At 35.2% G+C, this 67,210-nt stretch overlaps 2 protein-coding genes across 5 annotated transcripts; one reads left to right on the forward strand and one right to left on the reverse strand.

Annotated features, from left to right (window-relative positions):
* The first annotated feature begins 40,376 nt into the window (after window positions 1-40,376).
* On the forward strand, window positions 40,377-41,012 carry LOC113732685 (uncharacterized). Its single transcript, XM_027258611.2, has one exon. The coding sequence runs from the start codon at window positions 40,377-40,379 to the stop codon at window positions 41,010-41,012; it is 636 nt and encodes a 211-aa protein (XP_027114412.1).
* A 2,030-nt stretch (window positions 41,013-43,042) lies between these two features.
* Window positions 43,043-60,066, reverse strand: LOC113732687 (5'-3' exoribonuclease 4). Of its 4 annotated transcripts, XR_003458857.2 has the most exons (23): window positions 59,662-60,066; window positions 56,200-56,302; window positions 56,043-56,119; window positions 55,781-55,972; window positions 55,494-55,613; window positions 55,273-55,335; window positions 55,038-55,187; window positions 54,755-54,919; window positions 54,443-54,520; window positions 53,040-53,126; window positions 52,399-52,479; window positions 50,477-50,572; window positions 49,413-49,483; window positions 48,836-48,964; window positions 48,197-48,273; window positions 48,071-48,111; window positions 47,902-47,976; window positions 47,004-47,155; window positions 46,797-46,901; window positions 46,636-46,711; window positions 45,493-45,575; window positions 44,267-45,154; window positions 43,043-43,672 (listed from the first exon to the last, which is right to left on the reverse strand). XR_003458857.2 is itself a non-coding variant. In XM_027258612.2 (22 exons), the coding sequence occupies exons 1-22, from the start codon at window positions 59,866-59,868 to the stop codon at window positions 44,440-44,442; spliced, it is 2,943 nt and encodes a 980-aa protein (XP_027114413.1). In that variant the 5' UTR covers window positions 59,869-60,066; the 3' UTR covers window positions 43,856-44,439. The 4 variants fall into 4 exon arrangements, 2 of the variants coding, with proteins under 2 accessions (XP_027114413.1, XP_071936823.1); XR_011840887.1 differs by lacking the exon at window positions 54,755-54,919; XM_027258612.2 differs by lacking the exon at window positions 43,043-43,672 and having other exon boundaries at window positions 43,856-45,154.
* Between the last annotated feature and the right edge of the window lie 7,144 nt (window positions 60,067-67,210).

Consider the following 67,210-nt stretch of genomic DNA (forward strand, 5'->3'; position numbering starts at 1 on the left):
AGGAACCCATGGGCTGGGCATTTTCGGGGCATGAGTCATTATGTATTACTTATGATGTTGAATTTGGCGGGTCAAGGGTCATCTGTTCAATAATTGAACTAATCATTATCGACCCGTGATATCATAATTACATAATAAATAATTTTTACATTAATTATGTTATCATGTAATTTAATGAAATGATCTTCGTATATACATATTTGGTCAATTAATTAAATTCAAATTCAAATTGCTTTGATTTAAAACAAAACAAAACAAAGACAATGACAATGAAGTGCTTTTATTCAAGTCTAAAATAGTTGGAGGGAGAGATGACTTGAGTGGTATAGAGAGGAAGGAGTGGAAGTAAGAGGTTTCAAGTTCGAGAAACTCATTTACACTTAAATAAAAAGTCTAAAATAGTTATGTGGATAACAAACATGAAATTACATAAGTTGATTTGAAACTTATGAATGATTTGGAGCTAAAGTATAATTTAAGAAAAATAAAAAGGCAAAAGTAAAATTTCACAAAAGAATAGGATAGGTTTGAAAATTTAGAAGGATTAGAGGATTTAATACCAAAAAGATAACCATGCTCCAGTGGCCATCCGTCCCCCTCATCTTTGCTTTTAATGCATTGGACCCCCCTTATCTTTATTTTTTTTTTTTTGTCAAATTTGAACAAGAATAATTCTAACCTTTTTGTCAAATTTAAACAAGAATAATTCTAACCTTAAACCCACAGTAATACCAAAAGCCGGTAACTTCTGGTATCACCGAGGAGACTATAACTACACTCACACACCCTTATCTTTATTTAAGAATCAACAAAATGGACTAGACCATGAACCGAACTGGTTCAATAAAAATCATTCTGGTTGGATAAGTTAGTGGTCCAACCGAATGATTCAATTGATTTTCAAAATTTATTATGATTCTTTATACCTTTCGGGTTCAAAGCATAACTTAACTCGGACTGCAATTCAATCGACGATTCAACCGATTCGATCGAACAGTCCAAGCTGGATTTCAAAACCATGGTATTACTCAATGGGATAATTCCTCGCACACAGCCATGGCAGCTATTGAAAGGTAACTATAACACCAGAAACAGAGAGTATCCGAGCTAATGACAGAAGCAAGAATAATTTCTGAGTGAGTCCAATTATTGATGATCATGACATCCTCGAAATGCAGAGGAAGAGAATCACCCTGATACTAAACCAAATCGTGCCCTGGTCTTGGGTCTAAGTTTTGAAAATTAGATTGTATCCAAACTTATAATACGATTGGAAAGATTGTAATATGATTTTATTATTTTTGGAATCACTCACACAATAATACAATTTGGGTTCAGGAATAGTTATCTACCCTTAGATGCTCAATGCCTTGGAGAACTTTTCATGGCCTATCAAGATGATGCTACCGAAATTTTCAGCACTTTTATGGGTTAATAATAATTGCGCTTTACATTACAAAGATGATACTAAAGACTTGACTACTTACTCTTTTCTTTAGTGATTCAGATTAGCTTTTCGGATTAAAAGCAATAAAACAGATAACCTAAAGTCAAAAAAAATTAAAAAGAAACTAAAAAATTTTAAAAAGAACCCAAAGGTAACCCAAATCACTAAAAAAATAGTGATTTTATGTAAATGTATTATATTCTATTTAGAACAAAACGGTAATTTCAAAACCAAATCAGCAACTTGAGTCCCTTATTGGGCGTAGGTCAAAGGTTCAAAACTCCCAACTTGCATTTCAATCCAAGATTTACTAGAATTTTATCAAGGCAGGTGCATTCTGCATCCATTTAATTAGAAGATGGTTCAATCCTCTCCATGTTACTATTGATTACTTTGAGTCTACTTCCTCCCTTAGTGTAAAGTACTAGAAGGAATCAATTAAAAATTATCGAATGCATAATGCACTCATCTATCATAATGGGGACCGGCTAGAATTCAGGATTCATGTAATTTACCAATATCAATAACAACATACATATGATACAACTTATTAAATTAGATATAGAAAGTAATATAATAAATATAGACAAAATATTAAGGTAATAGTATGAAAAATCATAATAAATTTTATCATTTATTAGACATTTTATCTTGCAATTAATCACATCAATCAATTGCATGATTGCATTATTGTGCTGGCAAAGTGACAACAACAGAGAATGCCTTCCTTAAAAAGGAGTTCCAGCAAGTGGTACTAGAGATGGAATTAAAGAGGTTATTTAACATGGTAGTGCGAAATGCAGCTATTCCTTGGAAACTTCTGCGTATCAACAGAGGTATTATTAAGTATTAAACTTCCTAATGAGCAATGCTATTTTTTTTTTTTTCCTGTCACACTTTCCTGCAAGCAAATTCAGTGGCAGCTGATGATGCTCTTGCAACTATGGCAAGTTCGACCAAACAGAATTTTGGAATATGGTTCTCCACCGCCAAGGCATATTATGAGTCTTTGTTCACCTGTACAGGATTCAAGTTCCATATATTCATCGAGAATGTTTTAGTTTGGTAGTTAAAATTGAGGTTTCACAAATTAGGGGTCTTAAACTCAATTACCATCGTTCACCGCTCCTGTTTCTTAAATTTCATTGTTCGCCGACCTTAGAAAACAAAAACTTCCGTACATTTGCTTTACTTTTTTTTAAATATATTCACTTTACTTAGTATTATTATAATGAGATAATTTCTTTCTCTTTTGATTTTAATTTAGTGGAAAGGTACATGTCGTCCTCCTCCTTTCATATTAATAAAATTAAGGACTAGCATCCCTGCATCGTAAATGAGGTTTACCATTAAAAAAAAAAGAGACTTTTCTTCTTCCCTAATGGTCCCAAAGTCAATTGATATAAACATTTTATGACTCATTTTAGAAACGGTTTTTCCACAATCCAATAGCATGTGACAACTGCTAACTCTTCCATGAAATCTACTGGAAATATCATAATATCATGTATGTGAAAATTTTTGGTTTAAAAGCAAAAGGAATAGAGAAATGCACCGATTTTCTGAGCCACCCCCCAAAAAAAACCAAATAAAATAAAGAATAATACAATGGTTTCTATTGTGTCAATAATCAACTCGTATGTATTGAGGGAAAGATGAGTTGGGTGATATAGAAGATGAGTGTAAATGAGAGGTATTGGGTTCAAAACTTCCTAATTACAATATAAAAAAAAGGAAAAAAAACTAGTATGTACATTTCAATTACATGCATCTTTCCATTACTTATAGAGAATGCTTTTATCACATTGTCCATACACTAACACGTCTTCAATTGGACCACAAAACCTATTATGTATATCATAGTGTTGTTGTGTTAACAGGGTTTATGAGTTTTCGACTGTAAAGCTGAAATCTTCAGCCTTACACAATTAAAAGACAGTATAATAAGTTGAACTTAAGGGTGGCAATTTCTGACACGACCCGAAAATACGACACAAACCTAACACGAAATTAATAGGTTTGAATTGAAGTTTTGGGGGTTCGGGTCAGAATCGGATCGAACCCGATTATGAAACATGACTTGCACGTCGTGCATTGAATCTTGATTATGTCCGAGTATAAAAGAACACAAGCACAAAAAAATTATAAAATTATTTACCAACCGTATTATATAAGGATTAATGCCAAACAATGTGGTATCTTATCCATTAACACGTAGTTTCAAAAAAAAAAAAAAAAGAAGAAGAAGAAGGTCCATTGAAAGTTGATAAAGCATATACCTAAATATTTTCTACAATGGTTAGGTTCAAGAAATAGCTCTGAAAATGAGGTAAATCTTCTTCAAGCAAGTTAATCCATGCTTCAACCCCCTCCCCACAGCTTTCAGTCGTTAATATTGCGACATTGCTCTAGTGAAAATTGGCAGTGGATACCCATGTAGGCTTGCTTCAGCCATAATCCATCTCATACACAGGGAATCTACACCAACTACTAAAACTACAGAACTCAACCTCCCCTCTGGAGACCAATTCCATTGCTTTCTGAAGAGAATATAAGATATGCCTTATTGACTTCCTCAAACAACCAACAAGATCGGGATACTCTTTTTCTCCCTCAGCCATTGGAAAGGCTGGCGTAGCTGTGTATAGGTTTCCAAAGGCGTGCTCTGGAAGGGCTGGATTCATTCTAGGCCTTAAGTTTACTGCATGAGGAGCTGCAACCACTTTTTTAGACTTAGAATCCATCTTAGCATTGGATGCCTCTATGAAATGCCTCCAAAGAAAAGCTGAAACAGCCTCCACCTGCGTTAGATCTTTCACTTGTTATCCAGAAGCTGAAGCAGCAGCTTTTTTAAGCTTTTCTAGTTTTTCCTTGTCAAACACTAACCTTATAAATCATTGCAGAAAGATTGAAGCCAGTTGTTCCACTCTTAGTCTCCCCGGCTCAGACAGCTTTTATGAAAGGACGGAGAATTTCTGATAATGCATTTCTCTCTCAGGAGTTACTTAGAAATTACCACAAGGAAAATATCAGTCCAAGGTGTGCCATCAAGGTTGATTTGATGAAGGCATATGATATGGTCAAATGGGACTTTGTTTTGAGTGTATTTGTAGGAAATAGTAAGTGATGAATCCCACATTGATAGTGTGTGAAGAATGGAAGAACTTCATAATCAAGTGCACAACTATTCAAATAAATTTGGATTGTGGAAAATTTTGGAGGAAAACTTCAAAATTGCACATATATTTGTCATGTTAACTATTGAATTAGAATATAAATTTAATGGTCAAAAGATTGCCACTTGGGCACTTAATATTTCATTTAATATTTCTTCTTAACTAAACGATTTTCTTTTAGGTGTTGTATCTAATGATACAACTCATACAACTCTTAAATGTCCGTTAAGTGTTCATTCATTTTAAAAAGGTGTCTATTCATGAAGAAATATGTTTCCAAAAGACATGACATTTCTTTTGGGGTATTATAAATAAGGATGTTCAGATGTTAAGAAGTCTTACTTTTACTTTTAGTTTTACTATTCTTCTACATCTTTCAAAACAATATTCTCTAAATCATTCTTGGGAGAATTTCTGCATACTACTGTGTGGAAATTCTGGTTGGCTTTGTTATTTTTGGAGGGAATTGCCGCAAACCTAGTAGTAGAATAGTGAGGACAAATTTCCTTAAGGAAAATGAACCTTCACGCCATAACCATTTACTGTAATTGTAGTTATTACTATTTCCTAACAATATTAAGGTGCATGAATATACCTTTTATTATGATTACTTGGATTGAAGCCTGCATTTCTTCTCCAAAGTTTTCAATAAATATTAACGGTGAGTTGAATGGATATTTTGCTGGTGGAAGGGGTCTTAGACAGGGTGACCCTATGTCCCCATATCTATTTGTTCTTTGTATGGAAATATTTCATGGCATCATGGCAGAATTTACTAAGGATAATTCTTTTGATTACCATTGGAGATGTAAGCAAGACAAGATCACTCATTTGTGCTTTGCTGATGATCTGATTTTATTCTCTAAAGGTAATTGTAGCTCTGTCAATGTCATTAAAAAAGTCTTGGATATGTTTCAGAGGATTTCAGGTTTGACGCCAAACAAGACGACTATGTTACGATGCTTGGGATTTGAAGAAGGGAAACTTCATGTCAGATATTTTGGCACTTCTTTGATAACGTCTAAATTGAAAGCAACTGATTGTAAAGCTCTGGTTGACAAAATAACAGCTCGAATTAAGTCATGGACTAATAAGAGCCTTTCATATGCTGGGCGACTTCAATTGATACAATATGTGCTGTTCCGTATCCAAGTTTATTGGTCAGGTTTGTTTATTCTTCCGAAAAAAGGTAAGTGCTGAGATTGACCAAATCTTTCGAGCCTTTCTTTGGAAAGGTACTAAGCTTAAAAAAACTGATGCAAAGGTGGCTTGGGAAAATGTTTGTTGTCCTAAAGAAGAAGGTGGCTTGGGTATTAAGAACGTTTTAGAATGGAATAAAGCAGCTATTGTCAAACATATATGGCACATCTTGTCCAAAGATTTAGAATCAATTTGGACCAAATGGGTTAGATCTAATTTTCTTAAAGATCGAAGTTTTTGGGCTGTTAAACCACTTTCTGATTTCTCTTGGACTTGATTAAAATTACTAAAATTGAGACAAGAGGTGAGATGGTGTATTAAACATGTTATTGGAACCGGTGAATATACATTTCCTTGGTGGGACAATTGGCATCTAGTAGGAACTAGCCTTGGGAAGATTTGACAAAGTTGCAAAAATTATACACGCTGATATTTGGAGTTGGCCTCGACTTCCACAAATAAACATGAGAAATTTGGCTAACAACATGGCTAATTATGAGCCTTCAAATGGTACAGAAGACAAGGTGGTGTGGTATGTAGAGAAGGAAGAAGAATTCACTATGCAAAAAGTTTGGAATTTCCCTAGATCGCGTAGGCCGATTGTCACTTGGCATAGCATTGTTTGTTATCCAAAAGCTATATCACGCCATTCCTTCATCCTTTGGTTGGCTGTTCAAGAGAACTATCAACCCAAGATAAACTTCTCAATTATGGTGTTATTGTATCAGTTTCATGCGTGTTTTTTCAGGCTAATCAATGTTTTAAAACTCAGACCAGTGAGCGACCTGGTTGAGTTACCGATTCGGTTTTTTTCGGTTCAACCGGTTTAACCGGCCGAGTCAACGGTTCAATGTTTTTATATTTATATTTTAAAATTACAAATTCTAGAAATAATCTCTATCACCATCAATGACCCCATCTGCAGTAGTGACATGATCTACGGTGACAAGTGAATCACATCAACATCCCTAATTTATCCTCATGATTTACAAAGAATAATTACATTAAACAATTTTGCAGAAATCAGCCATTAATTGTCCTCTTCACCAAAACCAAAAAAAAAAATTAAGTACATAGAAATAAATTTAAAATTTTTTGAGGAGAGGTTTCAAACTCCCCAAAACACAAACGAAGAAAATAGAAAAGAGCCAAAAAAAAACCAACATCTAATTGGGAATTGCCTTTGACTGAAGTTGGAGGTGCATCTCCACCACCACCTTGAACACCACCAGATCTGGAGACATTGGTCTTAGAAAGCAACAGTGATTGACAAAACACTTTGATCTTTGATACCTAAGCACATAGTGTAGATCTTCTTTTAAGTATCTTTTGCCGCTAATGATGATGCAACTGATCTTCTTTTTGGTCTTGTTCAAGAAGACAGAGAAAAATCTTGGTGTTGGATTCTATGGTACCAATATGAGAGATTGAGGTTTAAAAGATGAAGATATAATTGTTGGACTTATCCTAGATGATTTAGACTTCAATAAGATAAAGATAAGGTTGTGGAATTTGAATGATGGTGAAAGTATGGTAATAGAGGAGTGGTATTCTCAATTATGTTCATGGATGTCTGGTGTGGAAGAGTAAATTCAGGAGCAAATGTATTAATTATTTAGTAAAGTGGGCCATATTGATAAGAAAACTTAAAATCGGACTTTTAAGTTTCAACCGGGTTTTATCGGTTTAACGATTTTTACCAGTTTTGACCGGTTCTTGAACATCCTTCGAGTTTAGCATACAACCGGACCGGCAGCATTGGCGGTTCACGATCAAACCGATTTGACCGACCAGTCCGGTCCGGTCTTAAAAACACTGAGGCTAATGTTGAAAGTCATGATCATCTATTTTTCTCTTGTCCATTCACTTACAAAGTATAGCAATATTTATTGTAGAAATGCAATATCATATGATTTGAAGGAAGTCGGCAGGAGACTATTAGTTGGGCTACCACAACTACGAAAGCCAAAAGTTTCCAGAATTTGGTGCTTAAACCGGTGCTAGCTGCTGTAGTTTATTATGTTTTGAATGAAAGAAATCAAAGGATATTCACAAACTCTTACATTGATGCTGTAAGTCTATAGAAACAAGTGTGCTCCTTAGTGAGAAATAGGCCGATGTGGTTGATAAGGGTCACTATGAAATTTGTTTCAATCCATATTTCGGCCTTAACTGCTATTTGATTGTAATTTTGGTTGGATTTTGGTTGTTCATGTCTCTTTGTTTATTTGATTAATTTCACCTTGTGGATCAATTTTACTGTACTAATGGTAACGTATATTTTACTATTTGGGAATAAATTTTAACTTACCAAAAAAAAAAACACTAACCTTATAGTAGTTCTCTTTTCGTGTCTGATGGATGTGATTACTTCAGAACCTAAGCTGGAGATGTCTCTGGGTGGAAATAAAGTCGTCAAATCAAAACCAGACGCACAATTTCAGCATTGCCATGGCAGCTTGCAACCCATGCAGTCATGAAAATTACCGAGGACGTGCCATCGGCTATTTGATGAGAAATTTGCAAACCTGTAGCTATGCCTCCATAATCAAAGAAATTGGCTTGGACAGCTAGAAGGACAGGGTTGCATTCATATGGCAAATACTGTGTCTATCTCTTTCATGCTCGGCTCTTCCATAACCTGCAAGAGATTAGAATGAACTTAAGCTTCAATGAACAAAGCACTAGCATCATTGCAATCAATTGAACAATTGTCACTGGAAATCCTTCCTGCCAACGGTTAAAATTGAGTCAAGGCATTGAATAAAGTTTTCTTTAGCAGCTGAGAAAATTGGGCACGTTCTTTGAAAATTGAAACTATCTAATTGGCTAGCTTGATAGAATAAATAAGAGGAATGTAAACAAATGGTGCAATTTGGTCTAGGAAGGAAAAAAATGCACTTTTCATCCTCAAAGTTTGTGTTCTTGACCAATTTCATTCCTAAAGTTTCACTAAAAACACATTTTATCCTCAAAGATCCTTAATTTTGGCCAATTAAGGACAATTGACAGGCAATTTGCATGTGAGTCGTCAGAATCAACTTTATACCCAACAAAAATAAGTCAAACCAAATGGAGCCATTTTTTAACGAACTAAAATTTGTAACAGACGAAAACCAACATTCTTCTCTTTCTTTCCTCTCTCTCTCTGTAATCCTAAAATTTTTTGCCAATCTCACCTTTATAATTTTTCCCTAATGCAGAGCATCTGCCAGCGACAAGTTTAGAAGTAGTGAAGTTTCCATGTCAATGAGAAGCAAAAGTTCTGAAGTCTCTAAGGGTTCATCAACACCATTCTGCAACTATGGTTTGAGAACAAAAATGAGCACCTATTGGCACTGTGAGAATCCAGGAAGAGATTCCTTGGTTGCTCTATGTGGCCGGTAAGAAATATTTGTCTATAAATATTGGTCCTTCAATGTGTTAATTCAGCTAACTAATTTCTGAAAAATGTCATTATTGTTATGGTAGAGACCTAAGAGATATAGGTACTTTGAATGGATCGATGAGCCAATTTGTCCAAGAGGGAGAGTTCTCATTCCTGGTTTGCTGAAAAAGGTTAATAAAATGGAAGAAAATGTTGAAAAAATGCGTAAGAGGAGAAAATTTTGATTACCATAATTGTGCTTTTGGTGGTTTTGCTAGTGCTGAGTTGGAGAAGTAAAGGTGAGGGAAAAGCAAAAGGAGGTAAGTTGCTGCTAACACTAGAGTGATTTTGCTAAAATTTCAGAAGAACATTCTGAAGGTGGCCTTGTTTGTTGTTCGAATGAGAACATCATTTGTTTATGAAGCAATACCCAATTGCAGGGTATAGAAAAGGACTTGTTTTGTTTGTACAAAGGTTTCAAATGAACTCTACAATTTATGTAAAAGGTGGGATTTATGAAGGGAAATGTATGAACAATACGTTAAGTGTAAGTCAATGGTCATGTTTTCTTTGTAAAGTAGATTCAATTCTGACATTGTAATTGCTTCGATTCTGACATTGTAATTGCTAACCTTGTCAAAGTGTTGTTCCTATCATATATATAAAATGGCTATGAATTATTGTCTTTGGCAACAATGTCCCACATGTACTGATAAACCAAGTTGGAAAAACAAATGAAATAAGATGAGACAGATGAACATGAAAACAGCTGCCATATATGTTATTCATAACTTCAATTAAAGTGCATTCCAAATGGTCAACTAACCACTGTTGTTGAACATGGGACCATAAAATAAATAAAGTAGGCTATCACATTAATGTCTGCACTTCCATAATTACTAGGCAAGGCAAAAGTTGAAAAAGCAAAAGCCATTTTCTTTACAAAAGCAGCAACTATCACAGTAGTTTCTCCTTTCCCTTTAATCTAGATGAACTAGGAACACCTAATGTTGACTTGGCAGCAGCAGCAACATGCATATGAACATCTGTAATCTTGAAGGGCATCTCTACTTGTTCTTTAGTTTGTGGTCTTGTTGGTTTGGTGCTATATTTGACTTGAGACCTTGACAGCCCAAACACTTCTTACATATCCTTGTCCACTTGATATGGGGCAGAGGATGTTATGTCAATCTCAACAAGTGATTTAGCATCTTGTTGATGTTTAGTGTTTGAATCATCTTTACAAACTGCAGCTACAACCCTTTTTGTACCTTGCTATCTCTTATACATAAAACAGTATGAAGTAGCAAAAGTCAAATTGAGAAAAAACAAAAATCAGAATGTGAAGCATGTTTTTCTACCCTTTTATTTGAAGACTAAGCAGTAGGCTCCTTGGTTTTCCTTGTTGCCTACAGTTTAACAGGAAAACATGTTATTTATATACCAAGTAGTAGAAATAGATGCAACAAGTAACCAAGACAACTTACAGCTTTTTTTCCAGTCTTAGCACATCTGTTCTTGTCAAATGTTTGAGACCTTGTAGGTGAAATGGCCAACTGTTCATGTGCTGGATTGTTGGTAGAAGCGACAACTTGGCTTGAACCAATATCAGTTTCTGCAACCGTAAGATCTTGAGTATCTTTGAGAAGCTTGCACGACCTCATATTATGTCCCCTTTGATGACAGTATCCACACTTGTTAATCTGCTCCACTCTTGTCACATTCTTCTTAGTCTTTTCCTTGGATTGTTGAACCTCATGTGCACTTCTCCTTCTCAACTTCTTAGGCCTTCCAAGTGCTCTCCCATATAAGGGTGGCAAAGGACTTTCACCAATATCAATAAGCCTCCATTCACTTTCTCTATTCATGGGACACACTGATCCTTCATAGCACTTCATGTATGTCTCTATTGTATACCAACTTGAAACATACAGCAGAGGATCCTTTTTTGGCCATCCACAATACAGCAATGGCATGGGGATAGGGAATACCTGTGAGTTCCCATTTTCTGCAAGAGCATGATTGCTCCTTGATGTTCACTAAATATTGGTCACCATATGGGTAGCTGACTTCATAAAGATCATCATTTGACTTGAATGAAAAATAGTCAGGTGCTCAATCTATATTTTACTGCATACTGTGAAGAATTCTGGGGCAATAAGGATAATTCTACCATTTTTCTTTCGCCAGATCCCTATTTTTTTTGCATTCTCCGCATCATGTACAGCCATATTGTTTCAAACATTTCAATTTGGGCTTCTCCCTAGCATCAAGAATTTTGCTGTTGAAGCACTCACATATATTATTCAATAACATAGCACATTTAGGATGAGTGCTAAAGTAGGCTCTGCTCCATTGACTTGGTGGTTTGTCATCAAACCACTTGACTCCATTTACATCAATTTTAGCCATTTCTTCCTTTCTGCTAATGAATTGGGCCGATGTTGTTGCTTTGGCAAACACCCCATAATGCTCTCCTCAAACCATCTCCTTTAAAACCAGCAGATGAAAAATTACTATGCAAGTGTTTCACACAAAACCTATGGGCTGCATTTAGGAAAATAATATCACATGCTTCAATTAGATCTTTTTGTTTGTCACTCATTATCGTCCACTCATAATTCTTTTCAATTTTCAAATTTTCTTTCAGTAATTTGAAGAATCAGCACCACAAGTCTTTATTTTCACCCTCTACTGTAGCATATGCAATTGAAAAAATGCCATTGTTGGCATCAACTCCAACAACTACTAGCAAAACTCCTCCTACTGATCCTTTCAAAAAGGTGCCATCTACTCTAATAAATTGCCTTCATCCAGTTAGGAAACTATGCTTTACTCTAGCAAAATAGATGTACAGATTCTCAAACCTACCTTTCCCTGTTTTTGAGTCTCTAAAGCCATCAACAGTTTTCATTATAATAATGCTATCAGGGTTGGATCTTAGAATTTCATGCATATAAACCCCTAATTTGCTGTACCGGTCTTTTTCACTGCCATGAACAATTTTCATTACTTTTCTCCTTGTCCTATGTGTTTGATTTTTTGTGAAGGAGCACCTATTTTTTTTCATTATTGTTTTCCTAAAATGCTCCAAATCTAACTTAGGATTACACCTAAACTCTACACAGTACTTCCTAACTACCCATAAAAAATGCACAAAAGGGTTATCATGTGTAAAACCACATGTGTGATTATCTTCAAATGTTCTTATTTGAATACTCCCATCCCCACTTAACTTTCTAGCATACATAACCCAATTATATTCACTATTTCTGCATTTAGCCCTCACCCTCACTATATCTTGTTTCACAAACATACAAGGCCTATCTTGTTTCACACTATAATTATGTACAGCAGTCTTGAAAAGTTTCAGACTTGTAACGGACATGTACAGATCTAATTTTGGATTGTGAATATCTTTAGGATAAAACACAAGAGACTTCCTTTTAGAATCTTTATCATCAGACTCATGGATGCTTTCAAAATCAGATTCAGAATCAGGAACCACCTCTGTTTCATCAGCCTCAACCACTACGTCATTTTCATTCAAAGGATCTATTCTCTTACCCATGTTTCTTTCTTGTGATTGTCTACTACCAACCATACAGCATTTTTGTCAGCATTATCATGAAATATACCATCATTAGCATTATCACCTATTTCATAATCTGAATCAATAGTTGAAAAATAAGTCTTATCACTAGAATTGGAATCATTATCACCACATATTTTATAGTTACCATTATTAGCAGCACACCCTTCTTGGCCTTCATCCCTAATATCATTGTTATCATCACCATTTTCGGGTTCATTTTCTATCTCATCTACCTCATATGGATCATAACCAAGTTGTTGCACTAGAATTTCATGAAAGGATATTTCAAGGTATAAGTTAACTTCCTTAGTTGGTCCAGCCTACCTCTTAACATAACCATTCAACTCCCTAATGTTATCTATCCTCCTAAAGGTGTTATTTTCCCAACCATAGTACATCTTATAACCATATACACCAGCACCTTCAGTTAATCTATCCACTTCAAAAACACTTAGACCTATACTCTCAACATAGTCAAAAACACATAAATTTTCACCTTCGTAATGGTGATGAGGAGTATATGATATGAGGCCTCCATGGTGACATCTTAACGCAATAAATGTGATGCCCACTTTTGGTTAAAGAAAACAATATATATCAGAAAAAAAAAAGATTGTTAATCTTCATAATTTCATACAATAAACTGTTGTCCCACACAACAACATTCTAACAAGGGACCACCTTAACACTTTTTCCGTACACATGGCCGAATACAACCAAAATTTGCATTATTGGTTATTAATCACTCTCATAACAAATTATAGTCCAGCGGCAACTATTATACAAACATAAGAGACCACATCCACACTATAATAATCAAACCAAGACAAATTTTATATTTTATTTATACTTATACAAATGCCCGGATCTGGAAAAAAATAGCCATAAATTATAGTCGAGAACCATTTCGAAAAGTACAAACATAAGGGACCACATATAAGGTATCCTTCTCTAAAAAAAGATATATATTTATGTAATTGTTGATTTTGGGTATAGAACAAATACAGTAATTTAGGGGTCGACAAATGTTGATCTCTTTCTTTCGCAATGCCATTTTTTTCTTCACCTAAAATGCTCCACAGATGCCATCTATGCCCCTCCTTCTTGCCGGTAGATGCTCGAAATTGTGAAAATGAGATTGACAAAAAAATTTTAGGGTTACAGAGTGAGAGAGAGGAAAGAAGGAGAAGAATGTTGGTTTTACTATTACCCAAATTTTCATTCGTTATAAAAATGGCTTTATTCGGTTTGGCCTTTTTTGTTGGATATAAAGTTGGTTCTGATGGAGCGTACTTCTCACGTGCAAATTTCCATCCAAATTAAATAATGTTCTATCAATTGTCCTTAATTGGCCAAAATTAAGGACCTTTGAGGATGAAATGTGTTCTTGATGAAACTTTGGGAACGAAATTGATCAAGAACCCAAACTTTGAGGATGAAAAGTGCATTTTTCCCTTCAAGATTTCTAAGGTGATCTGGAGTTGGTGAAGATGGTTTAATTATCTCTTTTGATGTTATCTTCAAACTAGCCAACATCTTTGTTAGTGTTCTTTGAAGCTAGCTTCTTTTGATTTGGTAAGAAAACACAAAAAGGCAATGTGAAATGAAATTATTTATAAAGAGAGACAATACTTAAAACAAAGCCAAAAGAGAGGGAAAAAATCAAGGACTTTCATGAGGCCCACTGATTAAGATTCTTTAGCAGCAAGCATCTACCACGAATTTGATCAACGACTCTTCCTGCTTTGTATTGTGCTATGAAATAGACGTAAACGTTTCCCTAAGACAGTTCAACTGCTAATGACATTTGACCAAGTGACCGTGAGGTGACTCTTAAACTCTTCTATTTTTCTATTTACTTTTTAAAGTTTAGGGTTTCGCTTGAATCAAAATTAACATATGTGAACTTCCAACAATTTTAAAATTTGATGGTAAATTTCATATGATTTTGGACTTCAGTAGTAGTATCACAAGTACTATAAAGTTAAAGCGATAAACATATATACAATTTTCTTAATCGTGATTTTGTATTGCTACGATATAAAAGTAACATTCTTGTTTTCCAAACGAGTGATTGACTAGTACTGCGTTTTCACTGGTCCCTTGCATCTATCACAAGAATCGTCCCATCCTAAATCGTAAAAACCCAACATCCACCATCCATGTATACCAACTCACCACCCACAAAACATACACAAAAAACACCATATATCCATTTGGCCAACCAAATTGAGAACCCATCTAAGTGAAAATCAAATTGTCGATCTGCTGCTGAAAGTCTTTCATCATATAATTTTTTAACAACTTGAGGATATGGAAGAATTTATTTTCTTGACATTTGTTACATTTCCATTGAACACAATGAGCCATTGTACACATTTAATGCAAAATGGGAATTCAAACTTTCTTGTGTTTTGTTGGACTAAATCCACTTCAGACCTCTTAACTTAATATCACGTTCGTTTTGCACCATGAAATTTAATTTTCAATGCTTTGCACCATAAGTTTTTGTTCTAGTCCCATTTTTACCCTATTTATTAATTTCATTGAGATAAATTTATGCGTGTGAGTATGCGTGCCATGAATTATTAGGCAACAAACAAAATTTCACTTTACACTCCCAACTTAGTACTCGTCCCCCCGCCCCCAATTAAGCTCTAAGTTTTTGTTACATCATGTCCTCTAGTTTAGTTAGATATATTTTTTGACATGATGATAGGCATAAATATGACTTTAAATCCGTATTTGGCACATCTTGTTACCTTCAAACTTTTATTCCGTGCTTTTCATATTTCTATAACTACAAAAATCAAATAAACCACAAAAGTCTAACGGAAAAATGTCTATGCAATGGACTAGGGAGTTATTAGAAGTAGGGCGCATTTGGTGAAAAACTTTTTATTGCCAATGAGTTAGCAAATTAAGTTTTGGATAGACCGGTATAAATTATTCCTCCATCTGATTGTTGTTGTCATATTTTCTTTTAGATTCGCCTATGTTATGTCAACTCTACGTATCATTAATATTTTTTGGAAAAAAGGTCCCAGTAGCCGTCCAACTATTAGTTGGGTGAAATTTTGGCTCCCTAACAATTAAAAGTGAACTTTTGGCTCCCGATCTATCTAGAGTGCAAAATGTTAGACCTTCTATCAAGTTGAGCAATTAAGACCTAGAATCCAAAGTACAAAATGTGAGACGCACGCCGAAATATGAAAGATATTTTAGTCTATGAGGAGTTGTCTTTTACTCGATAGAAAGGGACTTCTTCCCAAACAAAGAACTATAGAACGAAAAACTCCATTGCTTCCAAAGATCTTGATGAACAGAAAAATGTGAGAAACCAACAATCCCTCTTTCCCCTTGTGTAGGTGTGAGAAAGTGACGAGAGTCATAACTTCATGGACCTCAAGGAATCCTGGGCACAAATTTGGAAAATGGTATTGTCGAGAAAATTGGTGGTCTTATATGTTGGTCTCTTTAATAGAAATTTATATAAGCAGCTGTGGTTCTACGTTGTTTATTGTAAATTGACCATATCCGATAAAAAGGGGCTGCTCAAATAGTTTATTGGTGAAAAGTTGACAAGTGTATGGGTTTGAAGTTTTTATTTTGGCCTAATACGAGTAAATGACTGGTAATTTGTGTGATAATTTATTTTTCCTCTTTTAAACATTATGTTTACTTAAGGCTAAAATTACTATTGCAGAGGCTGATTATTCTTTTGCATCATGGGGGGAGAATTAATTTGGAAGACTATGTATGGTATGTTGATGGAGATGTGGATCATGTAGATATTTGTGATGCTGAGAGAATGTCCATTTTTGAACTCAACAAAATGGTGGCCAAATTGGGACATCGTAGAGCTACCATACTATACTACTACCTTGAACCAAACAAAGATCTATCCAATGGTTTAAGAAAGTTGTGCATTGATGATGATGTTAACAAATTTTCAGGATGGGCTTACAAGTTCAAGGTTATAGAGGTCTTTTATAATGTCAGCTGAAGAAATTGAAGATTTTGGATCTTACTTGATTATTAAACAAGTGGAAGAAAAGAATTGTGGTGTTATGATTGAGAAATTGAATGAGCAAGAAAGACTAATAGGGGAACCATGTTCTGACATAATTTCCAGAAGGAGGCTGTTCATTGGGCAAAGCAGTAGTACAAAAGACACTCAACGCACTGAATAGAATTCAAGTAAAGAGCAAAATCAAAGTGCGTCAACTGAATAGCCTCATAGTGGTGCAGAAAGGCAAACCATCCAGCAACTTGTTGGTGAACTTGATTGTTAAACAAGTGTAAGAAAAGAATTGTGGTGTTATGATTGAGGGGTTGAATGAGTAGGAAAGAATAATAAGGCAACCATGTTCTGATGTAGTTTCCGGAATGACGCTATTCATTAAAGAAAGTAGTGGTACAAAAGACACTTAACATGCTTAACAGAATCCGAGTAAATAGCAGAATCAAAGTGCCTCAACTAGATAGCCTCATAGTGATGCAGAAGGGCTGACCATCCAGTAGCCTGCCAGTGAGCCAGATCTAGAACATGTCACTATCTCTGCCTTAAGAGACTAGTAGTGTAGTGGTGCAGGAGCTTCTACTATCTAGAAACTTGTTGGTGATCATAGCAGTCAACAACCTATTCAACAGGAAAAGGATGTGGAAGATGCAGAAGAATCAGAATCAGACCATGACTCTGATAGGTTTAGTGCTAGTGACTACTGTGGTGATGAGGCATTGTTGGAGGGTCTTATCTTGGGACAACATGTGTTCTTTTACAGAGGCTAGATATATACATGTGTGTATATATTTAGTTACAACCACTAATACATTCTTTCTCTTTTACAGGGGCAAGATGAGGCACTAGCTGAAGTTCTTCCAAATTGTGAGCACAAGTATTGCATCCAAAACATATACTGAAACTTCAAGAAGAAATATCTAGGATTGGAACTTAAGGATAGACTATAGAATATTTTCAATTGTACAATAGAGGAACTTTACAATAAAGCAATGGATAAACTCAAAGATTTTGATAAGGAGGCATATCAATGGTGAGGAATGCTCCAGCTCCTCGGCATTGGTGCAAGACCTTCTTTCCAACTCACACAAAAAGTGACATGCTGGTCAACAACTTATGTTAGTCTTTTAATGCATTTATTCTTGAGGCTAGAGAGCAACCTACTATAACAATGATGGAAATGATAGAAATGATCAGGGAGTACCTTATGGATAGGATCTAGAAGAGAAAATCAGTAATGGAAAGATATCAGAATCCAACTAGACCTCTAATTAATAAAATTATTGAAAATAGGGTCAAAATTGCAAGTCAGTGGATTCCCATATGGAATGCACTATATGGTTACCAGGTGAAAGGATCAAGAGAGGCCCAATTTGCTATAGATATGGAGAAAAGGAATTGTACTTGCAGGTTATGGGAGGTTAGTAGCATTCCATGTTGTCATGCCATTGCTGCCATTCTTTTGAGGAATGAAGACCCACGGGAGTACTTGAATGTTTGTTATAGTAGGCAGCTATTTCTCAAGCTTTATCAAAACGTGTTGCAACCAATTAGTGGTGAGGATCATTGGCCCCCATCAATAATGCCTGAATTGGGGCCACCAGTCACAGTTGCTCAACCTGGTAGGCGTAGAAAAGCTAGGAGAAAGAACACAACTAAAGCAAAAACCACAGTAGAAAACTAAGAAGAAGGATCATCATTCATTGTAAAAAATGTGTGGAGGTAGGTCATAATGCAGCAACATGCAAGCAGCCAACTAATGAACAAAGCCAGCAACAAGCTCATTGTTTAACTGAACCTAGGAGGCTGCAACCAACTGCAAGAATGAGGAGGCAAATAGTAAGTGCAACCACACATGATTGATTTTGACTTTTCCCTATTTAGGAATATATTTCACGAAGCTGTGCAGGTAGTGCAGTCAGCAAGGCCACACCAACAGTAGGTTCATGAAACTATGCAGCAACAGCCACAACAAGTCTAGCAACAGCCATACCAAGTCCATGTTCAAGAAGTTGGGTAGCAGCAACCACAACGAGACATTCAACAGCCACAACAACAGCAACAAACATCTACTCTACACCTAAGTTAGCAGACATGTCGAACAACCCATAGCAATAAAACTTCAACTAGGAAGCCACTCACTGATACAGAAAAGAGAGCCATAAATGCTAACTATACATATTTGGGTAAGAAGCCACCATTCACAGTTGGTTCTTGGAAAGGAAAATGGAGTGGAAGAGGCAGAGGGAGAGGAAGACAAATCAGAAAAGAAATGGGACTAGGAACAACTATTTCAACTATTTTTTGTCTTACAATATCCAGTCTTATTGGCTGCTAGTGGATGAATTCCAATCAACTGTTTGTTGGTGATGATTGCGTTTTGGATTTTGGTTATGTTTTTGTAGACTTTTGACAACAACATTGTTTATACACGGTCAGCTTTTGAATATAATGGTCTTTACATTTGCCTACTCAATGGTCTTTATGTTTGCCTACCCCACTTCTTGCACTTTTCCATGTCTTTGTCTACATATATAGTATATTCAGTTTACTGGAAATGTGCTTCAACAATGAATTCATAGGAAATAAAGTACAACACTCTCAACCAAACACAAAGCATTGCAAATATAAGCTGATCTTTTCAACAAAGCATGCCTAATTTTTCATTCAACAAATCAAAACTCAAATTTCATTGCCTTTCTACTGATACAATCACTATAGAGTAGAAAATTCATAACACAGATCCACTTGATTAATCTTCATAATGGTCCTTCTATTTGCCTAAAAGCCACGAGGTTTCCACTTTTTTTCCCCAGTTGACCAAGATTATAGTTGTAAGTATCCATGTTAACAAAAACAATCTCACCAAACACTCGTTCTCCCATTTCTTGCTATGGATTTCTTTTTCTAGTTCTTTCACTTTGACCTTCAACTTTGTGACTTTCCTTTCTTGTCTTCTTACTTCTTCTTTGTACCCATCTCTTTGTTGTTTAGCTACATTAATTTTTCTAAGAAAGCTAGGCATGATCTCCGTTGACCAGCAACACATCTCCTCGTCGATCCACTACTAAAATCTGCAACATCTAAGAAAATGGGGCGCATTCTTCGAAGACCAAATTGCACCAGCTGTTTACATTCCTCTTAGCGGCTGCCATTTTTATGGAGCGAAAGACAGCCCATTGCGAACTAAAATACCCGTCGTATTTTACCATGCGCCTCACGTGGTTATGGTTTCCATCGGGTATTAATTTCTGAACTTAACAAAGGGTCCAACATTTTACACTTTGGATAAATTGGCAACCAAAAATTCACTCTTAATTATTAAGGGGCCAAAAGTTCATCCGGCTAATAGTTAGAGGGCCATTGGGACTTTTTTCCCTTTTTTTTTAAAGGCAAACTAAACTTGCTGGAATAAAATGTCTACTAATAGAGAATATCCCAACTAAACAGCAAAAACTTGCTGGAATAAAATGTTCACAAAGGGAGAATATCTCAAGCAAATAGCAAAGAATTGATGGAGCCAAAACTGCCAACTAGTCACAATCTAAAAGCAAAATAACCTGAAGCAATCGATTCTAAACAAAATATATCAAGGATTAAAAAAAAAGGGCACATGACAATAACTCAAGGTAAAAATCTATTGGTCAAAATCCCAAGCCACCATTCTCAACTGGAAATGAAGGAGGTGGGAGGAGACCAATCTCCTACCTCAAATCATTGCACAAAAACTAATAACTAGCAACTTGGTCTAAAGTACAATTCAACTAGTTTTACCATTGCACAAATTGTCTAAGACTCTTTTCTAATCACGGTTTTGACATGATGACGTTTTTTTAATCTAATAACAGCTCTCTACTATTTTGTCCAAAACCTCTTAAAGAAAGGATGAATATCTTTTCTAGTATTTATACCAAAGATGACTTCCTTAAGTTTGGAAGGGATGATAATAGGAATGGGTGTCCGGTCTCCCAAAGAGAGTAATGGGGTAAGGGAAAATGCTCTTTTCTGACCCATCCCGCCTCCTCAGTCTATACTTTAAGATAGTATATGTACAATACAAAATAAGTAGTATGGTATTATTATTATAAAAATATACAATATGAAATAAATTATATGATATTTTGTTCTGATAACATGATGTAATTTTTATACAATTTATTGTGGTAAAATGATTATCTTATTATGTTAGTTTGCTCTTTTTTTCATTCCTTATAAAGAAACAACAGCAATTAGTTTAGATTCTATGTGGTACCAAATATGGAGAAATGGGTTCAAAAGATCAAAGTGATTTCACATTCACCTTTTTGCTAATAATTGAAAAGTGAACAATAAAACTATTATTAGTGTTATATATATATATATATATATATATATATATATATATATATATATAAGTAAAAGTAAAATCAAACAAAATATAAAAATTGATAGATTGGGCAGGGCAAGAGTGAGGAGAAGTGTAGGGATTGGGGGCAGGAAGAATTTTTGTAGAACCTCCCCATTCAAACCCGCTCTAAACCCACACCGTTACCGTCCTAGTATCCATGAGCCCATTTGATTCAAAAAGAAAACTATGTAATCAATCACTAATAAAATATAATTGATTTGCCATTGCAAGTTCCCTCAATTGATAAAGACGACCACTTTCTCAAAAAATGTCCTACTTTCGAATCTTACTACTAATATGAGGGTTGTGTTAGTGAGTCATATATAAAAATTCTATAAGTAACCTATAGCGCTGGGGAAATATCCTAACCCATGGTAGCGATTGGAGTTGAAAGCTACCCAAACTTTTTTTTCCAACCAAAAAAACATAAAATTGATTGACTATGAACATAGTTATTAAACCAGCCCGGGCCGACCATTGAACCCGATCAACCAAAGGAACCAGCCATGGGATCGGGTTGGGTTTCTAATTAGATCGTTTAAGTATAGAACCCGTTGACTGGTCAACGATTCGACTATTCAATCGGATTAAACTGGAAACCAGATGGTTTTGTCAATGAACCGATTTTGTGGAAAAATTTTAGCAACCTCTTGTTAACATTCAAACTTGAAACCTTAGGCATGTATCTATAATATAGTCACCACCAAACCACTTGCCATATGTTAGTTGAGTAGTTTTCTTATAATATATGAACATTTGGTCAATTCTATCTTTATTCTTTTTTTATTTTTCTAAAATAAATTTATTTGTAATCTTTTAATAAAAACTTATGACCCTCAAACTCTATAAGTTATAAACACAAATATAATTTATTACATAATTTATTTTCAAGACAAATATTTTTTTAATAATTTTTTATACTTAAAATTCATAAATAAACAAGATAATTACACTAAACACAGATAAAATTTTACACTTGAAGTTTGGTGGAAAACTAAATAGATTTATGTTTTACTCATTCTTATATGAATTAATCATTCTATAGTGAATTAAATTAAATGAGCATTTGCTATGATATTATTTATCACAGATTATATCATATATCGTATATCAAAAATTATGAAACATAATATTTAAATATATTTAGTAATCCACTCATTCAACTACTCGCCCACTGGTTGAACCAGTGACCGTTGACCCACCTTTTTCATTGGGTTCCTTTTCGAGTCAGGTTTAATAACTATGACTATGAATCTAGACCAAAAAATGGATGTTGGTAAATCATGTAATATAGAAATAATCAATCAATGTAACTGGCCAAACATCAGGAGAATGATCGAATTATCAATCAATCAAGATTTTTGTTTAGAAATGATTTTTGTGAGAATGGAAATGAGTTGCAGATTTATTTACTTAAATATGGCCATAAATGATAATACAACCACAACTTACAAGGCAAAGAAATGGTACGAGCATCAAACAAAAGAACCATCATAATCTAACTAATCTTTTTACCACGTCAATTACATTTTGGGCATTTTTTTTTCAATAGTTTGAGCTGCAGTTATTCACGTAAACCCTATTGTGGTCTAGTGCTTTTAGTAAATATGACTTGTAGAAGAATGAAGTATTCTGGTGTAAGAAGTATTCAAAGGAGATTAAATCTTAAAAACACATTCCACCTTTAACCCATATGGTCTATGGATAGTTGACAGAAAGCCCACCTAAATATTTTCCCCTTTAAAAAGTTGCATACAGTACTTAAGAAATCTTGGCAAATCTTCTTCAAGTTAACCCATGCTTCGATCCCCTCCCCACAACTTGTACTCATCAATATTACAAGATTCTTCAAGGGCATGGTGGTGGTGCATACCCACTTAGGCTTGCCCCAACCGTAATCCACCTCATACACAGGGAACCTACACCAACTAGTGAAACTGCAGTTCTCAATCTCTCCCTTGGGGACTAGCTCCACTGACTTCAAGAAATGAAGCAAATATTCATCTGCATTAAAATTGCTGTTGATTTTCCTTATAGCATTCCTCAACTGATCAACCAGATTGTGATACTCTCTTTCTTTCCCAGCCACCATAATGGGAAGAGTCCTTGCCCACAGGTTTCCAAAGGCGACATCTGGAAGGGCTGGATCCATCCTCGGTCTCAAGTTCACTGCATGGGATGCTGTAACCTTTTTTTTCGAAACGATAAGAAATTTCATTATCAGAAAGAAAAAACAAGTTACATGTACGAGCAACGGCTCAAGGGAACTGTACAAAAAGTGTTCAAAGAACACTGAGGAAAATTCTTTCCTCATCCACAATTACGTTTAAAGCGTCTGCACTCAGTTTTCTACTATCTAACATATTTTCTTCCCTTTCCAACCCAAAAGAGTACATGCAAAACAGTCTTTTCAGATTCAAAATATCCTCCAGTAATGTAGCCATCTTGCTATCTGTTGGTCGTTGCTGTGTTAGTTGTTTCCATAGCTCTTTGTTGCAAAGTTGAGTCGTACCTTTCTCCACTGCTGGTGCACAGCTTTACACAGAGCCAGTTTTAATGCCAATGCTTCATTCAAAATTTTGCTCCCCAGGCTTCTCTCTTTCAGCACCCATTCTGCAATTTTAGTGTTTGCTATTGTTCTTACTGTGACTCCTATTCCAAGGCCATTCTGTTCTTGCTTCTTTGCTGTTGTCACTTCTATAATTATAACCTCTTCGTTTCCATTGCTCTGGCTTTGTTGTTCATTTGCAGGGATTGTTTCTTATGTACTCTTCCTATCTCCCTATTGAAGCTCTACACCTTGTTCCAGCCATTCTTTATGCGCACGGTCTACTATTCTCATTGGTGTTGATCTAGCTGAGCTCTCAAATTCCTTCTAATTCCTATCTTTCCATATCTGCCACAGTATATTTGCTGTCAGTCCAATATGATCCTTCCCTTCTGATCTAGTCCTTGCTTCTGAAATTCGCAGCCACCATCTCTTGAAATCTCCCTTCTGGTCTGTTGCTCCATCCCATTGAATGGGAGCTGATTTCCATATATCCATAGCATGGGAACAGTTGAGCAGCAGATGTTTTATGGTTTCTTGTGCCTCACCACAAGTTGAGCATATAGGATCACCTATTCCTGTTCGTCTCCACACTGCCTCCCTGACTAGTAAGGCTCTTTTAATACACTTCCAGATGAAGTGTTTGATTTTATGCTTAATATTAAGCCTCCATAGTGTATTCCATATCTGAGTCATTTGTTGGCTTTCTTCTGAAATGCTTGATCCAGCTCCCTCCAATTTACACCTCCTTCTGCTTCTACCTTTCTCCATCAACTTTTTATATCCTGAATCAACTGTATACTCCCCTCCCGCTTTTGGTTTCCAGTAGAAGCTATCTTCCCTCCCAGATAGGCTTAGGGGGATACGAAGGATCTTCTCAGCATCTTCTTTGTTGAAGTTGCTAAATATGATATTCTTGTTCCATCTCTGCTGGCATATTAGCTCATCCACCATTTCCAACTCACAGTTACTTGTTCTGCACATAATTGGCTACCCCGTAGGTGTCTTTGGTATCTATTTGTGGTCCTAGATTCTCGTGCTTCTACCATTTCCAATTCTCCTGATCAAGCCTTCATCTAGTAAACCTCTTGCTCTCATTAATCCTTGCCAAATCCATGATGCGTTCTTAGGAGGGGTGCATTGTAAAATGGATTCTTGAGGGAAATATTTATCCTTTAACACCTTACTGACAAGAAGGTTTGGCTTAGTTAGTAACCTCCATACCTACTTGCCCAATAGTGCTTTATTGAAGGCTTCCAAATCCTTGAAGCCAAGGCCACATGCGTTTTTGTGTGCTACCATTTTGTCCCAAGCTATCCAGTGCATTTTATTTCTTCCCTCGGTTTCACCCCACCAGAAATTAGACATCAAAGTACTAATGTCTTTGCAAAGTTTCCTTGGCAGCTTGAAGCATGACATTACATACGTAGGCATGGCCATTGCAACTGCCTTCAACATGACCTCTTTTCCAGCTAAGCTCAAGAATTTATTTTTCCAGTTCTGAAGTCTTCTTTTTATACTTTCTCGTACAAAGCCAAAAATCTGATCCTTTGTTCTGGAAATAACCATAAGGAGCCCAAATACTTCCCTTGCCTTGCTTCCATCATCCCTCCTAAAGCTTGACATATCTCTCCTCTTTGTTCACATTCCATCTTTTTACTAAAGAAAACTGCAGATTTATCAAGGTTAATCAGCTGGCTTGAAGCTGTTTCATAGACTTTTAGAACTTTCATTATCTCAGCCGCCTCTTGCTTGTTTGCTTTACAAAAGATGAGTGAGTCATCTGCAAAGAAAAGATGGGTGAGTAGTGGACCTTGCCTGCTGAGTTTCACACCTATGATCCTCTTGCTCTCTTCAGCTTTCCTTAGCAGATTGGAAAATCCCTCAGAACATATTAAGAATAGGTATGGAGACAGTGGATCTCCTTGTCAAATGCCCCTTCCTGGTGAAACAAACCCTTTAGTTCTCCATTACAATTGAAGGAATAATTGACTGTTGTCAGGCAGCTACTTATCTAATCAATCCATGTATCGCAAAAACCCATTTTTTTCATCATTGCCTGCAAAAAATGCCACTCCACCCTATCATAAGCTTTTGTCATATCTAACTTGATTGTCATGCAGCCATCTTTCCCATGCCTTTTATTTTTTAGGTAATGCATGTACTCATGAGCAACAATTACATTATCTAAGATCTGTCTATCTGGGATAATGGTTGATTGGGTCTTGCTTATGCATTTGTCCAGGACAGTCTTTAACCTGTTAGCCAAAATTTTAGAGATGATTTTGTAAAGCACACTACAAAGACTGATAGGCCTGAAATTCTTTAAGTTGGTGGGGTGCTGGATTTTGGGAATAAGGGATATAACCGTATGGTTAATGGATTTAAGCATGAAACCTGAGCTGAAAAAGGCTTGGATTGCTGAGATAATGTCCCTCTTGATGGTACTCCAAAATCTCTGAAAAAATAGTGGAGTCATCCCATCTTGTCCTAGAGCTTTTTCAGGGTTCATGGAAAAAAGAGCATCTTGAATTTCTTTCTCCTCTACTGTTTTAGTCGGGTTAGCATTCATCTCCTGAGTTATGGAGTGTAGAATACCATCTAAGATTTCAAACATGTCACCTCGCCCTCCACTTCTGAACAGCTCCTTAAAGTAATCAGAAATTTCATTCACTATCTCATCCTCATTCTTAGTCCCAGAACCATTATTTCTCTGCAAATTTCTGATTCTATTACACACTCTCCTACCCTTGACATAGGTATGGAAGTACTAAGTGTTCTTATCCCCCTCCCTAAGCCAACTAATTCTAGCTTTTTGTCTCCAAAAGTTTTCTTCCTCCTTGTAGGCAGTGCTCAACTTATCTTTAATGTCAATCAGATTTTTCCTCCTAGTCACAGCCTCTGAATTCCTAGCTTCCTCCAAATCTTTCTTTAGAGCATTGATTTTACTTCTAGAGTTAGCTTGGAAAGAATTTCTCCACTTCAAGAGTTCAATTCTGCAATTCCTAATCTTTCTAGTAATTTTGAACATCTTAGAACCTTGCTCCTTCTTATTCCAGACTCTCTCAACCACTTGTTGCATACCATCCTTTTGAAGCCATCTCTTGTCAAAATAGAACCTTTTTTTTTCCTATTTGTTGCCGAGACAGTGTCTAGAATAAGCATGTAGTGGTCAGATGCAAAAGTGTCTAAATGTTGACATTTTGCCTTCTCAAAATCTTGGAACCAATCGACACTACATAGGCACCTATCAAGTCGTTGCCTGATTTCACTATCATCATTCCAGTGATTGCTCCACGTCCAAGGTTGACCTTCAAAACCAATATCTATTAAGTTATTTTGATCAATGAAATGCCTGAAGTCCCTAAAGCTCCTCTCCTCTCTAACTACACCTCCCTACTTTTCCTCATTAGACAAAATGTCATTGAAGTCCCCAGCTATCAAATACCTCGCTCCCCATAACCTTTTCCTCCTACTGAGCACCCTCCATTGCTCTCTCCTTATCATCTAATCACAACTGGCATATAAATCTACAAACCACTAGATCATTTGAGTGTCACTGTCTTCAATTTTGGCCTCTATCGTGAAGGCAGTAGTATTCACTTCTAGAATGTGTGTATCCTTAGTCCAAAACAAAGCCATGCCACCTGCTCTATTCATAGCTTCAACTACTACAGAATTATCAAATCTGAGACCCCTAGCTATCCTATCAAGAACTGGTTTCCTATTCTTAGTCTCACTTGAAAAAATCAAACTTGGATAGGAGAGGTTATTCACCTCTCTCAGCTGGGGAACTGTCAAGGGGTTCCCCACTCCTTGACAGTTCCACACCATGACTCTCATTCTCCTTCGGGGGCCCCTTTAAGGAAGGACCCCTCCTCCTCTCCTCTCATATCAGTAGAGTACAGTTCCTCCATAGCTTTAGTTTTTTTTTCCATTGAACTAGCTCAGAGTTAGCATCCTCCATCTCTTCATCCCTAATCAGGCACTTCCTCTTCCCAACCTTCATCTGATTATCCCCTCTACCATTTAACTCCCTCAAAGGTTTCCTAGTTCTGGTTGGGGATTTCAACCTCCTAAACGTCCTCTTGGCTTGCATATCTACCTCTACCTCCACCCTTTCAGCACAATGGCTTTCCTGGCAAAGCACAAGAGTTCCTACTGACTCCTCCTTAGTCCCCAGTTCATGAATCTGATTTTGCCTCAGTATCTCAACCTCTCTATCCTCCTCCATCTTATCTACCTTCTATGGATCTTTACCTTCTTCTTCAATCTGATGCACAAGAGATAGATCAGGGTTCCTTTCATTTGGGTTCAACTGTCCCTCCTGACTACCTTGAGGAACATCCTTACTATCCTTTACATATGTAGATGCGCCTGTATCTTTCACAATCCTATCATCTGCTCTATCCTTTCTTAGCTCCTAATTGCTATCACCTCCATTCACATTGGACTTGAGCGTTTCCAGCAGACATTTAGCCAATGTAGACCTATCCCGCTCCTGCTCAACCAATTCTCCATTTCGATAGGACCAGTATCTTTTATCACTTAACACTTCAGGCCTATTAGATTTTTTCAGAGGTGAACTTTTATAATTCCCAGCTCGCATCCATGGGCCATATTAGTTTTCTACAATACCTTCTCCTAGGACTCTCCTCTCCTTAGAGGACCTCTCACTATGGCCTACTACACCACAACTGTAGCAAAAATCAGGACACCGTTTGTATTTAAAAGCAACCCACTTAAGAACACCTGCAATCTTAACCACTGTGCCTCGAAGAAGAGGTTTAGACAAATCTACCTGAGCTAATATCTTCAAATGTCTACCCTCTTTCCCCCTAGATTGAGGTACTATCACCTCTCTAACTTCTTTGAATACTGATCCAACCTTTTTTCCAACCTCTTTGGAAAGCCAGTGAATTGGCAAAGTCCAAAGTTGCACCCAAAGGGGTGCTACCATAAAGGCATTATAGGCTTCCTCTATCCCCTCTGTCTATTTTTTCAGCACTAATATTTGATTGTCAATCACCCAAGGTCCCCCATTGACAATCTTTTCCTTCTCATCAGCATTTGGGATATTGAATTGAAAAACATTAGGTCCCAGTTCCAAAACAGTCATATTCCTCGGATATCCCCATGCCATAGCAACAAAACTTTTAACCCCCGTAAAATTAGTCACTTTCTCTCCTATAACTCTGCCTATGAGACTATCTTCGCATGCTCTCACACCATGATATAGGTCCTCCATCTCCAAAACAGCTCCTAAGAGCTCATTCCCTTCCAGGGAGAATTTCTGTAGAAGTTCCGAAAGATCTCCCTCCATGGACAATCAGCCCTCACTAGATAGACAAACCCCATTCCACACGCAGAGGACGCATGTAAGAACAGGGTACGAGCAGGCAAAGAACAACAGAAAACAGAGAAACCAAAAAGAAACACTAAAGGATTTTACTGGTAAAGACCCAAAACGAAAGAGAAAATGTAAAAATTGCTCTGATCACGATTACCTTTAAGAGTACAAAGGAAAGATGGGAGCACAAAACCGCATTATACCTGGCAAAAGCTTACTCAAGTTTTGGAGCTTTTGTCACTTTAGCTACTTCTAACCATGCAATACGTATCTCAGTAAGTTATTGGTATCAGTTGCATAATTTCCGACAGAGACGATGAATCATCCATCTTAGAACTTCCTATTGATAAAATTATGGGATTATGGGTGTTTGAAAATGGGTGTTTGAAAAAGTTTGAGTTGTCTGCCTTTTCCCACCAAAAAGGTGAAGAAGCTCCTATCCCAAGAGAGAGCACTTCTACTTAGAGTGAGAAACCCTCTACTTAGTGAGAGGAAGTCGGGGATGCTGTAACCATCTTCTTAGAATTGGATGCCGTTCTGAAATTGCTCCAAATGAAAGCTGAAACAGCCTCCACTCGGGTAGGATAGTTTCCTTTTGACCTAGGAGTAGAAGCAGCAGCTTGTTTAAGTTTTGCAAGCTTTTCCTTGTCAAACACAAAGCGTTCAGTCACAATCTTTTCTTTCGTCTTGGTTGTGGGTAGTTTGAAACCAAAACATGACATGTCTATTGGAGGAAAAAGTTTCGCCCACTCAAAAGCACGTGGTAACATATGTTCATCATCTCCGCGGCAGCTTGCTACCCATGAATTCAAGAATGTAACCAAGGACGTGCCATCGGCAATTTTGTGCGAAATTTGCACTCCTATAGCTATGCCTCCACAATCAAAGAAAGTGATTTGAACAGCAAGAAGTACTGTTTTGGGCTTATCCATGGCACTTCTGGCATTTGACTCAAGAGGAACAAATTGTTTGAGTTCCTCCATGATGGGTTTTTCTGTAATCTCCGAGAGGGTAGTATGAACTTGATCTTCAACAAACAGTGCACCAGAATCATTGCAATCAACTGAAGATATCTCACTGGTAAGCCCTCCTGCCAAGGGATAAAATTGAGTCAAAACATTAGACGAGGATTACTTGAGGATTTGAGCAATTTTGGGATGGTCTTTGTTACTAGATTGCAACTGGTTAGCATTGTAGAAGAAAATAAGAGGGATGTAAGCAGATGGTGCAATTTGGTCTAGCAAGGATAATTGGAGGTTTCTAAGGTGATGGGGTGTTGGAGATGATGGTTTAATCATCTCTTTTGACAATATCTCCAAATTGGTCACCATTTTTGTTACTTTTTGAAGCTCCTTGTGAATTGATAGGAAGTGATGACAGAAAGGCAGTGCAAAACCTAGAATTGGATTTGCTTTATCTGATAGAGCTTGGAGATCACTATGTATACAAAATATTGTTAACGATTGCAAATCCAAAAAATAAATAAACAAACAAATAAATAGAATCAAAGACTTTTATAAGGAGAATTATTGATCTGTTGTTGTACCTAATTAGTTGATTAGTTGAATGATGTTGATCTGTTACTAGTAAAACAGCTTTAGTCTTTTCTACAGTTGATTATTTAGTAATATGGGAATTAAAGAAGTTCATGAGGTCTAACCCTATGATGCTTACATATGATTTTTCTCTTAATAAGATCTTACTTAACCTAGCTATTTAGTAAGTAATTAAGTAATCACCTATTTGGCTATTTTATGAAAGAATTGTTACCTAAAGCTTCTACAATTAGTCATTTTTTAATAATTTTTTATACATTTAGAATTTGATGTAATGTGAACAAATAGAGGTCCTTTCGAGATAATTCATCTGCTACTAACATTAGCGTTCTGATTAAGTTAATTGTTTAAAAATTGAGTGCTATTAATAGATTACTCGTGTAATATACGTGTTAAGCATTAACTAGAACTTATGAGGCTGGTAATGTAGACTTGTAATTTGCTTTAATTTTTTTTCTTTCATATTTCAAAGTGGACAATAATTGTGATTGAGCTAGAAAAATATCAAGTGCTTTGTAGCTTACACTTGTTAAAGAAAAAAAAGTATTTTCCACTTTAAAAATCTTTTTCCATGAATAGAGTGCAAAATTATTAAACTCTAATGGGCACAGGTTGAGATGATCAAATATAGCACATCTTCAGATTTGTCGTCTGCTAATTGTCCTACTTTCCATAGAAATATTGAAGCAGAAGTCAAAAATCACAAGTCATAACGAATGTGATGCAGACCTATTGACATTTATTCAATATAATATGGCGCTTTTCCTCAAAGATAATCTAAAATCTTTTTAAAAATGAGAGAGAGAGAGTAGAAGTATTTTATCAAACTCTGTGCCATTATTATGAAATCATTAACGTCATACAAGATTAAATTAAAGGAATGATTAATTTTACTATTTTCTTTCAGCTAATTCAATTATGAAGACTAATAGAGTATATTAAAGTTTAGACTAATTTATCCATATTTGTGTCCCAGCTCAGACTAAATTGTTTGTAAAAGTGTACATGATTCTTTTCTTAGTCATTGATGTAGATTCTTTTTTTAATAAATATCATAATTTCATTAAAATTTGAACTAACAGCAGAAATTACATCATCAAACATATATAGATATCAAAGAATATATATGAAGAAAGGATACTCCAGATTTTAAGAACAATAAATATTATATTATAAAGCTCCAAATTTAAAAAATGAGAGAAAATAATTATAACTCCACGAACATCTGTGCATACTTCCAATCTCCAGATCTACTGATTAACTGCTTCAAGTATAGATATTATGATGAGATTTACCGAATAGATCCAAAAAATTCCAAATCTGATAATCAAAATTTGAAAAAACTCATATCTAATAAAAGAAAAATGAAAAAATTACCAAAAACTCTCACTAGAAATCCCTAGGAGAGAATAAAACTTCACTAAAAAAGTTAGGAGAGAAGAAAACTTTCACTAGACAACCCTAAAGAGAGAAGAAACTCTTATTAGAAAATTTTAGGAGAAATTTTATTCACACAAATAAAAAAAAAATCTATAGAGAAGGCAGTATCCTTGCGAGAGAGATTGGCTGCTTGGTCGATATCCGCGAATTCGGATGCTCAAAGGCGTTTTGTTGTCTCCATTCTGCCAAGCTTCATCTGTTGGCATGTTTGGAAGGCACGGAACAAAGCAATCTTTTGAAGGGGTCAAGCTGAATAGTGGGGAGATTTGTCATGGCATTCTCCGGGACATTTCCGCGGTGGTTGAGATTAAGTTTCAACATGGGATTGTAGCTTTGATTAGTTTTTTGAAAGGCTCTCTCAGTCGCCGCCAGTACGTCGGGTCCATTTGGTCAGGTGGCAGGAAGCGGGGAGGGGGATCTTGTCCCTTAATACGGATGGGTGCTCGAAGGGGAATCCAGGGATAAATGGTGGAGGTGGAATACTACGGGATTCAAACGGTCGGGTGTTGGTAGCATTCTCCGTCTTCCTGGGGGTCACTACAAGTTTGTGCGCTGAAGCATTAGCACTTTTAACGGGGCTTTGCCTATGTTTCTAGCAAGGCTTTGTGCAGGTTCGAGTGCAAATAGATTCACTGGTACTTGTGGGTATATTACAATGGAGGTTCCAGTGTCCATGGCACATTCGAAGGGAGGTACATCAAATATGGCGGCTAGTCGCGGATTCTACACAGTTTTCGCATTGTTTTAGGAAAGCCAACAAAGTGGCTGACATCTTAGCTAATGTAGGTATCTTGCATCCGCAAGATCATGTAAGGGTCTATCACCAGCTCTGTTCTCTTCCACAACTAGCAAGGGGGGAAGTTAGGTTGGATATGCTAGGCTTTCCCTCTATTAGAACTATCAAAGGATCGTCTTGATGACTGGTCTTGTTCTCGGCTTGTAAGTTTCTGATGGGGCAATAAAAGCAATATTCTACCAAAAAAAAACAAAAATAAATCTATAGAGAAGGCTCCTCCCATAGGGAAAGATCAGAAAAATCTGATCTCTCTCCCATGGGAGAGTTGAAGGGAGTTTTAGTTAGAATTCTTTTTTTCTAGAGAGAAAGAGGAGAGAGTGATAAGAACTTCTTTTTTATTGGTGCAATTCAACCTTAAGGAGAATAAGATGAGAAAAAAGTATTTTTCAAGAGGACTTACTCGAATTAACCATTGATGTAGATTCTTTTAGACATATACTGTCTTACAGAGGAAAAAAATTTTAACAAATTAAAGTCCACTATGCAGGAATGAGATTGGCAACGATCGAACTACCAAAAAGTCAACTATTCACTAATATTACCACCTCTTTGATTTTAAATTCTCATATTTGTATCTATCGTTTAGGAATGTCATGATTTGAAGTTGCTTTTATAGGTGAACTCTATTGTCATATACCACATCTATAAAAGGAAGAGTAAATCTTATATACACTGATGGTGTATATATTATTACGATTCTATCGCGGTTGGATACACAATACATATGCAAATTGTCTTCCAAATTCACAAATGGAACAAGATGAAAAAAAAAAAAGGTGTAGTCCAGATTTCGTGCAAAAAATTTAGATTTGGACCCCTTTATTTTTCCAAATAGAGTGTTTTCATTTTTCAGTTCTTGTTAAAAAATTGTACAAATTATTTGTGATGAGTAAAAACACATTATACAACTTTTACAGCGCCCATAAACAGTTGAATACTGACCACAAGGTTCATTTGCCCCAAACTTGTTAGGGCACCTTCCTGTAGTCCAAGAGGCAGTATCCTAAATTTTAAACGTATCAATTAGGTTTTACCAAAATAGAACCCATTAGAAGTGAAAATCAGATAGTCTGCCAACACTCTTTGAGCATACGAATTTGTTGCAACTTGCTTATATGGAAGAGTTTTTGCTTGACATTCATCACTTTTTTCTTATACAATTTGTACAAATGGGATTGATAACTTTCTTGTTATTTGTTATTAATGAGAAGAGATTAAATTTACTAGCTTAAGTTTTAAAGGGTTTTTACCAAAGTAATCCAATGTGTAGTAAAATTTCAAAATTAGCCCAAATTTCCAAAATTTGCACATCTCAACATACACATAAAATTATCAAAGTACATATTTGAATTCAAAAATGTTGTAGGGGGCATATGCTCATATGTCCACATTTGTGTTTGTATATGTGCATCCATATTCCAAATGTACACTAACGTTCGTAAAAGTACACATTTCTTCTTGTTATGATGCACATTATTCGATAAAAAGCATATTGTATGAGGGTAGTTTGATCATTTAAGGATAAATATTTTAGATATGTTTAATCTGTGAACAGTGACCCATATCTCACTCACAATTTTTCCAAATTTTATGCACTTTATTTTTTTTTTTTTGGGGAAACCAAATAGGCATATTCATTTATGTCAAATCCGCAAGAGCAGCTTCAGGGACTTTCTAGGGGAGGTTTACAAGCCATACTCCACTTCCCTAACATGCAATTGTATACCCTTCCATTGAATTTTGAATCTTCTTATCTTATAATTCTTAGACCCTTTTGGATAAATTTGTCCTGTTTTCTATTATGCTCTAGAGTTTTTAGACCTTTTGGGATTGGGGTACATTTATAAATAAAAAAAAGCTTTTAAACACTAAAAGTACTTTTAAGGTATGTGGTAATTAGTTTTTTGTAACTTAAGGAGTTTAGTTTTTGGTAATTTAAAAACACTTTTGTTAAAAGCACTTCTAAGCACTTGTATTAAAAGTGTTTTTTTTTATAAATAATTGCAACTCCAAACGAGACCGTAAATTCCTTTTGGACTTTTTTCAAAAAGAACCGCAAACGAGGCCTTAAATGACAACTGACAAGGAAGTCTGAGCCCGTCTCAACCAACAAACAATAGCAAATAAAAGAAACCAGTTGAAATTTAAGAGTTGCATCCTAAATTTCAAATAGTACACATCACAGCAACTGCAACAACAAAAGTGTTAGGAAATTGACTTAATTTCTTTTAGGTAGGATTCTTGTTTTGTGTGAAAGTAATTAGTTTCCTAATTGATTTTAGTTACTTGAAGTAGTAACCAAGAAATATTCTATTTTGTTTAAGATTAGAAGTTATTTCCTATTATGTATAAGTCTAGGAATTAGAATTGGTTTCCTATTATTATTTGAATTTTTTGACCAAATAATATTCCCTATAAATAGATGGGTTGGCATACTACACAAGAGACACACAAGGGCACACAAGGACAAGATGTAGCCTTACACAGAGTGTGACAGATGGTTGTTGGAAGATGAGAGATGGTATACAATAGTTAGGTTTGGGTTCAAATTATATTCTTGTATAGGATTTTTCCTCTCATAATAAAGAACGAATTTCTCTCCGTGGACGTAGGTTCAATGGTGGAGTCGAATCACGTTAAATATTGTATGTCTTTTATTTTTCATGCTTGTAGCTTGTTTGCCAGTAAATTGTTGTGTACTTGATATCTCAATAGTTATTTATTCCACACCTGGATCCTAACAAGTGGTATCAGAGTTTCAGGTTGCGAGACTGAGCAATAGAGCAAAGTTCGTGATTGGATCTAAGTTAACTATTGAGATCAAGTGGATTGGTAGTTATTCCTAATTGAACAATTTAACGAATTGTATCCTTATTTCAATGGCTTGGCAAAAAGCATTGATGGTGAAGGATAGGAAGCGAAAAGCATGAAGATACTTGACGGTGAATCTAGGCAGGTGATTCAAGGGTCAAGAAAAAAATGGAGTCCAATATTGATTTTGGACGTGAATCGGTGGAGACTTTCTCACACCTTCAATAGTTGATACTTCAGCCCGATGGATTTTAGATTTTGGTTATGTTCTTTGGGTGGTGTGGCACGTGTTCCAAAGAAACAAAAAAAACTAATTTTCATGCGCCAGAAGACTCTTATAGTTACGAGCTTTTCGTTTTAGGTAGAGTCTTGGAAATCATGCATGGCGAGACAGTTCTGAGAATGGGAAGAAGTATGGTGATTTTACCACTTGGTTGCCTTAATGGTTACGGTTAGAGCTCACCGAAGAGGATCTCGGATTGTAAGTGGTGGTGAGAAGAAATCCTGCAAAAGGAGACGGTGAATTGAGGCACTTTCTCACAAGTCAACTGGAGGTTGGATTTGGGGTAACTACACATGCTCATTTGCCAATTAAATCAATTTGGTATCAGAATTGTATTTATTCGGGTTTGTAGTTCGATACCATATTATTTGGTAGTTGAAAGCAAATGGTTGCTAAAAGAAATTTTCATCAAGGTGGAGATTTGTTAGGAAATTGGCTTAATTTTTTTTAGATAGAATTCTTGCTTTGTGTGAAAGTAACTAGTTTGCCAATTGGTTTTAGTTACTTAAAATAGTAGCCAAGGAATATTCTATTTTGTTTAAAATTAGAAGTTATTTCCTATTCTGTATAAGTTTAGGAATTAGAATTGGTTTTCTATTATTATTTGGATTTTTTGACTAAATAATGTTCCCCATAAATAGATGGGTTGCATACTACACAAGAGACGCACAAGAGCACACAAGGGCACACAAGGGCAAGATGTAGCCTTATACATGGGGTATGAAAGAGAATTCTTGTGAGATGAGAGATGGTATATAAGAATTAGGTTTGGATTCAAGTTGTATTCTTGTATAGAGTTTTTCCTCTCATAATAAAGAACGAGTTTCTCTCCGTAGATGTAGGATCAATGTCAAAACCGAACCACATTAAATATTGTGTGTCGTTTATTTTTCATACTTATGGCTTGTTTGCCATTAAATTGTTATATATTTGATATCTCAATAGTTATTTATTCCGGGCTTGGATCCTAACAAAAAGGTATCAAAATATCAAAGCAACTAAGAAAATTTAAATTGTAAGTTCAACACTTCAACGTCACAAGAAACAACCAAAATAGGTATTTGTTATCCATCAATACAATCCCAAGGATCAACACAGTTCACAAGTTCCAACCTCACTAATAAAAAAACGTACAAGTCTAAAAACATGTTTATGAATTTCTCAACAAGTAGCTTATGAATTATCACATTTTGCTAAAATATTGGACTCTATTGAATTCCTACAGAACTCTCTCGTGACCTTCATTAAGCAATTCGTACTGGATAATTTTCAATAAATTTAGTAATAAAATATTCTTTGTTATAAAAAAAAAGTCTAAAAAAACATGCTTAAAAGTCAATTCAGAAGTCCAACATTCAAAAATACACGAAACAAAAGGTCTATCCAAAGATTAATATCCCTAAGCATTGTAGAACTCCTCTTCATCGAAAAATATATCAACTACACAATGTTAATGAAGACAGATTAGCAAATTTTTGCCAATAAGAAACTCATGTACTTCCCTATTAGCCTTAGTACGTTGGTCTAGCATAATTTATTTGACAAAGCTTTTCAAACATGGACGTGACCATATTCTTTTCTTTTTAATCTTTTTTATAAGTGAGAGAACTTGAACCCAATACCTCCCCTCCCACCTTACCACCCAACACAATCCTCCCGATCATGATCATGATCAACTAAGTAATCGACAATTAGATTATAGGTGGTAAGCATATCACACAATCAAACATTCACTCCAAGCATAATATATTAGTCCAAGATGCCTTTCGCTTCTTTAGAATTTAGATATCCAATCGTGACTATTACACCAGTCAAGCAGGCCAAATGATCACATGGATGTTGCGATAGATAAGCAAAACGTTCATATGAAGTCGGGACTAATGCCATCGACAACCACAGGCTATATGAGCTCAACATAATCAAAGCATATCCAACGTGCCCACGTTAGATTTAGAACAGAGAGAAACAGAATTTTCATATATTCATGTCAGATCTCATAATCCAAATAATTTCTAAAGCCATCGATATATATATATATGTGTGTGTGTTTGTGTGTGTGTATGTATGTGTGTGTGGGTGCATATAAAATAAAATAATATTCAGTTCTCTACATGGTAGGTTACTGAATTAGATGAATTCATATTCTACCAAGTAAACTATCTATCTTTTCGCCATATGAACTTCTTTAATATTTGTGAACTATCCCTTCCTTTTTCACTTTCTTATTTATAATAACTTTCAATCAATCTATGAATTTTCACCTTATATGCATTTGTACCAACTTTACCTTCTTAAATTTTTTTATCCATTAACTTATAGTTTTTCTTTTTTTAAAAAAAAAATCTTTCAACTAATTACATGCAGCCCCATTCAAGTAACAGACTAAGAACTAGTTAAAAAAAATATAGATGGCACATAAACTACTTGCTGCGATCAACATGAGCTAACTCTAAATTCAACTCAAATAATTTCAAGGAATATCACTACCGCAACTTGTAAACATAACCAAACAAACACAAAAATATAATTGAAAGATGGTTTTCCATTATCCAATCTTTATATTTGATTGCAGCGTACAAAAGTAAAAAACTTTTAAATCAAATTTCTATATCAGCAAGTTCTTTTTTATCATTACAATGTTTTAACAAATAAGGAAGCTGCATATTGATTTATTTCACATATCTTTCCCCCCTTTGGCATGAACTGAGCCTATACTAAATCAAAATATGCATTAGCTATTTATTAACAATTAACTTTTATACACTGATAGTATAGTGATTTTTTTATACTAGTAGTGTTGGATGTATGCCACATGTATATAATTTGAATTTCAAATTTAAATTTATATTATATAACATGATCTAAACATTCTTGTGTAAAAAAAAAAATCTTTACACTGACAATGTCTAAAATTAATCCATTTATTAATACGCTTACTCATTTCTCAGTCTTCTCAACCTTACAATCATAAGGGCAACCATTATTATTTGACTATTCTCTTTTTTCTCTTTTCTTTTTCTTTTTCTGAAAAAGTATAATTTGACTAATCTCTAATCTCAAACTTTGGAACACAATTATATCTCAAAATACAAATGGGAAAATATGCATATAATATTGCTAATTAGATGTCTACATTAGTTTGATATTTTAAAAAATAGTACATTTAAAAGTATACGAACTTAATTATCAATTTCAAATTCTCATATAAACAAACATATGTATTCAGGAAAATAGTAATTTAAGATTTAGATAATCAAAAAGAGAAATAATTTACTTGAATGTGTAAGCAATTTAGTTATGAACAAATTTTTTTGACATAATAGACAAAGTTTTAACAAGTTAACATGTAATATTAATACAATTATTAGTGATTTGAACTTCATAGATTAATTAACAAAATAGCAAGTTTAGAAATACTTAAAGAGTAAATTTCAAATTTTCATAAAGCAAAAGTTAGGTGGAGGGGAGCAATGGACTTTCATCAAAATCTAAGGAAGGCAAGAGGAAGATTTTGAATGAAAACTTAAAAAACTCAAAACTTAGGAGGCAAGACAAAGATTTTGAATGAATATATGGAATAGGGAGATGACACTGTTTAGTTACAAATTTTAAATAATACACCTCCAAATCGGAAAAGAAACATTAATCTAAAAACCAAATAAGAAAAAGTTTGTATTAATTTTTCCTACAGCTTTAATGTAAAAATTCTTTTATATTAGTAGATGTGGATGCACAACAACACATGTAAAAATAAAATTTTAAATTTGATAGAAATTATGTGTCATGCATCCATAATCACTAGTTAAAAAATCTTTACAATGATGTTGTAAGAAAGATTGATCTAAAAAGTTTATACCACAAACTATTTTACTTGTTCACATTTTTTTCCTTTATCTTAAGAAATTTAAATGTATTTTTCTTGCATGACTAATATCCTTGCACCAATTAGTAACAAATGGTAAAGGTTGGCATCAGGCAGGCAGATAATCCAGACTAGAATGCTTGCTTCCTAGTATGCAAGAGTTCAACATTTCCCATTTTTCTCCAAAGGAATCAAGTAAAGAAAGAAAAAGAAAATTAGTCAAATTTGTACTTGATGCATCCCATAATTTTCTGGTGCATCTAGGGATTCTTAGAAAATATTGGGCCTTAGAGTTATTCACCCAAATTTGAATTGCAAAAAGAAAACAAGTAAAAAAGATTTATACCTTATCCAGTTCTTTCAAAGGGCATATACTATTCCTTCAATGGATCCAATTTGATGCCTCCTCCACAGACACACACTGCCAACACATTTTTCTGGTAATTATAGCGCCAAAAATACCAACTGAAGTAACAGATCCATCCCACAATCAAGAAATCGAGAACAAAAACATCATCTTCTTCATTAGGCTTCTAGATGGCTTCAGCCACAACGAAACCTTCCTTCACATTTAATCTTCCAACCACTTCTTCTCTAACTCAACCATCCAACAATCATAAACCCAATCCCCAGCTCAAAATCCCACCTCTCTTCTTCAAATCCCATTCCATTTCATCCCTTCACAGCTCTAGAAAATCCCATTTCAACACCCCTGCTGTTAAGTCCATTGATGTTTCCAAAGAAGATAAGCCCACAAGCTCATTAGCGGAAGAAACAGCCAAGAATTTATCAGAAACAATCACTGAACCTTCCCAAGAAGAGGCCCCAAATTTTGATCAGAGAAGACTTGAGGAGAAATTTGCTGTATTGAACACTGGAATTCATGAGTGCAGGTCTTGTGGATATAGATATGATGAAACTGTTGGGGACCCTTCATATCCCATTCCACCAGGGTTGCCATTTGACCAGCTGCCTGATGATTGGAGGTGCCCAACTTGTGGGGCTTCCAAGGGTTTCTTTGAGAGTAAAAGTGTGGAAGTTGCTGGTTTTGCTCAGAATCAGCAGTTTGGATTTGGTGGTAATTCACTAACCTCTGGCCAGAAGGCTCTGCTCATATATGGTGGTCTAGCTTTAGGCTTTTTGTTCTTCTTGTCTGGTTATCTTCTTCAATAGTGGAGGATTAATCTGGGCCGAATAATGATTTGTAGAGTTTTATCATTTTGTTATTGTTGTTCTTAGCACTTTTTAAGTACAGGCAAAATGTACTCGAGCATCTGTTACTGATGTGTAGATAAAGAAAATTTAAGAATTCAATGTTTTGGCATGAGATTTGTTCCTAAATCATTTGATTTTGGAACTAATGCATTAACACACTGATACAAGTAGAAGGCCTATCACGCTGATTAAACTTGTAATTTAAAATGCAACTCGTAATAGATTTGTCTAATAAGATGATCTTACTCAAGTTTATGTGATAATTTTAGAGTTGGAAGGGTCAAACTTTGAAGGATTAAAGGGGCGTTTTTTCAGCTTAGAGGTGGCCTTTTTATCCGTACCTAGAGGATACCTTTGTTTTTTGTTACTCTGTACCATTCTCCTGAAGTGTGCTTGATTAGAAGATTATACCATTCTTCTGTACCATTCCTTATGTTGAATCTACTTACTTAAACATGCTTGTTAGATTATAGCAATCAATTAACATATGCATCATAGTAGTAAATTGAACATACTAAAGGTATGTAGCTAATCAACATATTAGTCAACATTGATCAATTCCTCTCCTCTGCCCTGTCTAACTGGGATATAAGATGCATTTTAAAGCCTTAGTTCTGGTATCTTTTTTATTCTGATGAAAGCATGTATATCAAAGCCTGGAAAGAAGAGTTCCACTATGTAGGCATTCTTGTGATCCATTGCACGGCATTCAGGAAAGCTTTTCCCAGGAGCGGAAACATGCTAGTCACCAAAATGATATATGTTTGATAGGTTTTATATGTTTTATGGGTGAAACGTACGCGTGGAGCTGGGCAAGTTTTACAGACAATAAAGATGTGATGGTTTCTTTCCTCTTGCTTTCTGTATATGTTGGGCAAGGAGAGAGGCTTTCTTATGCCTTGAACTATCCATCTAATATAATGTTACTTATGAGTTGCCTAAACATCATTGTGAAAACTGAAGATGGTCCAACTTTATTTTTGCTTGCTGCCAAGAGGACCTGGAAGAACTATAACTTCGGCAATAGATCTTCTGTCTCACTTCTTGTGTCATTTTGTATCCCATTTTTTATTTTATTGTTATTTCTCTTTCACAAATATTGTATTTAATTCTTTTTTATTTCCTTAAAATCAAACTACTATTAATTGAGCAAAAAAAATACACAAAATAGGAGATTTTTTCTAATTTTCTATTATATTTTTTATTTTTCTACTATATATTTTGTACCAATTTTCTATTATATCTTTAATCAAACAAACTCAAAAAGTCAAAATACACAAAAAAAAAATGAAATTTTTTTCATGAATTTTCTATTATAATTTTTTTAATTTTCTACCGTATATTGCTTTTTTGAGAAAATGAGATTTTTTTCTAATTTTCTATTATATTTTGTATTTTTCTACTATATATCTTTTGCGAATTTTCTATTATATTTTTTAATCAAACAAACTCAAAAAGTCAAAATACAGAAAAAAAAAATAATGAGATTTTTTACGAATTTCCTGTTATATTTTTTAATTTTCTACTATATATTGCTTTTTTGAAACTATTGTATTCTTTTCTTGGCTCAATTAATAGTTGTTAGATTTTAAAGAAACAAAAAAGAATTTAAATACGATGTTTGCAAAAGAGAAATAGCAATATAATAAAAAATAAAATAGAAAGTGATACAGAAAGTAAGATAAAAATCCATCGCGAGAAACAATTGCCCAGACGTTCAAGTACTATAACATATTTCTTGATCATAGTTTTGCAGATTTTGCTTCCTTTGGTGTAAAGCCTTCGCCTGGAAAGTATCCCAGTTTTGACTGGAAGAAACTAATCAAATATTCAAGTCAAAAATTGGTTAGCTTGTTTCTCCATGACTTTTGTTGCTTACCCTTAAAACAGTTACACAACTGGAAAGGAGAAAGGTAGATCTAAGGGGTACCACATCTCGTCTGGTAGTGATGTGCATATTGTAAGCATTATGAAAGCTAGCCTGCATCTAGCAAACGAATATAACAACGATTTTCTTAAATTGCACCTTCCACATCTAGTAAGATTTACACAATACCTGCGTAGACAGATTCCTTCATGAGTAGCTAAAATCATTAATGAGAACCTAAATTTGGCCACTGATACCAGCTTACAGTATGGAGAGTAGGCTCAGAAGATGCCAAGCTAATGGCAAATGGTATGGAACTTAGGTTGTCTGTTGCTCCTGCGTCTTTTGGATATCACTTCAAATCTGGCTTTGTTTCTTGGATTTTTTATCTTGGATGCTCCTACAACAGAAACTTAACTGAAGTTTCTCTATTTGTAGCGCACAAGCTGTTTAGAATACTCCTGTTGATTGTGAATAACACTGAAATCTCCAAGCCCCGCCGCACCACATGGGCAAATGATAGGAAACATGAGAGCGACCGAGCATGTATATCTTGCTTATGATACCCTGTTGTTAACAGCAAGTCTATGTTCAGAGAGTAAGTTCTTTTGTGAGATAAAACACTATTGGAGATCCTCGTGCATTACCAACTCAGGTAACGAACATCTGCAATATTCTTCAATAAAATCACTAGAAGCAAAGCAAGTAACGTGGAGACATCTAAAAGCGCAAACTGCACCAGAAGACCAAGCTGCACATACCAGAACGTTTTCGTCAAACAGAATGCCATGAAACTGCTCTACGTACACTTCTAAGAGTACTATTTTTCTCAAGCATATTTAGTTCAGACAAAAGGAGCTTAAGAAGAAAGATTCCGATGCACATTTGCATTGTTACTCGCACGACCAAGGTTATTAATAATCACAACTGAACATACATAATGAACTGTAGCAGTCAATTAGCAAAGAATTAAATAGATCTTCTTAAAATGTTAACTGATGATGCTGCACATTTGTGGAAACTGCCACACACATGGTACTTTACAATTCTCTTCCACAACCAGTATGTATAAATGGATGGGAAGAGAAGGCAGGCTGAGAAACTATCCTACCCTATCCAACCAAGTAGAACATACATGTCAGGGTGAATAAAAAACCCCCTGGTGATTATACATAGGAGGAACCTAAAAGGTATTACCATCCCAACCCACAACCAAAAGATCCCCGAAACCCAAAAAACCGCAAAAAAATAAGGGAAAAAGAAAAATCTCTCCCCTAAGAACCAAAGTGAGAAGAAGCAATAGGAAGACAACAACAAATGAAGTGCTGTAGAATCTGATTCATACCGTTGTTTCTGATATTTCTCTGAAACAAGATTACATAGCGACAAGCTTCGAACTGTTCGTAATTGTTTCATCCAGAGTCTAGGACCTGTACTCATGCACCAAATATTTTGACATCCTTGCTCTACTGAAACAGATTACGTAAAGGTCCACTTGACATCAGCAAACAGTCCAACCTATGCAACAGCATTACTGGATCCTATATCAGATGAATTCTGACTGGGTCGGCTTTTGACTTGATAAACTTTTTTCACTTGCTTCTCGTATCCTGAAGCTGTTCCAGCAGCAGGTTTGCTGATCCACTTTGAAGGAGGTGATGGAAGTGGACTGACATTCTGCACATGAATGTGGCCTGTATTAGATGACTGCACTGAATTTGGCATCCTTGGAGAAAATGCAGCATTTGGCCTTGTTCGACCGCCAGTTTCAATTGTCAGGGTAGTCATTCCATTCCTTAAGTTGTAATACTGATCTTGACTTGGATATCGACATTGTGCCCTGAAATTTTGCCTGTAGCTCTGCAACTCAAATGGTGAAGAAGCATATCCCTGACCACCCAACATGCCCCGAGAATTATGATATCCATTGACATAATTTGGTTCCCCAACAAAGCCTCCATATCCAGATTGTCCAGGAGGCCTAGGCTTATTTACTGCATCGTTGCCCAGAGCGCTTCGATAAGTCATTTGCTCAGAGAAGCCCCTTTCATATCCTGATGGTCCAGCAGGTCTCGGCCTATCTGTAAGATGGTTTCTTGGGAAATTCTGGTTAGCCTTTTGTGCCCTCACCCCAGAGTAATTATAGTTGGAATTTATATTGAGTGTGTTGTTAAGTAGACGGTGTGCTGCTTCACCCAGCGAAGGACCAGCTATTGCTCCAGGTACCTGTGGCCTGTAAAACAGAAAAAATCATGAATACACAAATAATAATGTCATTGAGAGCATAAATTGTTATATGATGCGAAAGGTGACTATCCTCACAAGACTAAATTAGACAGCTAAAGAAGGCAAACAACACTAATTACTTGAAATTGATTTTTCCCCAATTAGGTTGCCGCATAGTTCAACAGATCATAAAAAATCACCTTCAAAGAATGAATGAACTTTTCAATGTGGCATAAATTTCAAAATTAGCTTTTACAAATGAATAAATCCAGCAGAATTCTAAAAACAAGTTCAAAAACCAAAAGCAAATGAATAACACAGGCCTCTTATCAAAATGCACTTTACCTATTTCTTCCTAGCTGGCGCTTGCTACCAACATCTTCATGCCATAACACAGGGAATGGTTTAATGTCAATTGCTCTTAGGACCTATAGTTGAACATAGCAAAGGCTGCTTTAATATGAACAAGGAAACATCAAGCAACTCAAAACAGAATTAGCATAGTAGCTACAACTAGGACAGAAGCATTTGGATTGCACTTATTATGAGAGTTTAGAAAGATAACAATGTAGTACATATTCAAATGTGATGTATATGAGACAAAATGTTGTTGGAAAAATAAAAAGGTAGTTGGGAAATGTTTCAAGGGAACATTTCCAAAACATTTTTTGAAAAAAAAAATTGGCAATCCCAAAAAAGCTGGGCCCAAGACCAGACATTTCAAAGCAAAATTACCCTGGATGTGGCAGTGCTCAAAGCATACCAGATCAAACAGGACTTCTTACAATTAGAAGTTTTCTTCTTGAAATATCTACTACAGAAGTAGCAGCTTGGAATTGACTCGAGCGTCTGCTTATTTATAATACTCATAACTGCCATAAAATCAGCATTAAAACCCAAAAAAACCTTCATTTTCCTAAAACTAATTGAATTATCTCCCTTAATCTTTGATCAGTGTGCTTCTTACAATTTATTGGTTTAAGAGAAATGGAAAGAAGAGTTATTACAGTTCACTGGGATTCAGAGAAATGGAAAGTAAAGAAAGGGATTCAAGGTTTTGTATTACTGGTTTAGATTGCCAAAAAAATGGATTAAAAAATATAGCACCAAAAATAAAATGTAGTTCCAATTATTTAAAATTTAGTATTATTGATAAATAATGGAATACTAATTTGGATCACTCTTATATTATCTAAAAGTTGATTTATTCAATTAATACCTCAAATTCTTAGAAAAATATACCTCTCAAAAGGTGAAACTTTTGAATTTCGGTCAGTTTGTTGTCAAGGCTAACGCCCAACACATTAAAAGGGCCAGCTAAAGCCACAAAGAAAATTAGCCCACTACTTCAAGAAATTAAAACAACTATAGTATAAGAGACTGCCACAATAAAAGGAAATTAGCAATCACATGGGGAGTTTGTCCTCCCAAAAGATGGATATTCTAAAGCGAGGGCTGTATGGAAGTGACCCACATCAGACAACATACCTTTTCAGGAAATACTGTACCATCAGGAGGCCTTGGGATGTGCTTATGAGGTAACGGATTCAAATAGGTTATATTTCTGAAAGATGAAAGAAGAACAGAGAACTTAAACAATTGCATTCTCTCTTTTATAGTTAAAGAAAAGAAGAAACAAAAAGACCTACAGTGTTTCATTGTTGATGATATCTGGAAATCCATTAACTGAGGAAGGAACTACTGGTGTCTTACGATTCCTCTCAGTTAACCACATAAATCCATTCATTCCACCACTGCAAAAACATAGATCAAAACCAAGTGTCACACAGCAAGTTGGTGCAATCACTTTCCAAGATAAAAGATGAAAATATTAACAGCATTGTTGGCTGGCCAACCTTGCATTGGTGTCAATAGCGCAAGGGTGCCGCTCTTTTAGAGGCACTAAACCAGACAGGTGATAGTATGACAGAACATGTGGACCGAGAGGATGGAGGGGGTGGACATAGAGCAAATCACACATCACACTATTACGATGTCGCTCTTCTTCCTGCAAAGACCAGATATATATGAACACAAGTTGCATTCCACAACAAAACCATGAAATTGTAGAAGCAAGCTCTGTAATCAAAGGCATTTCAGATATATTAAGGCTGAGAAAGATTCAATTTACTAGTCCTTCATGGACGTCAAGAATTACATAACATTTTTAACAATTTCCCCACCAGGTACCCACCTTGCTGTTTGTCAACTAATTAATTAATAAACATGGTTAATTTTTTAGAACTCCAGAGCCCAAAAATCTTTTTTTTTTTCCCAAAAAATGAAAAAAGAACAACACATTTGCACAAGTTTTTTTTATGGCTTCAGCAGTATCTTACTAGTTGAACTCCACCACAGAAAGTCTACATACATCTAGATTTATAATTAACTATGAAAAACCGAAACTGTCAAACCAGGTAATATTTCATCAACATTATTACAAATTACAAAGGGACCGGATATAACATTGTGGACACTGCCTGCACTCTTCCTTAGGCCCGTTAAGTCCAAGGCCACCATTCTTTGATTGTCCTGGTGAGGAAGTTGTAGCCACAAACTAATCCCACGTCTAGAAATCCTAACCAAACTCACAAAGAGCACAACCTAAATGACTCCATTTCGTAAGCACCTCCAAGTCTTGTTTAAAGACCACATGGATTGCAAATATAATGACAGCATGAGTTCAGAAACACACTTCTGTTGTCTATGAACAATAGAAAAAGGGTAACGGAAACAATAATTACTTATCCATACCGTTAACGAATCTTCAAGTTTCTTTGTAGCAGTAAGCAATTTGTTCTCATCAATGAATGGCAACTTCACAACACCCTGATTATTACAGAAGAAAATGAGTGTCACTCCTACTCGTGATGCCATCCATCTAAAAAGGTGACTTCATAATAAAAGGAATATCAAGGTATACCTGCCAGGCAAATCGCTTCCCATGCATGTCAACTTCAAAATCTGCACTTGTTTGGAGAGATGAAGTTATTTCTGACGGTACAGAAGGAAATTACTGAATTAAATACAAATAGTCAACTAGCATTACCAGATGGGTAGAAATGTATAATAGGCGATGATGGATCAGTCATTAAGCTCCTGTACTTCTCAGGAAGAGCACTTGAACTGCCAATTCGAACGAGGAGCATGTTGTAAACAACAAAACAATAGAAGAACTAATAGAATCAAATAAAAGAACTACAACAAACAAAAACGAGAGACAAGTCCAATCTGCAATAACCTATAAAAGTGCATGCAGGTGATTGAACATCAGTCTTACCAAACTGAACATCCTAATGTTCAAGTTTGTTTGATTATTTTATTGAGTTTAACATTGTGTTCAAGCTTGGTCTGTTTATACATTAAGCCAAATTCAAACGAGCATTTATCAAGCCGAGCTCGAGTAGTCCGAGTTTTTTACCTATAAGCTTCACTCTTATGCTAATCAAGCCAAGTTTGAACCAAGCTTGAAAATTTATCGAACGTAAAATGCTGTTCAAGCTTGATTTGACTAATTAGCGAACCAATCTCAATTCTCAAACAAGCTCTTACCCAACCAAACTCAATTCGAGTATCGAGTAGCTAGGTTCATCTTTCAGCCCTAGGGGAGAGGGAGAGGGAGGAAGAGGGAGAGAGGGAAGGAGGGGGAGATATAGAGAGAGAGAGAGAAAGAGAGAGGGAGAAGGACCTTGAAGCTGGCAGGGTACCCATGAGCTGATCAAAGGGTTTAAATGGCACCCCAAGAAAAAATGTAATCTCTAAATCAGCTAGATCTTTAAGGTCAGAAGCAAATGGAGCATAATGATATGGATAGAACCTGAAACAAAAACCGAGCAAAAAAAATACAAAATTCAACTTTTAATTTAATGCATAAAGGAACATGAAAAGGAAAAGGAAAAAAAAAAAGCCAGACCCATAAACCAACATTAAACAGTGTCCCCTACTAGCAAGATTGCAAGACAGAAAAACTGAGTGAAATTGATTGAAACAAACTTCTTACCCTTGCACCCAAAGATAAAGGAAGAAAAGATAAATCATATAGGAAACAAAAATAATATACAAATATCCCCATAAGACACTTAGTGGTCATGATAGCATAGATGATGTCAGATATTCCATTCAGGTCAGAATAAATAACCACATGGATACACTTTGTTGCATCACCATCCCAATCTTATTCAAACAAACATCAGATGTCAAACATCCAATACACAGAGTCTAGTACAACTGGAAAAATAATATTGTTGCCTAATGAAAAAACCAACCATTGCCATGAGCAGACACCTTGGTAGTAATACCGACACACCCAGCATAACCCCTCCACATACTTCTGAACCTGCACAATAATTTGCATCATCTTGTATGTTATCACAGGCATCAACATGGCACTTAAGTTATCTCTAAATACAACATTTCCATCTCAAGCAAATACAGAAGATATACAAGCAGAAATGAGGAACTACAATGACATACAATCAACTATTTTTATTCCTTTTATTAAAGTGGAGTTGCAATGAACCTTTCCTAGGGTAATTAGAAGATTAGCAATAGAGTTCAAAAGACAGCAAAAGGAATAAAAATATAAACTAAACATCAAGAAGAACAAGAACTATAAAAAAAACAAGATACAATGTTTCTAAATACAACCTAAAATCAAGGCCTTAATACAACCTAAAGACCAAAACTGGAAGGGGAAAAGAAAGCGAGAGACTGGATGGAGGGCCAAAAAGAAGGAAGAATCATGTCATTTAGTTTCCAATATGCTACTCTGAGGCACACAATCCTAGACCAATATTTCACTATTTGTTTTACCTACCAATGCCACTCATCGACAACTTGCTTTCTATGTTAAATCAAACTTTTTACTTATACTTCCTAAACAATTATTCCACTAGCGAAATATTCCACTAGCATTTCGCAAGTTTTTCTTCATGCCAGAACTGGCTTTACAAAGAATTAGAGTTGCATATTACATGGTAAATTTCGCACTTAAAAGGGATGTGTAGTGCAAATATATTCACCAAAGATTGAGATAGAAAAATGGCAGATCTCATACGGACTGTTTTCAACAGTACTTTATACTTCCTGATTTACATAGGAGTAATTTCCTCATTTATAGAGTGTCATTCATAAGCAGAAGAGGTTATTTCCTTCCAAAATAGATGGACTTGTAATATTGACATATCAGGGAAATCTTACTTCGAGTACGATGACACTGGTGTGCAAAGAAGAACCAAAAAACAAAAAATCCAACAAATGGAAGCATTAAAATAAGGAAGATTTCGATTCGTTCTTCATTAAAGCAAATAGAAGGACTCAAGAAACTTACTACATCATTTCTGACTTCATCAATCTCCACTGGCTTTGATACTCCAAATTTCTCACAATAGTACCTTTCTTTGTAACCAGGCTCCCCTAACTTTACCTGAAAGAGAAAGGTAAATGACCAAAATAACTACACAAAAGCGGAGACGCATAAATAAAAATTAGTCCCAGCACTAGCATTACTGCAGTCCTAATTACAAAAACACCACCAATACAAGGCATAAGGATGGCATGCAAGCCTTGACTTCTTTTTTTCACAATAATTTATCCATAAACACAAAAAAGTACCCATTTGCAATCCAATTCTTCCTCATCTAAAGAAAAGTTTATATCTCAGAGCTTGACTTGAGGCATTATATCAACTCATAAAAAAAAAAAACCCACTTTTTCCCTTTCGATTTGAAAACTACCTAGAAATATACATTTAGGAACTTATATTGTACAGGAATTGACATATTCCACTCCCATTCTTCTCTTTCTGGTTTTAGTTATATTTAGGTCCAACCATCTAAGCTTTTAGCCAAGTCATAAACAATATAAGGTAAAATGATTGGATGAGTCAGTGAGCATTCATACCAATGTCAATATCTGAGATAAGATTCCTTAGAAAAGAGATACAAAGATGAAATTACATGCTAAAGTCAAAAAATTTTACATAGATGACTTTTTAAGTAAAGAAGGCTGGATGGAGAAGTTTCTCAAACTTTTAAAGTACATTTTGTGTACATTCACTTAGAATTTAATCATGGTCCGCTTGGTTGATTTTTTATTAGGTGTTTGTCTAAAATTTCACCGTTGCTCAGCATAGTTATTTTAGGACAATATTGCTGTCTGTCCAAAACAATTGTTTTGGAAAGATATTTGGTGCTTTTTAGGGTGTTTTATGTGATTCAAAACATGGTGGTAAAACCCCTCCACCCTCCACGCACCACCCACCTCCATCCCCTCCTTCCCGTCTTCTCCCTATGCCTACCACCCTCCTCCCCTCCCCTTTTTCCCCTCGCACCTCCCCTTCTCGCAATCGCCCCCCCCCCCCCAAAAAAAAGCCCGATCGACCAGATCGGGGATTTTTTTTTTTTTTTGGGGGCGGGTCCCGGGGGGGTGTGTGTGTGTCGCTGGAAGGAGGGAGGAGAGAAAGGGAAGGAGGAAGGAAGTGGGGGAGAAGACGGGAAGGAAGGGGGTGACAGGTAGAAGAAGGGAAATGAAAGGAGGATGGAGCGTGGCTGGTGGATAAAGGGAGGCGGGTGTTTTCATGCGTGTTTTTGGGTCTTTTACTTTTGTTTTTTATGTGGGGGGGGGGGGGGGGGAGACGAGGTTGTCAGTTATTTTCTATTTTTTTAAAGTGTTTTTACCAATTACTCTAGTTAGTGTTTTTGGACACTTTCCATTTCTAAAACAGCCCTGCCAAACAGACCCTCAGGTTTTATCAGCACTCTGCGTAAGCTTTTTCCTCATATCCAAGATCTGTCCCCACCTACTTACCTAAGTTTTAAAACGAACTCCAACAGTAATTTTATATATTTTTTCTCCATCCAATTCTATCTGGACAACACTCACAAGCTCTCTCCACCTACTTAGAAACAAACTCCAACAGTAAATCATGTATATCTCTCCCTCCATCCAATTTTCTATTTTGGCAACACTCAAAACCTAATGTGAACAACAAACAATGCAGAATAACTAATCAGAGGTGGAAAAAAGCATTGACAACATTAAGCATTAGAATGTGATGCTAACACATTAAAAGAAAAGTGAACATGCATAGAAGAAGACAGGAAGTTGAAAACAAGTAGACTAAAACTGCAAGCCTTCCTGCTCCAGCAAACCTTCCCCCAAAATGACATGTGTAGTTAAGAGGCCTTGTCCAATGTGAATCAAAGTGGAAATAGCAGAGAACCGACAGAATCCTCATCTAATTTGTTGTACCTTATCCACAACTTGAGCCTGGGGCTCCTCGTTGCTCTCTCCTCTTGCTTTAAGCTTCATCTCTTCATTATTCTCTATGGCCTGAAATAGCAACTACGGTTATAAATAACAAAAAACTAAAACTTACATAAAACTAGGCAACTATAATGCTGGATGGTGCAGGTGATACAAACCCTAAACAATTCAGCTAACTATTAAGTAGCAGAAGGAGATCTGACTCAAAGGTTCATAATCAGTTGATGAAACATAATTAACAAAAGATTACCAACAAATCATGTTTGAAAAAATATTTGTCAAAATAACATAAAAACACAAAAACTACATCAAAATCACTATGAAGGAGAAAAGAAACCTAGATTTCCCCAGGAAGTAATAGCTGAGACAGAAAAAATAGGAAGGAAATAAAGCTAGTGCATCCCTGCAAATAACATATTCTGAAATAATAACTTCAAGTCCTCGACAGATATTAAAGCATCAGGTATATGGTGGGTGATCAGACATAGACATCCTTGGCAAGAACCTACTAGTAAGTGTGAAGAAGAGTAATTTTTTGAACTATAAAGGGGGGGAAAACTCAGCATATTAGCTAATTCATTAAGATGCTCATGAATAGGCTTCAGAATTAAAACAATCACAAGCACCTGCTGTATACGAGCACGCTTTTGAAAAATTTGATCTTCATGAACAGCAACAGCCTGAATAAAGTGTTCAACTCTGTCCAGCAGAACCTGAAATGCAGGGGAAACAATAAGCAAAACCTGTCACTTAAATAGAACCACTTCATTAAAGTAAGTTAAAGGACCAAACTAGTCCACCTTGAACATCCTGTTCTGATAAATTTATGGTATTTAACAAAGAACATACACACAAATAAGCACCATAAGAGCTAAAAGTTGTAAGGTGCTAATATACGAGAAGAGAATGATTTTAAGAACTAACAAATATAAATTGTACACCATACGTCACAATTATGCATGTAGTTATACTGCAGATGCGCCTAACAGATTTACTTGTAGAACTATACTTGCATTAACACAATCCGGAAAATAAATTCATTCAATTAACCCTTAATTTCATCTACATATTGTGCGGACATTATGAGAACTCTCACTTGTCAATTTAAGAAAAAAATAGAAGAAAGAGCAATCAAAAGGTCATATCAAATTGTTTTTCCACTCTCTAACCTCAATCTTTGTACTATACTTTCTTTCCACAAGATCTACCATTTAAGTTGTCCATAGTACAAAGGTCTGCCATTTAAGTCAGCCAAAGCACAAAGCATGTAGATGCAGATGCAAGAAATCATGTTATTCATCAAAAGATCAAATTGTTAAGATTTCCGACAAAGCATCGTGCAGGAAATCTTGGGGCTTGTTTGGCACATGAGTTTGATTTTAAAATTTGATGAACCACACACAGACATCTCTGCACCATGAGGGCACCTATAATCTACAGTCCAAAACTTTCACTCTACATTATATCCTCTTCTCATTTTGAAATATCAACTCAAAAAAGGGACCGAATTCCAGTCCAGTCCATGGCAATGGAAATAGCATTGACAATATTATCTTTCTGAGGCCAAAAAGGAGAAAGACAGATTGGCTAGCCAGAAATCTCATGATAAAGCATTGCCTTTCAGCACCAAACAACCCTCTATTAGGAGATCCAATAACACCTATTTGCAGACCGAATCTTAAGTACCACTATGAGCTCTAATGAGAATTTTAAGAGCCACCAAGCAACCAGGGAACCCAAAACCAAAGCGAGCAAGGACACCCAAATTTGTACTCAACATCTAACCACCATTAGATGGTATTCATCTGGAATTAACTTTTAAGCAAAATTGGCATTTTGCACCTAATAAATCTCAAATAGTCACCCATACAATTATTTTGCTTTTCTTTTTCCCTAAAGTAACAAGGATTATTGAGGTTTTACCATTTCAGACATCATTAATTCTAGTCATAATGCAGGTATGTGTCATCAAAAAAGAGGATGGCCACTAATCAAGAATATTAAAGCCACTAGAAGAACAGAAAATTACCTCACCCTCTTCAGTAAGATAACCACCCATTGCCGTGAACTCCCTTCTGTATACAACCATCAGCAGATTGATAGCCCCCTATTGGACTTAAAAAAATTTAGTGACAGCTAAATAGAGAAAGCACCAAGGAAGCCACAAACTAGCGAAAGAATATCCCACTATCTAACGAGTTATGTAATCTCTATGATATCAATGTACCACGATCCTAGTAATACATATATACATAACAACAATATATGACAATATCAAACAATTGCGCAGAGACTAGTCACAGCAATAACCGCTTCTAATAGCTGGCTCAGTGACACATACCTCTCTAATTTCTAATGTAGGCATATGAGGTAGAAAGTCGTTGCCAACAAAGAAGCACAAAAACACAAAATCATCCACCAGCCTTTCAAAGTCTAACGCAAATGGAGGGCTGACTATCTCTAAATCATACTGCAAGTACTCACGTAAAACCCATATGTTGAGGAACTGCCAAATAAATAAAGGGTGACAAGAAGTAAGAAGGGTTCCATAATACAACAACAATAAATGGAAAGAGACTTGAACATGAAACGTCAAACTTTAAGCTCATAATTGATTACCCCACCTGATACTTTTTCTTGTGAATAGGAACGTCATTTACCAAATTCCCATTTGCATCTTTAGACCCACTACCCGCACCATTACACTCAGCTGCCAAATGACCAACTTGACCGCATAAAAAACATTTTTCCTGTTGCCCAGGTGGAGTAATTACCTGTACCATCCATGGAGAGATTCAGAGTATTAAACGTTTACAGAAAGAATCCCTACAACAGTCTACACAATAATGCCACACTTACCTCCCTCAATATAGAAAAGTGGACTTCATGTGTAGCTAAAGACAGCATAATCAGATCAGCATCCTACGTTCAGACAAATCAAAAAATTGCTTCAGACATTACCATCACAGAATTACAAACCAGATCCATCAGGCCAATTGTTAAAGCTAAAAAAGTATGCAAAGAAATGAAACAATGACGTTAAAAATGAAGGCAAAGCAAGTAACAATTATATAACTCACCAGACCATATAGACAATGTTGGGTGTTTGGATCAAAGCCAGGAAGATTACGTTGTAAACGAATATATGACATGATTTTGTGCTCTCCCTCACCAGGAACATTTGAATCAGAAAGAATAACCTTCAAATAAGCACCCAATGCAGCCCCATAAATTAATTAAGAGATGACAAAGTATCCTGAAAACCAGAAATATTTTGAAGATAGAACCCGAAAAGATCACTCTGCAGGATCATCTAATTTTCAAAGACTGATCAGGGAAAGGAATTTGTAAAGCTCTAACATCGCACCTTTGTAAACCTCCAGCCAGGATTGTGGTTCAACCTAGACTGTACATAATACTGAAGCGCTACAGAAAGCACCGCCATGAATGGAGTACCAGGGGTGATGACATTTGAATCAGATGTCTCGGGCTTCTCTTTTGGCAATAAATTAGCCCCCTCAACCTCAAATTCTTTCTTCAACCTTTCTTCTTCAGCTTCCTGGAGGAGGAACTAGACTACATGACTAAAACTTCTTCTACTTTCAAAAGTGAGATGAAAGAATTCTTACAGCTTCAGCAGCATCTTTAGCAGCCCTAAAACGCCTAGATCGTTGCTGGTTCATTTTAGCCCTAGGAGCAACGCCATCTAAAGAAGAAATAACAAATTTAAGACACATAGGGTCCAATTCCAAATAGAACACTGAGAAGGACAATTTCTTTACTTACCAATTGCCATATAAAGAAGCTTTCTTGGGCGAACCAGTGAGAATAAGTGGTCTATGTAATCAAATATTGATCTGAAGACATCATCATAGGTGGTCGGCGCAGGCTGTACATACAAGAGGACAAAGCCACGCTTCATTAAACTAAACAAAAAAGCTAGAAAACACATATTAGGAAAGCTTTTGCAAGAATCAACTGCTCAATATACAATTGATAAATCCTAGAGACGTCTCTTAGAGCTATCAATTTCAATCATGTGTACCAACTTCATGTAAATAACTATGTAGCTGGTACTTGACACTTCATAAACATCATTACGTTTCATAAATGCAATTGCTAGACATTCAACCACAGATCCACAGCCATATAGACTTATCCAAGAGCTGCATCAAATGTGAAGTCAACATGAAAAAAGCACCAATAAATATGTCCCCAAATGAAACCCAAAAAAATAAAAGTAAAATAAAAATCTCAGACCATACACAATATAGAAAAACTCTAGATTTGAGGCTCTCCATAAATTAAGAAAAACTTTACGTACTTATTCGGACATTGGATTATACAGAAGGGCTAATGAAGGCCATACATGAAAAGAACCCCTTTACTATTGAGTAGAAAATTTCACAGAAAAATTAACAGACAATATTCCAGTCTTACAATTTACTCACTCAATCCCAAAATAGTGGGTTGCTTTCATAAATCCAACTTTTTAGCAACATTGCAAAGATTGCCAGGCACTGGTGGCTTTATTTCCATTTTCACCTTTTGTAAAGTCTATTACAATGTGGATTGTCTGTCATTTCTACTACTTCCAATTACATAGCTAAACTTGAGGGGCCCATTGATCTATGTGAAACTCCAGATAAATGAATGTGCTTGTTTGCCAAACTTGCACAAGTGCATATCTCTGAATGTCACACATATGGAGTACATACGTTAAAGACCTCATCTCAGTTTCTTGCAAACTACAGCAATGGCAATCAAGAGGCATCATGAACCGGAAAGTTCTGAAGTTTTTGTTAGCCAATTTTGGTGGACACATTTCCCAAAAAAACCAAAAGAAAAATATGACATTAAAATGGGCAGAGGGAGTAAAAAATTATTGACATATTGCATTAGAAAAATATTCATTTTCAATGCTTCAAGACATTGTGCATCTCCAAATTATAGCAGCAACATCTCATCTAATTACACAAGTCGCAAGAGAGAGGCCTACTAACATGACAGCCTTCGAAGATAGTAGATACAAAAGGTTACCAAATCATAGGCAGTATCTATCTTATTGTAAAATAATGTCTGCTAAGACAAATTAATCCACAGGTAAGACCAAGTGTATATACTTATATTTACATAGACACAAAAGGAGACAGATGTCTGTGTGTGTAAATTATAGTCTCTATATGCCCAATCAAAATCTAAAGTTCCAGGAAAAACGGATTAATTGATGAGAAAAATGCTGATTATGCTCATATAAGATAACTTTCATTTTCAACTTCCAAAATCCTCTTTGTTATTAATTTCTTTTCAAGATGTATCGTTAACAGATCAACTCAAGAGTATTCATGTTGTCTAGCATGGTTCCACAACCAGAGACTGTTGCGTTATTTTTCCAGGTAAATGATGCAACGGAGAAAAATGGACATAGCAAAAACAAAGGGAAATAGAACAATTCAGTTCAAATAAAACATAACAAAAATCAAATTCACGATTTTTAGATAATGCATATAGCACGAAAACTTTTCAATGAAAAAAAATATTAATATTTAAATATCGACCAATATCTACCAACAGGTTCCCCATACTTCAGTTAGTAGTCTAAATAAAAGAAAATAGAAAATTTCACTTGAATACTGAAGTGTATATCCTCAACCTATGGACATTGTAGAATCAACAACCTTTTTAGCCAAACTCTAGGCTAAGCACAAATAAAGTGAGTCAGAGGTATTGGTTTTCAGACCTTAAATCCCACAGCACTGGGAACATGAAAAGCAGCCACTGTTCAGTGAACAACTGTGCAAATATAAATATAAAAAAGAAAACCACACTATTATCTTTTAAAGATTCCATTCATTCTTATTTATTTCAGCAATTGGACATTTATTCTCCACCATTGAATTCGTTAAATGTCCAACAGGGGACCAAAGCATGGGATCATAAATGCCTCAAGAGCACTAGGATGGCTTACGGCAATAAGTTTCAACTCCGAAACTCTAGTCTCAATTCCTCAAATTCAGTTATCTTCCATGCCAAGAAGCAATTAATCACCAAGATGTACACTTTTTTTTTGTCATTTAAGACTTATCTCCAAGCCTTCTCATACTCCACACCCCCACACCCCAATGCCACATATTCCAAAGTCCTCTATCTCAGTCCTCCCATTTTCCCCTTTTGTTTCACTTCAGTCCTCCTTCTGCCTCTTCCCGAGCCCCAACCACCTGTCAGCAACAATTTCAGTTCTACTTTCTTCTTTTTTTTTATCTCCATCTTTGTTAATCCCATCCCAAACCCAACCCCCCCCCAACTACTAAGTTCTTCTAATTTTCTTCTCTTCCCTTTCTTTTTGTCAGCTCCCTCCCTACCTTTTCTTAATCATTTTCCTTCCTCCTCCTTCATGACTCCTAGCTTTCCACAAAATTGAACTTCCCCCTCTTTTTGATACTAGACAAAGATATTTAAACACACAGCAACTGACACCACTTAACCTCAGGATGAATGTTTTCTCCAACCTAGATGACATTACAAAGCTCTACCTAAGACCTCACTTCTAAACTAAGAGTGCCATATGAGCATTCCACAAATATTCGCTATTCTTCTCTCCAACAGATAGTTACTATGGCAAACACAGAAGCAGGCAAATGTTTAGTGAAGAGTAGTCTGCACCCAAATACAGAAGTATGGACTTGTGTGGATCCATACCATGTATTGCTCACAAATAAAAGGCCTACCACTTTAACCTAGCAGACTATTCTTACCAACAGATCTCCAAACTAAATTGGAAAACACATTCCACGTTCTTATTCCAGGTACCCCTCAAGAAACCCACAACATTCTAAACGTAACACAACCCTTAACCCTATGCTCTACCTGCTTTACACAGAATTGGAAGTATGACTGTCCAAAGTTCTGATACCCTAACAAACTCAATCAACAAAAGATTGCAACACATTTAATAAGCATATCTTCATTTCGGCTTAAAAATAACTTATTATGAAGTTCAAAATTGGGACTTCTTTTATTCAATAAACACTTCATCAAAAGCCACTCCCACCAACACAGGCTCTTACTCATCATTATTTTCATATTAAACTTTCAAACGTTCTTCCCACCAATAAAAAACCCTAAATTCAAGACTTTCCAAAACAATAAAATATTGAAAACCAATCAAAAACCAGGGAAATCAACAAATGTACTTCTCCAATTGATAATCATTAAAAAGAATTGAGTTTCTTAAAACTTCGACAATACCTTGCCTTCTGGGTGAAAACACGGATGAATAATCCCGTTCATATCCAAATACAAGTTATCAAACTCTATTCCATTAGGATTTGGCTTCGAGACATCTGCAGGTACAACGTCACCGTTTGCGTCCTCCCTCGGCTCCTCCTCCACCACGTCGACGATGGACAACGGGTACCGATCGGCCAGCCACCGGTAAAACGCCGGCACTCCCATTCCTTCTTTTTTTTTTTTTTGCCGCCTCCCTTCTTCAACCACCACCTACTGTAGAAAAAGCTCCCCCCAACTCTCAGAGATTAAATTAATATAAAAGAAGTGTGTGTAGTGCGTGTGTATATGTATTTAACTATTTATACACACACAGTTTCGGTTGTGAAGGTTTTAGAGAGAATAATTCAGGAGCTGGTTTTCTATGCGTTGAAGAAAGAATAAAAAGATGATACAAATGATAGTAGAATGAGAGATGTCGGACAGGTGTCATAACTTGAAAGGACGGTAATGCCCCGATAAGTATAATGAAGTCAAAGAAATTGATTATTTTTTGAAATATAAAATGTGTTAAGATGGTTGATTATTTGAAATATTATTGAAATAATTACTGTAGCACATTTTATGGTATAATGTGTTTGAGAGAAAAAATAATTGACAAAATAAAAAAAATAAATTAAAAAGTATATTCGTGATACAAGTAAATAATTATTTGCTTCTTAAAAGAATTATTTGCAAATAATACCTATCCAAACATATCGTATAATTTGAAGTTGCATTGAAATTTATATTCTATTGTTTTCATTCTCTTTTTGAGCTAAACTTGAGTTTGGGAGCTGCAAAAACTAATTGACAGCCCAATTTGAACCCATCTTTAATAGCTCGTATTATATATAAATGGTTAACTTCGTTTTTCAAAAAATAAAAACAAAAATGGTTAACTTCTCAAGTGTGAGCTGTTAACTTAAAATTTTCAAGAATTTTTGTTAATATTTCAAAATAAACGGTTCAAATTGAAACTACCTAATGTGACTTTATTTAAGTGACAAGGACTCTATAATTGCCACTATCAATTCTAGAAACCTTCTGATAAGTGTTTAACTTGTATGATTCTAGATTGCATATACGACCTATGTATTTACAATAAAAGATAATTAAGATTTATTACTTTCACATGCAATCTTCATCCCCTTTGATCAAGTGTTTTGATTAAGTGTTCACATACAATCTTCATCCCCTTGGATTTGAACAAGTGTGTTTTGATTAAACTTTATTGTTGCTCTATCAAGTGTTTTGACTCATCTTTTCATTTTTTGCAAAACAGAAGTTTAAATTGAAAAGTACATTTGCAAAATCATAATCCAACTAAGAAGTTTAATTATATTGTAACTTGTTAGGATTTTATCTATCTTGATCCCAATGGTATCCGTTAGCACACCTGATTAACACTAAGTTATTTTGTATACGCACATTTATACATCCCTGTACTTATACATCATTTCATTTTTTTTCCCCTCATTTTAGGCAACAAGGGATGTCAGTGATTTTGGTTAAACCTCAAAGTTTACTTGGGCAATTAAGGTTTTCTCTAACCCGCCTATAGGGTTCCCTTTAGAAGTTAGAATTGGATTAGGGCCAACCCGATTGATTTTGATGTAAAAAAAAAGGAAAAACTTTAATGGGGAATTCCGTAATTTCTAAATGATTTAGAGAAAATTTTTTGAAAAGTAGTGCTTGAGAGTATAAAAAATAAAGAAGATGAAGAACATTATTTATCTATATATTGTTAAAAGCATCAAATATGAAATATGTACTACTTCACGTGTAAAATATCTATAATTTACATAGAATACGTTTACTAGATATACAACTAGAGATAAGCGTGCAAAAATTTGCACTTTCTTATCACTTTTTAGCTAAAGTGTGACCTTTTTATAAAGGTTTTCAATGAAAAACCACATTTATATCCAGAAAAGCAGAAATTGCAGTAGGGCAGGAGTGCTTTAAGCCATCTTGCCCGTACTCCAAGCTCCCTTAGAGTTGCAATTGGGCCATTTGAGTTGGAATTTAACGAATCCAAACTCGGTTCATCTAATTAGTAAGATATTCGAATTTTGGGTTATGAGTTTCGAGTTAATACATATGAAACTCGTACATAACTCACAATACATTCGAGTTTTTAGCCTAATTCGAGTTCAATCCAAACTCACTTATCACTCCTTAATTTCCTTAACATAATTACTATGAACATTAAGCAGTAAAACTACTTTAAAATCTATAACATTAAAACTACACGTAAACCATTAAAAAGTTCATTAAAAGCAGTCAACAATTTTTCAACAACAATTGTATCTAATTCTTTTAAAATACATGAAAAATAATAACAAAACATGATCAACTGCCAATTATTCATTACATGTTTAACGAACCTAATTCTTTTTTTGCTAATTACTAATCGTCTAATTATACATTACATATTTAAAAATAATACATTTATAGTTATATATATTAGGGTGCATATATATAGATTAATATAAATCAAAATATAAATATTACATATGTATATAATAATGGGTTGAACTTTAATTGGACTGGGCCAATGGAGGTCCAAGTTCGGTCCACATTTTAATTGAGTTTCAAATCTACACCCAAACTCTACCTGACTCAAAATTACAATAGCCTCGGCTCATTTTCTTTCAAACATAATGAGTCAAACTCGTGCCAGTCCAACTCTATTGATAGCCCTATGTCTTCCTTAAGCACCATCCACTTATAACATTCATTTTTGTATAAAAATGAAAATAATAAATTTTTGTTGAACAAAGTGAGAGACCCATTTAACTTGGCGAAGAAGTGCTATGTGAGGAAAAATACTACTAAATTCCTCTATCTAATTGAAGCAACAAAGATTTAGTTGAGTGGAGAACCTCAAGAGAACAACTTGTTTAAATTTCCCTAATTGAAGCAACAAAGATTTAGTTTTCCTTGTCGAACAACTTGTTTTTATAGGAGAATAACTACGTTCCAATTGAAAGTAATAAGACGTCTTTTTTTTAAACTTTTTTATTTGTGTAAGTGAGAGGGTTTGAACCAACATTTGCTTATAACCCTTTCTACCTTATTACCCAACCCAACCTTCGCCCAATAAAGCACCATTTTTTTTAAATTTTTTTAAGAGGTCTTGGGCATTTGGGAATCCAAAACCTTTTGTTTACAATCCGTCCCATCTTACCATCCAATCCAACCCTTTCCTAATAAGATAACTAGAACAAGCATATCTCTTCAACATTAAGATCATAGTGCTAGACAAAGAATGGACAAATCAGACATGAAAAAGGTGTGCACTTTTGTTTTTTGACATACCTTTGTAATCCTTAAATATATTTGGATAGTAGATTATTTAGGATAATTTTTGAAAAAAATAGTGTAGCACTTTTATGATGTGTTATATGTGAGATAATAAGGTGGTTGGAAAAAGTATTGATGATGCAAGTAAATAAATTTTGACAAATAATTCACTATCCAAACAACTTGTTCCTTAGTACAATTTCTAATTCCAATTCTTTGGTATAACTTCCAATTAGAAACTCCAGTTAAATAACATTTCTCTTACAATCTAGCTATAGACATCGATGTTTTGTCATTTTAATTTTGTTAGAAAAGGGAGGGTAAATGAATAATCTTAAATTACAAAAAATTCACCTTTTTATTTTATATTTTGGGCACCAAGTTTCAATTTTCCAATTTTGAGAAAAAAAATGAAAAGAGAATAGAATAATAATAGTGAGTTTTTAGGAAATTTCCTAGCACCTACTTTGCTATAGATCCATATTCCACCCTAATCACTCAATGATAAATCTATATTCCGCCCTAATCACTCAAGGTTGCGCACTTGATCAAAACTTGCATAATTCCAAAACCTTCACAATCAACGGATTATATCAAACTCTACTAAACCATTATAGACAAGAACCCACCCCACTTACTTATTCTTTACCACCTAACTCACTTTATCACCTCACTTCCCAATCAGCGGATTAGCTTATATGGACAGAAGAATCCACCCCACTTCTTTATCATAATCACTCAATGATTGATCATATTCTACCATAATCACTCATTTTTGAGTACTTAATCAAAGGTAGCATGATTTCAAAACCTTCCCAATCCACAGATTAGATCATAGTCTATACTTGACCCTTGCACACTAATGCACCTCACTCTCACTTATTTATCCTTCACCACCAATCAGTGGGATTAGATTGTTGTCTTCCACCCTTGCAAGAACACACTAGACCCTTACACACATTAATACACGTAGCTTTGAGAGAACTAGGAAGCTTCGAGTGTGTTGGGATAGAATATCATTCGAAATAATTATTATAATACTTTTCATGATATGATATATGTGAAATAAAAAAATATGTAATAATATAAAAAGTGAGTTGAGAAATGTATTTATGGTACAAACGAAATACTATTTATTTATTTTTTTACTTTTCTAGACCCAAGAGAACTAGAACTTTAGTCTCTGCTTTTAAACTAAGCATTCAAGAATCAAGAACGAGAACCCACCGCCTCTCGATGATCATCTCCAAATCATTATTGCTTTTCTTCATGAGCTCCTAAAATTTTCTTCAAAATCTTTCCAATGCCTTAGTTCTAGGATTCCAAGCCCTATGAAAACGAAGAAAAGCAGGGAAAAGAAAAGGGAGCAAAAACAGAGAAGAAAAACGAGGGAAAAAAGAGGACAGTAAGAAACAGCTAAGGTGCCGAGGAGCAGGGAAGTGAGCCTCCGGTACCGTTTCCTCTGCCGCCGCTGGAGCCCACCACCATTGAAGTTCACCGAGATAAGCACTGTAAGCTCTCTTTTTCTTCCTTACTTTTCGAGTTTCGGCTTCAGATTTTTGAAGCTCTTATTGCTCATTTTTCAGATAGTGTTCTTTCTTAGTTGCCTATAGCTTTATATGTGATTTCGTGATTGTGTATGCTTTTAATGTTGATTGGACTGAAAATTGTTGAGATAAAAAAAAATTCTGGGCCCTTATCTAACGAAAAATGAGGAGGAATTTCCTTCAACTTTCAGATGCGTATCAGCTGTTTGAAAAAATGCCCAAACAAAATTTGAACAAAAAGGACAAATGATCTACGTTTGTGCGTTTGAGGAAGGTGAAATTCCAGCAAGTACAATGCTTGCCGGAAGATAATCGTTAATTTTCCGGGTAGAAGGGAGACTTTTGAGAGATTTTGACGCGCGGGTTTTCTTTTTTTTTTTTTTTTTGTACTTCTTCTGTTTGTATGAATTCGAGTTTTATTATGTGAAAGAAGCAGCAGCCGTCTGCAGTTCTCATCGATTGGAGAAGACGACCCAATTCCAGAAATCGCAATTTTAGTCCTTCAATTTTTATTTTGTAATTTATTCCCCAAAGTTTTAAGACTTTGTAATTTGACCCCAAAAACCTTGCTTTTATACCTTCTATTAAGTCCTAGGAGATTAGTTCAATTAGCTTTTTCATTTGTCAAGTTGTAATTAATTTTATTTTCTTTGTTTAGAAGTGATGTGACTCATATTGGACATAGGAGCATTCCAATTTTGTAATGTTTTTCTTTTTTATTTTCCTAGTTACTTTTTATTTTTTCGTGTGAGATCGAGTGGGCCTCGAGCATGTTGTTTCATGGCTTTTCCAACGGAAAGCCTTGGAAATAGTCATTTTATTTTTTTCACTCTTTATGTGTTATGTATAATTCTTATTTGTTTAGATAATTTGTGTTAATTACTTACATGTTATGTGTTTAGCAATAGATTAACTCATTTTAACCTTAAAATTAAGAGAATAAAATTAAACTCGCAATCTGTTTTATTGAGGGTGGTGGGTGCTTGAGAGTAAAAGCTTGACCTTTCCCATTCATAAATGTAGCTTCCTAATTCATTTCTGTAATTTTAAAAGACCTGGAGTTATATAACTAAAGGGTTTTAATTTGTGTTTCGAAAATAAAATTTTTTTATGTGACTCAATATATCTAAATTCTAACAAGTGGTGATTCCAAAATTTTCAAAAATTCTTTTTTAAGATTCTACTGGGTTCAAATCCGTCGTTTTTGTCAAGTCCTATTGTAGGCTCTTTGTACTTTTCTTTTTATATTTTTGAAAAACCCCAATAACAACAAACTTATTTTCTTTTTATATTTTTGAAAAACTCCAATAACAATATTTTTCATTTTTATTTTTATTCCTATTTTAAAAAAATGGGGTGCAACACTAATAGTAGCTATCCCTAACTTAATTTGTGCAGTGAGAATTAAAGCAAATCTCAATATTATCACGCATGAAGAGAAATATCTTTTGACGTAAAATTTTTCTCTAGCGTAAATAAATCGCTTGTTCTAACTAAATCAAAATGGCTCTATAGCTTAACCTATTAAATAAGAAATATCACCAAATCAAATTATATAGGAAAATATTATTTACACTCCCATTACTTCAGTTTCATCTTGATGAGGCCATATTATTCCTGTCCTAATTTCTTTTCATATCCTATCTTGTGTTCACATGCAAGGAAGTTAGATACAATTGTTATATGTGTCCAAAAGGTAAAAAAAGAAAAATTAACTTTTACTTCTCTTTTTCTAAATCTATATAACTATTTTTAATTTATTTTTTATATTCTTATTTCAATTTCAATTTTGCAAATTTTTTATTACAATTGAGGTTCTATTGCATTATCTGGATACTAGATGCTGTTATAATATTGTTGAAACATACTACTCCCTCCATCCCATATATTTAGTTTGTTTGAGGATACGTATTTTTTATGTATAATACATTCCACCAAAGAGTTTTTCCTTTTGTTTCACTTTTGCCCTTAATTATGTGTCGGTCAAAGTAAAAAGTAGAAAGCAATTCCATTACATTTGTCTTTATACATCATTAATGAAGGGCATAACGGAAATTTCAAAGTATAAAGTAGTTAGAAATGTCAAATATGACAAATATTTTGGGACAGCCAAAAAAGGAAAGTATGACACTTTTAAGGAAAGTTTCACTCCCTCTATGGTGGTTATATGAGCTATTCTTAGTAGATTTTTTGAAGTATTAGTGTCTTATATATGAGACATTGTAGTTATACTCAGTTTTGGTTATCTTTGATGTTTAGGATTTATTTATTTATTTTGGGTTTGAGTTTGGAATTTGCTCATATTACATTGTTAGATTGATCGTGAAGTTTTGTAGAAAAAAAATAATACATATTAGTGACAATTTTAAATTAATCATTTTAATGTGTAATGGAATGATTAATTGGTTTTAGAATGTAAGAGAAAATCTAATAAAGTTAACTCATAGGCAAAGAGATGAAATTAGGGAGGGGGTAATATGGTCTCCTCAAAATAAAATAGGATAGTGGGAGTGCAAATAATATATGAGGAATGTAAATAACATTACCCATTATATATTACATTAAGATTTTGACATTACTAGCTTGCCACTATAACCGACTATTCATTCCGTCCTAAATTCATAATCATACACAAAAATACACCTAAATTTTTGCAAATGAGCACTAAAGAATAA

Source organism: Coffea arabica, chromosome 2e, assembly GCF_036785885.1.
Source record: "Coffea arabica cultivar ET-39 chromosome 2e, Coffea Arabica ET-39 HiFi, whole genome shotgun sequence".
In the NCBI taxonomy this organism is placed as follows: Eukaryota; Viridiplantae; Streptophyta; class Magnoliopsida; order Gentianales; family Rubiaceae; genus Coffea; species Coffea arabica.

Coding starts and splice junctions, on each gene's coding strand:
- LOC113732685 (XM_027258611.2), top strand. CDS start 40,377: ATGGCTTCAGCCACAACGAAACCTTCCTTCACATTTAATCTTCCAACC.
- LOC113732687 (XM_027258612.2), bottom strand. CDS start 59,868: ATGGGAGTGCCGGCGTTTTACCGGTGGCTGGCCGATCGGTACCCGTTG. Junction 56,120..56,199: donor GCTTCTTTATATGGCAATTG/GTAAGTAAAGAA, acceptor TTTCTTCTTTAG/ATGGCGTTGCTCCTAGGGCT. Junction 45,576..46,635: donor GTACAGTATTTCCTGAAAAG/GTATGTTGTCTG, acceptor GTTCAACTATAG/GTCCTAAGAGCAATTGACAT.